General features: G+C 40.1%; 1 protein-coding gene across 1 annotated transcript; it reads left to right on the forward strand.

The window, feature by feature from the left end:
* Nucleotides 1–30900: 30900 nt before the first annotated feature.
* On the forward strand, nt 30901–55177 carry slc6a15 (solute carrier family 6 member 15). The gene is made up of 11 exons (XM_007903779.2): nt 30901–31367; nt 32431–32588; nt 33589–33715; nt 33809–33990; nt 45655–45765; nt 47001–47242; nt 47368–47560; nt 48831–49023; nt 50040–50199; nt 52841–53003; nt 53437–55177. The coding sequence occupies exons 1-11, from the start codon at nt 31076–31078 to the stop codon at nt 53803–53805; spliced, it is 2190 nt and encodes a 729-aa protein (XP_007901970.1). The 5' UTR covers nt 30901–31075; the 3' UTR covers nt 53806–55177.
* Nucleotides 55178–72089: the final 16912 nt, after the last annotated feature.

Consider the following 72089-nt stretch of genomic DNA (forward strand, 5'->3'; position numbering starts at 1 on the left):
CAAAGGACTGAAAGTCCTTACGGTAATCCACTGCTTTACAGCTTCAAAGAAAACTGTTCACTTTCTCCTAAACTTCTTTCGTATTTCTATCTTTAAAATATAGCAGTCTCTCTCTCTCTCTTTTCCTGTCTGTCATTTAGTTTAGAAAATACATAATCACCACTATGAACCCCCCAAATTGAAGGCAATAAATGTATACACCTACGGATCAAATGGCTTCTATGCAGTGGTCATATGGCTTCTATTTCAGCGCCTTGGGACGTCCTCCTGACGTGAAAGGCGCTTTATAAATGGAATCTTGTTGTTGTTGTTGTTGGTCGGGGAAGAAACTACATTAGCTTTCAAGAAAGAATTAGATAAATCTCCAAAGAGGAATAGTCTGGTATGGGGAAAAGGCAGGTAAATGTGCTTGAACAGGTTGGTCTATCAAATATAAGATAGCTAGTAATAGATCTACTAAGTTGTTTAATTCACTTACACGTATTTAAAAATTAAGTAGATCATTTATTACTGTAATCTACTTTGAAACGAAACACACTCAACAACAATTTGTGTGGAGTAGCTCTCTTGTTCTTTTAATCGAGGGGATACGTTCAGCCACCTCAGCCCCGTCCACAGACACCCCCACATCTCCTCTCCTCATGACCCACCCATTCCCCTCTATTCTCCTTTGACCCTATCTCACCCTCTTCCCTCACCACGACTGTCCGCAAACTCAAACCCACCACCTGCTCCCTCGGTCCCATCCCCACCTCTCTCCTCGTCTACCAGCTCCACATTCTGACCCCTCTTTTGTCCAATGTCATCAACCTCTCCTTGTCCACCGGTTCAGTTCCCACCCCCCCTAAAAACAGGCATCATCACCCCATCTTGAAAAAACCTTCTCTGGGTCCATCCCTCCTCTCCAGCTACCGCCCCATCTCTAATCTCCCATTCCTTTCCAAGGTCCTGGAACTTGTCGTCGCATCCCAGCTCTGCTCCTTTCTTTCTCGCCATTCCCGCTTTGAACCCCTCCAATCCAGCTTCTGCGCTGCCCACAGCAAGGAAAGAGTCCTGGTCAAAGTCACAAATGATATTCTGAACATCTGTGATCAGGGATCCCTCTGCCTCCTTGTCCTCCTCAACCTCTCTGCTGCCTTCGACACTGTCGACCACTCCATCCTCCTGCATCGCCTCTCTTTATTTATTCTTCACTGACCTGCCCTTGCCTGGTTCGATTCCTATCTCTCTCACCATCTCCACTTCGTTGTCTCCAATGGTTTCTCCTCCAGCCCCCACACTGTCACATTTGTGGAGTCCTGTAGCTCAGTGGTTAGAGCACTCGCTTTGCAATAATACCAATAATAAATTGATCATTTTCAATCTATGACTGTTTGTGGGACATTGCTGTGCGCAATTGGCTGCCGCGTTCGCCCACAAATATACAGTCAATTCACTTTACAGTGTGTTCTGTGAAGCGCTTTGGGACGTCCTCCCGACCTGAAAAGCGCTATATCAAATGCAAGGATTATTATTATTATTATTATTATTATTATTATTATTATTATTATTATCTGGCGTCCTTGGCCCTCTCCTCTTTAATATCTACATGCTTCCTCTTGGTGACATCATCCACAGACATGGGGTTAACTTCCACATGTATGCGGATGGCACCCAGCTTTATCTTTCTGCCTCCACCTTCAACTCCAGGACCACTGCTGTGCTGACAGACTGCCTGTCGGACATCAAATCCTGGATGAGGGCAAATTTCCTACAGTTGAATGTGAACAAAACTGAGGCCCTTCTGTTTGGCTCGCGCCAGCGCCTCAGCACCACAGGCTCTGGCAGCATCAACCTCCATAGTTGCACACTACAACTCACCAAGCCAGTCAGGAACCTAGGTTTCTTGTTCGACCCTCAACTGTCTTTTCTCCCCCACATTCACTCACTCTGCCTTCCCTCACCTCCGTAACATCGTCCGACTCCGCCACTACTTCACCCCTCAGGCCGCTGAAACTCTTGTTCATACCTTCATCACCTCCAGGCTCGACTGTGCAAATGCCCTGCTTGTCAGCCTTCCCAACTTCTCCCTCCACAGGCTGCAGATTAATCCAGTCCTCTTCCGCACCAAACTCCATGACCCCAGCTCCCCCACTCTCGCCCGACTCCAATGGCTGCCTATCCTTCAGAGGATCCAGTTCAAGATCCTGGTCCTCACGTACAAAGCCCTCCATGACCTCGCCCCACTCTACCTCTGTGACCTCCTAACCCCTACCAACCCGCCTGTTCCCTCCACTCAGCTGTCTTTGGCCTTCTCCACGTCCCCTGCCCCACCCGTCCCACCATTGGCAGGAGAGCCTTCAGCCACTCTGCCCCCAACCTCTGGAATTGCATCCCACAGTCACTCCGCCTACCTCTTCTTAGCCTCCTTCAAATGCCGCCTCAAGACCCTCCTCTTTGACCATGACATCAGCCAAACCCCCTTCCCCTCCCTTCCCCCCCTGACCCCAGCGCTCGGGTCTGAAATGCTGTGCTCTGTCCAGCACCTTGGGACGTCCTCCCGACGTGAAAGGCGTGGTACAAATGTAATCTTGTCGTTGTTGTTTAATATCCTTAAAAAAGCTTTTCCTTCCCTATCTACCTCAATACTCAGGATGCTACTCCAAGTGCAGGGCACTATATAAGTTTTTGTTGTTGTTTATTTTACTTTCAAGAACTCATTGGTTTCGAGTCCAGACAGCTTGTGATGAATATTGTTCTAAAGTTGCCTTATTTCATCTGTTCAATGTCAAAGACAAACACAGGCCGAAGATCCACAGCCTTTATTGATTTGCTTTTAGAAATTGCTCCCAAAAAATCAATCTCGCTGCGTACTCTTAAAACAGTAACGCTGACTGATGTAGCAAAATCTGTAAATGCATAAGCCTCCTGGATATTGCTGAGCTGGGATTTTGTGGCAAGCTTGCTCACAGCTCACTTGCCTCAAAGTAACGTGCACTTGGTGTATTAAGGAGAAGCATTATGATATCTGCATGAATGCTAAATATTCCTCCATTGGAACTCCTATAGTCTACGCTGACACTTTGATGCACTGCTGGTGGTGTTCTTCCTTGTTGGAGGTGCCATCCTTTGGATGAGATGTTAAACGAAGGTTCCATCATCCTGCTCAATTGGATGTTAAAGATTCTATGGCACTCTGAAAAGAGAAGGGAATTTCTCCCGGAGCCCTTGCCAACATCCCCCAAATAAAATAACATTCACTTCATGGCTGTTTATGGGATATTGCACAGAATACATAATCACTTCACTTTACAGTACATCCTGTGAAGTGTTTTGAGACACCAGTTGACATGAAAGGCATAACATCAAATGAAAGAATTATTATTACTGGATCAGTAGACAGGTTGAGGAATTAAAACCACAACCTACTCATAGGTACAATACAATATGGTCCATTTCGTCCTCTCCACCCCTTGCCCTCCACCTCTCTTGATTCCAACTGCCATCTTGGATGCAAACCCTTTATTGGTCAGCACCTTGGGATGTCCTCCCGACATGAAAGGCGTTATATAAATCCAAAGTTACAAATGGATGTCTCATATAGTATTTTACCACTGCACAACACTGCTACCGCCTTTCAGTTAGGCTTTGACACTTGCAAATCTTTCTCAGTTGGTCAAACCTCCCTGCACAATTCTGTAAAAGTCTCAAAAATAACATGAACAAATACATTGACAAGTGAGGAAGCAACAGGATACAGGAAAGACATGTGATTATTCCCATTTCCTTGCCACTGCAATATGTGATCATTTTAATTTTCTTAAAAAAAAATGTGTAGAAAATGCTAAAATATATTTTGATTTGATATCAGAAAAAAATACAGCAGGAAAGTAATGGAGTACAGTAGATGAGCAGAAATATAACTGGGTTTTAGCAAATGTTAAAAACTCATTTAGAACCACAGTGCTATAATATTTCAATTCAGTGTTCAAGGCCTGCTGGATAAAAAAGTGTCTTATACATATAGACTAAGAGGATCAAATGAATGGTGCCAATTATATCACATGAAGGCTACAGAGAACAGCTTCTATATGGCATGTGATTTATCTTTGTCGTTGCTTGCAGTCATAATACTCAGCTAACTTGAAAACTCTTGCAGCTGATGCTTCATTTACTTGGACATTAATTTTAATTTTGTGGTTTAGGGAATTAGATGGTTCATTGGATGCGTATAAATAGGAGTGCGATAGTGATTGCTAACTTGCAGCACAGGAATAGGGTGAAGCATTTGTGCAGTTTGCATAAAGTGAGATGCTTTCCAGCATATAAAATATTCATGTGAAAGTAGGTGGCTGGTAGAAACAAGCCACGCAAAGCTGTCTATTAAATCCACTCTCGTTCAGCCGCTGGAGAAATAGGAGCTGGATGTGGAGCCTGATTAATCCAGAAACACAGAGAATCAAATTTCGATTAGAGACTTTGTGTGTATGTGTGTGCACATGTATACATATACACATCTATACACATATACACCCATACATGCATAGCCAAAAATGCATAGACATTCACAACCAACAACAACATCAACAACTTGCATTTACATAGATCCTTTCACGCGGGATAGTGTCCTATAGTGCTTAACAGTGGCGGAGCTTGATACCGAGTCGGGGAGAGGGTAGGGGCAGGGTGACTGAAGGCACGGTCGAAGAGGAAGGTTTTCAGGGGTGATCTGACGTGCATGAGGCATGTGAAGGAAGCAGGTGCAAGTTGAGCAAAGGGAGCATGGACTGGAGTGATGAGTAAGCAGGTTGGAGAAGTAAGAAGTTGCCAGGGCATTAAGTAATTTGTACACGAGTGTGAGGATCTTGAAATCAATCTGTTCTGTGATAGGGAGCCAGTGAAGCCTGGAAGGAGCTTGGGGTGATTGGGGTTATGGAGTTTTTTGTGGTGGCGGAGTTTCAAATTAATTGGATTTTATGAATGATGGAGCTGGGGTGGGGAGGGTGGGATGGGGGGGGAACCAGCGAGGAGAGCATCGGAATAATCAAGGCAGGAGGTGATGAATATGTTGATAAGAGTCTCAGCTGCATTGGGCGTGAGGTACAATTGGAGCCAAGCAATGTGTCGGAGGTGGAGGAAAGTGGTCCTGGTCAGGGACCAGATGTGGGGTAGGAAGGACAGCTTTGAATCAAATCTGACGCCTAGGGTTATGCACAGGTTGCACTAACCATACAAACACACATGCGGAACCATGCCCACATACAATCAAAAAATACACAAATGTATATAACAGAACAATCACACATACACACACAAACATACACAATGCATACACACACACACACACACATGCATAACCATACACGCCACACATACACAGAACAAATACTGGCACTATAGCTTCTGAAGAACTGGAATGATTAATTTGGGACCACTAAATAAGATAAATTCTATAATAAATGATAATATTTTGGCTTCAACCAACAGTTTCAATCATTGCTCATTTATTCTGAACCCATCCAAAGGTAAACAAATCATCGACAAATAAAAGACACTAAATTCAATAGAATAATACAAGCTACTCCGAGCTTTTGCGGTGGTGAGACTTGATCTGAGGTCAGCATTAATTTGACAGTTGCATTAATGCAACTGGACATGCTACTTCAGTGACAGAATCAATATTCCTGGCTACCTTTCTGATTGCTCTGTTGTTATGGGAGAGGGCTAAAGGCTACGCAGGCTGTAATAACAGTCATGTGCCTTTGTTGTCATGGAGAACGATGCAGGTGGCTTAAACTGGGAGCCCTTGGCACGTGACAATTTGTATAATGGCTTGAGATGATTTGCCCTTGAATGTTTCAAGCTGGAGAAGTGATCATATGACTGAATAAGCACTGTGCTTCCAGGAAAGAGAGGGGGAGGGGAACAGAAGGGAGGTTGGGGAGAAAAATCATACCAGGCTGATCCTGGTGGCATATTTTTATTTGTAAGATCAAATGGATTCTGATCGCCGTTAGTACATTGTCACCTTTAAAGTAATGCATACGTTCTGCTGTTTATATCTGCAAAATATTCAGTGTTTGAATAATTTAAATGTGGTAAAACCGTCCTGAGAAATTTGAATATGCAGCAATGAGAATATAGCAATCTGCAATTCACTTGATGCATCAGAGCCAAAATAAAACAGAATTCATTGTACAAGTACACCTTTAAGGATGATGCAATTGGAAGCAATTCTTCCATTCTCTGTCACTTGGTGCACATTTAAAACAAAAACAACATGGTTAGTCTTAATAATAATAATAATAGTTCTTTTCTCCTAAAGTCCTTTTGTCCAGGGTGGGATTGGTGAGAAATGGGCATTGAAAAGCCACAATACAGCAAGTGCTGGTGCATTTACAATTTATTCCATTTACTTCCATTAGCCTGTTGTAGACAATGAACGTCAGCGCACTACTCTGACAGCCTCGGCAGACATTGAGGACAAACAAACGACCTCAGTCTGAATTACTGGCAATTTGTCTGCTTCGAGTTAAGTACAGACCAGACCCTGTACCAATACGGTTTTATTTTACCGTTCTTCACTGGAGTGTGGAGTACGGGCACACAAAAAATATATATAATAATAATAATCCCTCCAAAACCAAAAACAATAATAAATTGGTCATTTTCCATCTACGACTGTTTGTGGGACATTGCTGTGCGCAATTGGCTGCCGCGTTCGCCCACAAATATACAGTCAATTCACTTTACAGTGTGTTCTGTGAAGCGCTTTGGGACGTCCTCCCGACGTGAAAAGCGCTATATCAAATGCAAGGATTATTATTATTATTATTCAGCCAAATTTAACAAAACTAGGAGCCAGATTTTATACAAAATGATGCCATGAGATTCTAGACAGCCGGGAAATGTAAATTATCAAGACAACTCAAACAAATTTGATAGATTAAATAACCAAGAGAACCGACAGATAAAGGTCATGCTGCGGCTGTGTTATGTGTGGATTTTTAGAAGGCTTTTGATAAGGTGCTGCAGAAGAGATTTGTTGAAAAAATGATTACTTGGATGATACTGGGGATGACCTTTAAGCAGAGACGAGAGGAACTGGGTCTATTTTCTTGAAAACAGAGAAGGTTTGAGGGGAGATGATGAAGGTCTTTGAAGTTATGAGGGTTTTTTGTTAGAGTCAATAGGGAGAAATTATTTCCGCTGATGGGTGAGTCATTGATTAGAGGTAATCAATTCGTGGAGTCCTGTTGCTCAGTGTTTAGAGCACTCGCCTCGCAAGCGAGAGGCCTGGGTTTGATTCCTGGCAGGGTGAAACCTTGAGCAAGTTTCCTTACTCCACACACCTGATAATAATCCCTCAAGAAAAAAAAACAATAATAAATTGGTCACTTCAATCCACCACTGTTTGTGAGACACTGCCGTGGCAATTGGCTGCCGTGATTCATCCACTAAATATACAGTCAATTCATTTTCCAGTATATTCTGTGAAGCGCTTTGAGACGTTTAGAAGACGTGAAAAGTGCTATATCAAAGTGCAAGGATTATTATTTATTTATTATAGTTACAAAGTGAACAAAGGGAGAGAATAGGAGAACTGTATTCACACATAGAGTTGTTAGCATGTTGAATACCATGCTGGGAGCGATTTGAAACAGGATCCATGTGGGAACTCGGTAGATATCTGAAAAGGAATAATTTGCAGGGCTATTGGGAAAAGGAAAGTGAATGTGATGGAATATTCTAGCCAGCACAGATTGGAGTCCTGTAGCTCAGTAGTTAGAGCACTTGCCTCTCAAGCGAGAGACCTGGGTTCGATTCCCGGCCGGTCGACACCTTGGGCAAATTTCCTAACTCCACATGCCTAATAATAATCCCTCAAGAAAAAAAAAGCAATAATAAATTGGTCACTTCAATCCACGACTGTTTGTGGGACACTGCTGTATGCAATTTGGCTGCCGCATTTCGCCCACAAATATACAGTCAATTCACTTTACAGTATATTCTGTGAAGCGCTTTGAGACATCTAGAAGACGTGAAAAGCGTTATATCAAATGCAAGGATTTTTATATTATATATTATCATATGATGTGGCAAATCATCTCCCTTGTGCTGTATGATTCTGTGATGTGAATTAGGATCAGTTATATACTAACAATAATGCAATATTATGTCAGTCTAGCTCAGTTGATAACACTCTTGACTCTGATCAGAAGGTTGTGGATTTAAGCTCCATGTTGGGACTTTGAAATTATACAGGTTATGACGGCTGACAATCCAATAAGGTGCTGAGTGTCCTTCGGATGAGACATTAAACCAAAGTCCTATCTGCTTGTTCAGTGGGATGCCCCATTGCACTAATCGAAAAGTGTTTTTCCCGGTGTCCTGGCCAACAATCCTTCAGATAAAATTGGTCATTCAATTCATGGCTGTTTGTGGGACATTGCTGTGGGCAAATTGGCTGCCACATTTGCCTACAAAATACACAGCTAAAAGACTTTGAGACATCCTCCCAACATGAAGGGCATTAAATCAAATGTAGTTTTTTTATTATAATAATATTGTGGCTTTTTCTCCTATTGTTTTTAAGAGCTACAGATATTGTTAGACTATAGAGCTACTTGATGGAAATGTTTATAAATGGAAACACAACCCTTTTTCTGTCTACTAAGATGTGACTGGGAAATGCACATCTTGGTATTTGTTACCATTGCTCTATGATAATATTGCATGAATAACATAGGTTGGATACATTGTCACAATGGCATTGCTAAGTAACCAGAGGAAAGCTTGTTACAGAAGATGAGACATTTCTTTTGTGTTGGTTCAAACAGAGTTAGTTGTTTCAAACTGGTCCATCATTATGCCATTTTACAAATAAATTGTTTAAATACAAAATCGAGTTAGTAAATGATCAGTGCACAACGAAAACATTCACTATAATGAATAATACATAATATCCCACATGTTACTCATCAAACCTCTAAGTAGGCCAGCTCTTTGGTCCGATTTATTCGTTACAATTATCGGTATATTTTCTCTAATACATGACATTATTGCAATGCAATAATGGGGTTTTCTGTATTATAATATGACTTGAAATTACCCACAATGAATTACTTCATTCAATTACACCTACCAGATACAATCAATAAATTGTTCAATTTATGAACAATTGCGTGCCTTAAATTATCACTTTGTAATAACATTTGAAAGAATGAATTTGCAGTTCTCTCTTGTTGACAAAGAGTGAATGCACTATTTGAAATGCGCTGCACCTACTTGAGGTGCTGGATATTACAATGGAAGTGACAGTACAGAACTTAGATGGATATCTGTTCTGGTCTGCCAATGGCATTTTATTTAAGCTACATCACTCTTTGTTTGCAAGCAATATAAAAGCCAAAGGAATGTAAAGGAAAGCCTGCTTGCAGTGTATTCCCTTTCCTATCAGTGTGAGTGACATGTGCAAATACATCACTTAATTGTCATTATTAGCACCTAAAAGGACTAAACAATTAGTTCATTTCAGTGAAAAAATTGTAAATTCATGGGAAAACACGAGCACGATCAGTCGCTTGCTATCCCACAGACTAAAGTCTGGGTTAAAACAACACACTTTCCGTCTGAATTTACCACTGCAAGAATGCATTAGTGATGAGAATCGAAGAGACCAATTTTATTTTTTGTTGAAAACCCTCAAATGGAAAGTATGGCTTTAGGATAAAATTCAATGTGTGCTTTTGTTTGAATGCCTTTTCATAATCAGTTTCCCCCTTCCTAAAACAAAAATAACGTCTTAATACTGATATACAGAACTAGAAGAATAATGCAGTGTCTAGGTTTTATTTCAGACCAGTTTCTCACATAACTTGTGTTATTTCTATTTAATTCACTATATCTGAGGGCTGTAGTACTCAACATCACATGATCATGGGCACAGGAAAGTCATGCACATGAATATGTAATCAACCAACACACTGTAATAAAAATGGGTACAGAGTAATGTGACTAACGTGTATATCCACAGCCATGCCCCATTTAATATGCAATTCGGATATTTTTCTGTTTCTATCTTAACCCACTGGAGAGAAAGATAAAAGTAACAACTCCAGTAATTCCAAGAAGCTTTTAAACAAGCACAGAGCATGTTTTGCTACTTGATATTCCAGATACTGTAATCTTATATGTGCAAACAAACTGGTAGCATGGAAAGAAGGACAGAGCAGAGCAAATGAATTAAACATTGAAATGACAGATTATAGCTGCTGTTTACTAATTTTACATGATACCCTTTGCCTTAGGGATTTCTTTCCAGTCTTTTGGTTCCTGCTAATCTCTCTGTTGTTGTTTTATTTGAAAGGTGCTAAAATCCCTAGTATGTCCAAAGTGATACTTCAAAAAGTCTCCTGTCTTATTACAATTGTACCACTAAGTAATCCCCTTACACTCCAGGTAGAATTTTCCTCTATTTATACACAATGAGAAAACTGTCACCTTGCACACTTCTAGAGCTAATTAATGTACTCGCATTGCAGGATATTTATACATTTATGCTGAATTCTTTAATTTGATTAAATCAGCCTTTATTCAATCTCTTTCCTTGACACAAGTATTAATGCTAAGGCAAAATAAGTGCTAATTCATGTCATCATGTTATGGAAAAGAGAGGCTTGGAAGTAATTTATTTCCAAAATTCTTGCCTCTTTCCCAAAATCTGAAGGGGGATATGAGGAACAGTCCTTCAACTAGACCGTTATCTTTGTATAATTGTGTTGGATTGGTTGATCCTACTTAATTTCCTAAAATTAATGTTCTGATGAGTTGCATTCAGATTTCTGAAATTGTGAACGTAGAATCATAAAATTATACAGCACAGAAGGAGGCCATTCGACCCATCGTGCCTATGCCAGCACGTTGAAAAGAGCTATCCAAATCAATCCCACTCCCCCACTCTCTCCCCATAGCCCTGCAAACTGGTCCTCCTCAAATAATTATCTACTTCTTTCTTAAAAGTTGTCATTGAATCCGTTCCCCTGTTTCTTTTAACAACTATTTTAAATCAGTGTCCCCGGGTTACCGACCCACCTGCCAGTGGAAATAGTTTCTCCTTGTTTACCCTTTCGAATCCCCTCATAATTTTGAAAGCTTCTATTAAGTCTCCTCTTAACCTTCTCTGCTCCAAAGTTTGCAAAACATCTGACAACTTGCAAAATTAAGTGTTATTCCAAGCTTGTTTTAACCCTGTGTTAGACTTTACTCAGAGTAGCTGCAGGACTCATTCAGTCCTCATTCAGGATTTGTAACATCGGGCAGGGATATGGTGGGATGGACTCACCACACCTTCAACTCCAGTTGAAATGCCATCTCAGATGCAAACCACATGATTTCCTAATTCTTTTTAAGCTCTTGATGTAATTTGCCAACCCCTGCCTCAGGACATTCAGATAACTACAGAAAAGGAAGGATGATTATCTCAGGAGGAGGCTTTCTGCAGCTGCCTGCTATGGATCGCTTCCAGACAGAGAGGAGTGTCTTAAAACTGAGTACCAGGCTGAAGGAGGATGCCAAGTCAAAAACTTTTTTAAAAAAGCCCCTGTAACCAAATACTGGTCATTCTCGCAAAATATTAAAGCATGAAGATAGAGCAGTCTTATCTTCTGTGAGAATCAATTCATATCTTGCAAAAGAAAGGCTAACCATTCTGATTGAAATGAAGAAGCCACTCACGCAGGATACTCACATTATTCACAAAACCAAGCTGTGTAAAAAGTTTGGTTAAGTTAAACTTGCAAAAAGACTTGTATTCTGTCTGAAACAATAGTTGATTCATGCCCAGACCCTAAGGCAGCCTCCACAAATCTTGACTTGTTTTTTGTCTGACTATGTAGTCTGGCTTAATTGCATATGGGAAAATATTTTTTATATACAATATAAAAATATTATTTGAATCATGTGTAATCGTGTTCTCAGGCTTGAAATTAAACATATGTTTTTTCACACAGAAGCCACTTCCAGCACTTTCAGCACATTGCAGTTATTCCAACTAGTCTCTATCATTGGCATTTGTAGTAGCTAACTGTCCTCGACCCTTTAACTCTTTAATTGATAAGAATCTGAGATGTGAATGAAGCACACAGTACTAGGTAAATGTATTGAGACTGTAGCCTTGATTACAGTGACGGAATGAATAGCCAGACATTATTGGGATCAGATTTTATTGTGAAAAATATGATAATTTACATAGATTTATTTTACAGAAACTCTTTTCTACTATGACTCACTCTCTGATGTCTTGATATCCACCTCAATATCTTGATATCCAAATTCTTGATATCCACCTCAAATTCTGATTGATTTTACTTTACACAAAAGAGATGGCACAGTTACACAATAAAAAATTAGCTGGGACAGACAAATGCCATTTTCTAAGTCTTGGGCACTCTGAATTGCAAAATTAAACCCAGTCTTAGCTTGTAACACTATTTGGTCTTAAAGTTTAACATTGCCCAAGATTGTGGTAAATTCTTAAATTTAGTCCTAATTTGGTAATTCAGTCTTTTTAAGCCTGCAGAAAACTTGTTTCAAAATCAAGCCTGAATTTAAGAATTTTCCACAGTTCTTACATTTTAAGATAAAATGATCTCACAAGCTAAAACTAGGTGGAATTCTGAACCCCGAGTGTCTCCTGCTTGAGGCCATCATTTTACCAAGTTACAAGTTTGAGCAAGAGTTCTAGGTCAGCTTTTTGCTCTGAAGCCTCTGCCAATGTCATTCTATAAGTAATCATTGGGGAGGTGTGCAACACTGACAACTCACCCATCTAATTTCTCTTCTTTCCTGCGGGAAAACACCCAAACTACACTGTAACGTGACCCAGTACCAACAAAAGCACATCCTACAACAGTTTGATAGCAGAGAAACATTTTGTGCTGTTGTGTTGCCAAATTTTCTAATCACTATCCTTATGGGATCCAGTCATGTCCATGGAAATAAATGTTATTTTCCTTGTTGATAGCACATACCCAATGAATTTGAATGTCACCCTCTCAACACATGGGACCTAAACATTGATAAAGGCCGCCAACAAAGAAACAATTGTAAGAAATGTACAAGCTGAAAAGGTACTTGTGAAACAAGCCAAGGTCATAGGAAAAAAGTTATGAACCGTCTTTAACCTCTAACATTCTGTAGAAGTGTGTAATTCTATTTCACTGGATTTTTTTATAAGTTTATTCAAAGATAATTTAAAACACAATTGATTTCTGTACTTCTACAGTTTCGCAAAATATTGATAAACATCTGGAACTTCACCAATCCTGCAGAAATCAAGCACAGCACTTATAAAGAGGTGAAATCATACAGCACCTAGATGATGAGTGGACTTGATCAAATAATATATTAGTAACAAGGTTGTAAGTAAGTTTTAATGTCAGGTCAGCCGATTGGATAAATATACCTGTGCTGTAAGCTGTTTCCTGCTTACAAACAGAAACAGTAGTCTCGTAGTGTTACCGAAACCTAATGGGAATTAATGAATTTCAGGCGTATTCCCCACAGATGAAGATCATGTGTGACATTAAAATACTTTGACTCACCCCAATACAAGGTTGTTTCCTAGAGCTTAAGAGAAGAGTCATTTGGGCAATGACTGTTTCTGTACTCATGTTGTGGTGCTTTTCTGTGTGAGGGTCTTGCAGCTCATTGCTTCCAATCTCAAGTTGTCAGCTGGGCACACAGAATTGGAAAGGATTAGTTGGGCTGAATGTTCTGCTTCCATGTGGTATCACTCTTTGAACCACCCTGTGCAATGTACATAAAGCTTGTTCACACTCATGTATGCTGAACCTTTAAACAAGTTATTCAAAAGCATCAAAGCAGCTACGTGTATTTTGACTATTTATTCTGTGACTCAAAATTCAATGTAAAAGTTCCATTAGTATGTTCAACTGAATGAGAGAAAGTATCTCTCTCTATACAAACTCTTTTATCTCAATTGCTGTCGTTACTTCTACTCGAAAATTTATGATGGTGTTTCACCAGGAATATTTTATTATTTTTTTTTGGTCAGGCAGGTTTTTTTTGGTCTGACACATATGGAAATTTATGACCGTGCTTAAGCATGTCCAAATCAAACTGAGAATTTCATGCACCCCACCTACACATGGAAATTCAAGAGAGTAATTGTGTTTTATAGCATGTTCCTTATGATAAAGAAAGTGTTATGAAAAGCCGCAAAACTCACCCCAACATCTCTCATAATATTAACCGATGTTTCAGAACTTTCTTGCAATTTTGTCAATTCAAATCGCATTTATATTTTCTTCACAATTGTGACTTTCAGCGCTGTAACACTTTTATTAAGACAGAATTGTCGTTATATATTTTTTCATGTTTTACCTACTCTAAGTGGGAATCTTTCAGACTTTTCAGGCTGTAGATATCTATCATCGTCTTCTATCTATCGTCTATCTTTGATATATTAATAAAACGACAATGTCTGTCTGCGGTTCTAGAAGGATCTAAATAACCAATTGACGTAGAAGCATGATTTATACCTCACCGGAAAGGACTTGCATCTGGGAGTGACATGGGCATATTTGTTTTCGGGTATCTCCTAGCATTTATAAATTATTTTCAGTCTTGTGTTTTTCACAGCAGTTACACCTAGTGGCCGCCAAGTCAAAGTGGTGCTGTGTCGTTATGCATCACAGAGCACCACAATTACACTTGGTGGCCGCGCTGGCTGTCTGTGGCACAGTGGCATCCTGTGTCACAGAACGCGCACATAGCCAAGCAGCGGGAACAAAATAATAATAATAATAATAATCCTTGCATTTGATATAGCGCTTTTCATGTCTTCTAGATGTCCCAAAGTGCTTCACGGAATATACTGTAAAGTGAATTGACTGTATATTTGTGGGCGAACGCGGCAGCCAATCGCACACAGCAATGTCCCACAAACAGTCATGGATTGAAAAATGACCAATTTATTATTGTTTTGTTTTTGGAGGGATTATTATTAGGCGTGTGGAGTAAGGAAACTTGCCCAAGTTTCGCCCTGCCTGGAATTGAACTCAGGTCTCTCACATACGCAGCTAAGCCGCAGCAACAACAACAAAATTACATTTTTAATACTTTGAGTCCTCCCACTAAGTCCTCCCACAGTAGTTCTCCCAGTTGAGTATAGATAAAGATGAAATGTTTATCTATGTATCTGTCTGTTTGTCAATCTACATTCCATATTGGATCCTTTGGTTGCAAGCGTAGCTGCAACGGGTACAACTAGTATATTATATATGTATATATACCTTTCATGGAACTGATACTTTCAATCATTGGGCTTGGTTTTCATTTCTGGAACAAAGCATTTGCCTTCTGCCCTATCTTAACCTACCAAAATGTCAAGCAAGTGGTCGGTTACAGCCTTTGTTAGGTCATCACAAACCTTCTGAGCGTTAGTCACTTCCTCCTTCCACATCAGTCAATATTGAATGTAATGTGATAATTATATTTCAGTCTTTAAAGCTTGCCTTTAAACGTCTGCCTCCCTGTAACATGGTGCGGACTGCCATTTGCCTTACTGTAGTACCAGCAGTAGAGAGGCAGTAGACTGGTTGACTATAGTCGAATAAGTCAAAGCTGTTTGTTGATCTGATTCATGCTGCATGTATGATTTCAATGAGATGATATAACTTTTAGCTCATCATATTACCGCAGTGGAAATAGATCGCCTTTGGGTGCCAATGGCGGTGTAGTAAACGGGCCATTCAATTTATTGCTTACATATCCTTAACATCCTCCCACAGCAAAATCCAGCCTGTAGTAGTTATTACCAAAGTAATGTGGCTTGACAGGGTAAAATGTAGTGTAATGTGCTGGAAATGTACCCTGACAGCAGCAGCTTAGCGTTTTTTTTGCGCTCGGATTTAATTTTGTTTGAATCTGCAGTTTAAAATCTCCATCTTGGCATTACTCCCCAACTTGTTCAAGGCAGAACACTACACATTAAATATATTATATTGAAATATGGAAACAAAGAAGTATAAACAAGTTCTCACTGTTAACATTTCAAATAGTAATATTATCTATGTTAAGTAACTGTTCTGCTAGAGTTTCTTGAACAAAAATGCATCACAAACAGATAAAATGGAATGTTTTAGAATTTATATCCTTCGAAAGAGAAGGAAGTTTCTCCCAGGTCCTGGGCAATAATCCCCCAAATAAAATAGATCATTTAACTTCATGGCTATCTGTTGGACATTGCTGTGTACAAATTGGCTGCCACATTTGCTTACAAATGCACAGCTCCTACACTTCACACAGTAAAATCCTATGAAGTGCTTAAAGACATCTTGATGAAATGATAAGGCACTACAGCAAATCCAAAGATTATTATTTCAATTTGGTACAGAAATTAAATTGATATGATCTTACTCTTCAGCAGTGGAAGCCTTGGGTAAACACATAGTATTTCCTATTGTAAGAGTCTGACTGCACATTGCTTTATCATTGAGACAATTCAAGCACGGTTGCCACTAGTATGCTCAGCATTTATCTTCTCCTAATGGTCAAGTTAGAGACACAGAGTCATCCCCACCTAGGGACTTTAAAGCTCAAACCTTCAATCCTTTATTTTTTTCTTCTCATTCTATAATCAAGTCAGATTAAAAGTTATTTTAAAAATCCCCACATGCTACATTGTAAAGTTTGTGCAACTGACTGGACATCAAGTTAAAACCATAGGAATGGACAAGGCTGGGAACCACCACTGGTTGCTGCAAACCAAAAAGTATTACATGCTGTAGAATCATACATTACTAATCACTTCAAACCCTTCAATTGAAATACTCACCAAACCAGCGATTAGATTCCTGTTTGACTTTACTGATACAATCCACCTTTAAGGCTAGTCAATTTTTCAAATTCACCAATCTCTATAATTAAATAGAAACTGTCTACATTTAAAAATGAAAATCTGCAAAGTTTGCACAACCTTCTGCCACAATGGTAATTGAAATGCACCCAAAGATATTATTTGAAACCAGTTAATTACACTAAAGAGACACTCATTTTCCTCACTGATATGCACTGAATATACCACTCTGTACCACTTGTAATTCAGAGATCATGTCAATTTCTGCAATACACCAGCATAGTTCCTATAATCATCAGTGCAACTGGGACTGTTGATAAGATTGTTCAGAAATGACTTAACAAAATACCCGGTGAACAAAATATGAACCTCCTGTAAAAAGTAACTATTTTAGGAAGCTCAAACATACACATCCATTCATATTTAACGTGGCAGTGTTATTGATTTGTCTGACATCACTAAAAAATGCTTAGAAATGACCTCTACAGATTGATTTAAACTGTAATAACATAAAAATGATAATAATAATAATAATAATAATAATGGAGTATGTCTCAAAGTGCTTACAGGATATATTGTAAAGTGGAGTGGTTGTATATTTTGTGGACAAATGCATAAGTGTAAGTGTTCACTGCTCTACTACACTTAAGTTGGAGAGGAATGCAGAAGGATTGAAAGGGATTGGGCTGTACTACTCCAGGCTGTTGTCATGCAGGACTCTACAGCAGACGTTATGACATAGTGCCTATCATAAAACTGAGATATTAAAAATTGGCTACTTCGGAAAGTACTCGAACTTTGTTTACACATACACTGAGCCTTCCTGATAACATTCTGAATAACATTCTCAGGCCGTCACCTTTTGCAATGATTTCACAGTACTGCTAAATATCAGTCTTCAGTTGAAATTGTAAGCTTTATCAAGCCACAGAGATATAGTTAAATATATCAAATAATAGCATAATTTATAGTAGATTATGGATCAACAGCCTCAAAATAAATCTGATTAGTGATGGAGCATAGGTGAAAATTGAATAACATTTGCAAGTACGATTCTGGCTGTTGCAGACTTGCTTTGGGTTGTGCATCTTGCAGATTTGTGCAAAGAATATGCGGAGTAACTTTAATGAACAATAGAGCTAATCACAAACACTAATCAAACCAGTATGTATCTCAAGACCATTTTGTCTCAAATAGGATGCAGGATTATGGAATTTTTTAAAATTAAATCTTAATAATAATAATCCTTGCATTTCATATAGCCCATTATCATATCTTTGAGAAATCTCAAAGTGATTTACAGAATTTACTGTAGAGTGGAGTGACTGTATTTTTGAAGCAAAGATGTTTTTCTGCAGTTTTTAAACTTACAAAGTAAAACTGAATTGAAGCATTTTTCATTGTGAATTCTAATTTAAAATTAGGAAACAAATTGGCCCTCATGAAATTATGGACCTTTGGTTTCTCATACTGATTTTACTGTGTCATCTCCAATTGTATATTCAAAAAGAATTTCTCACTCATGCAATTTTGTCATTAGTTCCTTCCCAGTACCTGTTTCTCCGTACCTGATCTGCTCCGACATTATGATTTATTCCAGATAACATTGGTCATTTGCTTTGTGGTTGTTTGAGGGACACCACTGTACCAAAATTGGCTGTTGCATATGCCCACAAAAAAAATACAGCCACTATACTTTATGGTAAATCCTGTAAAGTGTTTTATGATGTCTTGACAATGTGATAAGGCATGATATCAAATACAAGAATTATCATTATTACTTGCTTTTTTTTTGCACTGATTGTTCTTATCTCAAAAGTACTTACTGAAATGACTGATCAGTAAACCACTGTTAATCAGAAATTACTGGCTATGCGGTAATGTTGACAGCAATTGGCTCATTACCATGAGTGAGAAACCATGGAGCATGTATGACAAACAACACAGGATGAGATTGATGTGCGAATCACTGTTTACAGAAAAATAACTCAATAAGCTTGATCAGCCTGACATCAGTAGAAACAGTGATCAGCAGAACAGGTTGTAAACCTCTATTGGAATATACATGGGGTGGTTTCTATAGTTTCTCAATGAGAAAATGCTTCCCAAAATTATAAAATAATGATAATACTTGCATTTTATATAATGCCTTTCACGTTGGGAGGACGTTACAAAGTGCTTCACTAGATACAATGTAAATTTTAGTGATTGTGTATTTAGTAGGTGTAGTTTAAGTTGCCTGATATGAATGTGACGAGTCTTTCCAGTTGCCAATGTCAATTTTAGTTTCAAAGCAACTGAACGTTTATCAAACACTTATATTTGGACTGAAGAAGAATAGTTTTTCTTTTTTTTTCATCTTTCAAAGGATTTGCTTTCAGATCCTGGTGTTCAAACTCTGGCAAAGGTATACTAATTCTATTTTATGGTACATGTGGAGTCCTGTAGCTCAGTGGTTAGAGCACTCGCCTTGCAGATGAGAGACATGGGTTCGATTCCCGGTAGGGCGAAACCTTGGGGAAGTTTCCTTACTCTACATGCCTGATAATAATCCCTCAACAACAAAAAAAGTCACTTCAATCCATGACTGTTTGTGGGACACTGCTGTGTAATTGGCTGCCGAGTTTCGCCCACAAAATATAGTCAATTCACTTTACAGTATATTCTGTGAAGCATTTTGAGACATCAGAAGACGTGAAAAGTGCAATATCAAATACAAGAATTATTATTATTATGATTATTACATGTATTGAAAACAACAACTTGCATTTATATAGTACCCTCCATGTAGAATAACATATTGGAGCGCAGGATATGGTTGGATGCTGAGTGAGGGAGGAGGGGAAGGGGGAGGTGACCATAAGCTCAGTCGAAAAGGTAGATTTTTAGATGAAAAAATGTTTTTATATTTTTACTGTCTTCATATTATTTGGATAACAACTTCCCATGTGTTAGCATTCCCGGATTTGAAGATTATAAATCACTTGTGCTCTTGTCCTTCTGAAATCATTAGGATTCTGATAGCTTCATAATCTATATGGACTTGCTCATTTCCCAAACGGTGCAGTTTAGATCACATGATGTGTAAGTGCTGCAGTCTGAATCATATGATTCAATGAAAAGAGTCTGCTATTTGTTTCAAGTGGATTCATAGCCATTAACTTACAATAGCAAAGAGTTGTTAAGTGGAAATAAATAACTGAGGGTTACCTGCAAAATACACAGTCACTATAGTTAACAGTAAAATCGTACAATGGTTTATGTCAAATGCAAAGATTACTATTATTTTTATTATTTTATTATTAATAGTTACACTTATATAGCGCCTTTCATGTCGGGAGGACGTCCTAAGGCGCTGGAACAGAAACCCAAAATACTTGTCAGGATGTATTTAAGAAAAGCTAAAGTAAAATGAATATCCACAAGGATTCCCACATTGATTAAAATGTGAAATGGGAGTAACATATAGACACAGATAGGAAAATCCAATAAGAAATGAAATTGTGCACTTCCTAGGATTTTCCAGCCTAATTCAATGATCATTATTATTATAATTATTATTATTATTCACTTCACGTGGCTCTTCATGGACACTGACCTGGGTCTCATGTTGCGAATATAGGAACATAAGAACATAAGAATTTATTAGGCGAAAGAAGACCAACATCCATCTAATTCAGCTTCCACCATCCTGGCTTGACAAGTTGCATCCCAAACTATATGCTGTAACCTGATATATTGTTTTCTATCAGAAATCTATCTAATTTGTTCTTGAAACAAATTACATTTTCTGCTTCCACCATCTCTCTAGGGAGCTTGTTCCATAAGTTTACTGCTCGCTCACTGAAATAGTGTTTCCACAGATTTGTTCTGAATTTACCCTCCTTCCCCCCATCCTTCAATTGCAGGCCTTGTCCTCTGGTTCTACTGTTCAGTATAAGAATAACATTTAAATAACATTTAAATAACGTTTAAATGCTCCAAAACATTATCCTACATAAATGTGAGCTGTTGTTGTACAGAAGAAAGGTATATGAGAGAGAGAAAGGGATATTAACGAGAAAGGAAAATAGATGTGAATAAAACAGAATAGACAGTCTGGGAAACAGGGTCACCAAGTTTGAAAATCAGACAAGAAAAAGCAAAAGAAGGTGTTACACTTAAGCTCTTCTTTCCTGCACACCAGGAAATGTGACCCTCTGTGCATACACCCAGGATCAAAATACTTTAAGGTTATTGTATGCCTTTATTTGTTACATTCGTGCCTTTGTATATAGGAAGATCACAGTGGAAATACAGGAAAGGTAGTGCAGAACCTCGCAGTGCACTTAATGATGGTGGGAATACTGGACACCCCAATGCTAGTATTTCAGTCAATTAGTGAACAAAGTGACTGAAGCCCAACCTTAGCCTTACTCCAGACTTGGTTTCACGTGTTGGGAGCTAAACTCATTTACGTGTCCTTGGAGAGATTTCAGCAATTAGCAAGGAAACTGGAAATTGGATTGTGTGTGTATGTAGTGTGCGTGTGTGTACAGTGGTTAACGATTGAAACTGCTGCTATTAGTATCACCAGGCTGGGATTGTACATACATGTGCTGGACTGTACATGTTCAAATCACTTACAGATTTATAAAAGAATCAGTGTAAACCCGTGAGATGTTAGCATGTCAGGAACCCGGCCCCTAGCGCTCTTTAATGTGAATCCTTCCTAACAATTAACCCCAAAACCAGATGGTATCAGAGGGGGGCGGGGGGAGGGTGGGGTGGTGGGGGGGAGAGAAAGAGTGACATCTAATACAGCAAATCAACCTCAATTGTAAAACGTCAAGTCAAAACCCTGGAGAGGTGCGGAAGTCGCTGCAACTGCAATTTACCGAAATAAACTGTGAAGCGTTTCGAGGCGTGATAAGGCGCTATAATAATAATAATAATAATAATAATAATCCTTGCATTTGATATAGCGCTTTTCACGTCGGGAGGACGTCCCAAAGCGCTTCACAGAACACACTGTAAAATGAATTGACTGTATATTTGTGGGCGAACGCGGCAGCCAATTGCACACAGCAATGTCCCACAAACATTCGTGGATTGAAAATGACCAATTTATTATTGTTTTGTTTTTGGAGGGATTATTATTAGGCGTGTGGAGTAAGGAAACTTGCCCAAGGTTTCGCCCTGCCTGGAATTGAACTCAGGTCTCTCGCTTGCAAAGCGAGTGTTCTAACCACTGCGCTACAGGACTCCATCAGGACTATATCAAATGCAAGGAAAATTACTATAATTATTATTATTATTATCATCATCATCATAAAACGACAAGAAAATCACATTCTGTCTTAGCGCCTGGTCAGGTCGGGAAGGGACGTCCCGAGGGGCTCGGACGGTCACACGGTGCGGTGCGTTGATACGTTTCACGCAGAAGATCAGTCGAGTGGATGGGCGACACCTCTCGTTTGAAAACGGTCCCCACAGTAGGTGAGGTCCGTGCGGTTGGTGAGGCAGTGACCGGCGCCGGGGTTTGTCGCTGTGCCTTTCTTGGCCGAGCCTTGCGGGGGTGGGTGGGGGTGTGTGTGGGGGTGGTGTGTGTGTGTGTGTGGGTGGTGGTGTGTGTGTGGGTGTGTATGTGTGTGGGTGGTGGTGTGTGTGTGTGTGGGGGGGGGGGGGGGGGGTGGTGTGGTGTGGTGTGTGTGTGTGGGGGTGTGTGGGGTGGGTGTGTGTGTGGTGGTGTGTGGGTGTGGGGTGTAGGTGTGTGTGTGGGGGTGTAGGTGTGTGTGTGGGGTGTGTGTGGGTGGTGGTGTGTGTGTGTGTGTGGTGGTGTAGGTGTGTGTGTGTGGGGTCGTAGGTGTGTGTGTGTGGGTGTAGTGTGTGTGTGAGGGGGTGTAGGTGTGTGTGAGGGTGGTGGTGTGTGTGTGTGGGGTGTAGGTGTGTGTGTGGTGGGGGGGGGGGTGTAGGTGTGTGTGTGTGGTGTAGGTGTGTGTGGGGTGTAGGTGGTGGTGTAGGTGTGTGTGTGGGGTGTAGGTGTGTGTGTGGGGTGTAGGTGTGTGTGTGTGGGGTGTAGGTGGTGGTGTAGGTGTGTGTGTGGGGCGTAGGTGTGTGTGTGGGGGGTGTAGGTGTGTGTGAGGGTGGGGTGTAGGTGGTGGTGTAGGTGTGTGTGGGGGGATGTAGGTGTGTGTGTGTGGCGGGTGTAGGTGTGTGTGGGCTGTAGGTAGTCGTGTAGGTGTGTGTGGGGTGTAGGTGTGTGTGTGTGTGGGGCGTAGGTGTGTGTGTGTGGGGGGGGTGTAGGTGTGTGTGAGGGTGGTGGTGTGTGTGTGTGTGTGGGTGCAGGTGTGTGTGTGTGTGTGGGGTGTAGGTGTGTGTGTGGGGGGGATGTAGGTGTGTGTGGTGCAGGTGTGTGTGTGTGTGTGGTGCAGGTGTGTGTGTGGGGGGGATGTAGGTGTGTGTGTGGGGGGGGGTGTAGGTGTGTGTGTGTGTGTGGTGCAGGTGTGTGTGTGGTGTAGGTGTGTGTGTGTGTGTGGGGATGTAGGTGTGTGTGTGTAGGTGTGTGTGTGTGGGGGGTGTAGGTGTGTGTGTGGGGATGTAGGTGTGTGTGTGTGGGGGGGGTGTAGGTGTGTGTGTGTGTGGGGATGTAGGTGTGTGTGTGTGGGGGGGGTGTAGGTGTGTGTGTGGGGGGGGGGGGGTGGTGTGTGTGTGTGGGGGGGTGTAGGTGTGTGTGTGTGTGTGTGTGTGGGGGTGTAGGTGTGTGTGTGGGTGGTGTGTGTGTGTGTGGGTGGTGTGTGTGTGTGTGGTGGTGGTGCTGTTTGTTGGCTGTCGTCACGGAGGGTTGGTGCTCGGTGAAAGGTGTGGTTCTGCTACAGCCACTCCGAAGGCTCTCCCTCACTCCTCATCCTCCCCACAACACGCAGAGCCGCGTATCAACCCACAACCCCCCCCTCCCCCCACACACACACACACCCCTCCCCACACACACACACACACCCCTCCACCACCACACACACACCCCACACACACACACACACCCCTCCACCACCACACACCCTCTCCCCTTTTTCTTCCTCCATTCACCCCTCTGTCTTCCACCCTATCGCTACCCCCACACACACACACCCACCACACAAAGACCCCCCCACCCACTCACCCACAGGTAAGATTATGCGCCCAGTTCGCAAACGCCATCCGCAACGAGAAGTCTTTGACGCTTAATTCTGAAGGTTTTTTTTTAAAAAAAAATAGAAAATAAATAAAGGCGCAGCTGTAATTTTTGCGCGTCGGTCGGTCGGTCGGTGGGTCGGTGGGTGCGACGGAGGTGGCGGTGGCGGTGTTTTGTTTTCATTTGCAAATAACAAAGCCAACGCAGAGCGTATCCGCTTCACGTGTGTGTTTGGAAAATTAGGGTTGGAAAAAAATAGTGATCATCTTCTCTCTGTCTCTGTCTGTCTATCTGTCCGTCTCTCCCTCTCTGTCTGTGTCTCTCTGTGTCTCTCCCTCTCTGTCTGTGTGTCTCCCTCTCTGTCTGTGTCTCTCCCTCTCTGTCTGTGTCTTTCTGTGACTCCCTCTCTGTCTGTGTCTTTCTGTGTCTCTCCCTCTCTGTCTGTGTCTCTCCCTCTCTGTCTGTGTCTCTCCCTCTCTGTCTGTGTCTTTCTGTGTCTCCCTCTCTGTCTGTGTCTTTCTGTGTCTCTCCCTCTCTGTCTGTGTCTCTCCCTCTCTCTGTGTCTTTCTGTGTCTCTCCCTCTCTGTCTGTGTCTCTCCCTCTCTCTCTGTGTCTCTCTGTCTCCGTCTCTGTCTCTCTCTCTGTCTGTGTGTCTCTCTCTCTCTCTCTCTGTCTGTGTCTCTCTGTCTCCGTCTCTGTCTCTCTCTCTCTCTGTGTCTCTGTCTCGTCTCTGGTCCGAGGCGATGCGTCTTTATGGTCATTCATTCATTGCGCCGCAGGATGTGCGAGTTGTTGTTAGATGGAGACGCAGAGATGGCAGGTTGGCTGGAGAGGAGAGGAGAGGAGAGGAGAGGGTAAAGATGGCCAGGCGTCTGTCTCTCTCTCTCTCAGTGACATTCGTTCCACTCTAGCGGATGGTTTAAGCTGTGGATGGACACGAGATGGCCCTGTCCTGGCTTGGGTTTAGCAGCCAGACAGACAGACAGACAGACAGCCTGAGATGTGCGCGTATTGTTTTGGTGTGTATGCAAATTACAAAGCGATCTGTCTGTGCAGCCCACTGCGTCGTCTCCTCTCCTTTACCCCCCCCCCCCTCCCCAACCCCCCCCCCCCCCCCCACACACACACACACACACATTGACAAAACACCCACAAGGACCGCGTAGGACCGTATTTTTTTTCCACGTCTTCCCATCTTGATCGTCTCCGCAGTAGAACTTTTAAGCGTAAAATAAGGTCTGCCCCGGATTCTCTCCGCCCGCCTCATCGAATGGCAGTGTGCAAGGTCGTTAGGTTTCAGCTGGTTGAGAGCTTTGTTGCAGTTTGTCTGATGGGCACCTGTCATGGTTGAACGTCTCCCTGTTGTATATACGATAGTGTCTCCCCCCACCCCACACGCCTGCTATTGACCCTTATCTCTGGGACGGTACTGTTGACCATGCCTACTCCTTTATAGAAGCGATTACCTCTTTGCGGTAGACGCGGGGGTTTACAGGATTGACAAGCCCACTGCAAGGACATAGATCCCAGACAGATTTGAGAGTGTATATAAATAGAAGTGGAGTGTAAAATGTCTAGCTGTGCAGATCCACTGCGTCGCCTGTGTCGTAATCAATGCGGCTCAGTAAGACTCAACGCCAACCCTGTCGTGCCTTTTTCTTTTGACTAGGTTTCATTCCAGCTCAGCGAGGAGAATTAAATCCCACATCCAACAAGCAGATTAAATAAATGATTAATTCCTGGATGTGTCAAGAGCAGTACAATGAAAATCTCAAAGAAATCTCCTTTGACATGTGTTTTACCGGTTGATTTATCTACGGTTTGAGTGCCTTAGTTGTTACGCTTTTTCCCTTCCCAGAGATTTTACTATCTTTCAGAAAAAGCCGATTAAGGCTCATGTGCAGTATAAACACAGGCTCGAACTGGTTGGGCAGAGTGGCCTGTTTCTATGCATGTTGTACATTCTTTGTAAATCTTATAATTCCATGCATGTACCCAGCACTATGCCCGGGTCACACTCCCTCTCTGTAAAATAAACTCAATCTCGATTAAATATTTTTTTGAGCAAGTCCTTTACAATGCTAACTATTGCATTTAACGGTATTGCACAATCAAGTGTATTGATTTCCGAGAGACAATTTGACAGTCACTGAATGGGGGGTTGTGGGGAGGTATGATGTGCTTGATAATTTCTTGAGATGCAATGAAGGGGGGAAATGTGCTTGGTGTGAAATAATGACTTTACGATTTGATTTTTAGATTTGATTCCTAATAAATAAAAGAAAAAACAAAACCATTAAACTGATTTGGTGGCAAGATCTCAGCAGGGAAGTGGCATTAAACAGCTGTAGACTCTTTTCCCCACATGGTCATTCCTGGTTTTGGATTTCCTCAGTTCAGTTCAGTCTTAGAATATTAATGTCGAAAGTGGTAGTGTCCCATTGGGGTGCCTTGCTGTGTCGGTCATAAAAGGACAGACAAGCGGTGAAATCCTAACATGATCCCAGGCAAGTTGGGAGTGTTTAAATATGCTGTCACATAATAGAAAAAGATCACCATCACTAAAATGAATGATTATTCAAATCACTTTCAGAATTGCAGGCAAGAAAGAAAACCCTCCCAGTGTATTTTAAAGAAAATTGCTGTTTATGTTTTAAAGACCAAACAAATTCATCAAACTAACTTTCTTGGACCATGTTTTGAATAGTTACGAACATCAATTCTTCCCAAAATAGCATTGAATTGTTCACATTGGAGCCCTTTACCTTATTTTAAACTGAGATTTCTGAATACAATAGTCCTTAAGTGGATTTGGGGAATTTGTAACCACAAATAAACGCTATTAGGAACTATGGTTAACCCTCCCGTTGTGTACATGCTGATATCAACAAGACAGTATTCAAAGAATCTTTACATAACTTTAGAAATAAATTCCGGCTAAAAATAGGGCCAGTGATATATGCCTCAATGTTAATTGACATCGTGGGAGTTAAGATGAGAAGTAGACCAGAACTATCAATAATTATGCTGTTCTGTGTTGGTCACTTGGGTTGTAAGTTACCTTTGACCTGATATAATTCCAAGTTCAAGATCTTGAAAGACGATTCTATTCGATTTCAAATAGTAGTTCAGTGAACGCTCACTTAACTATGTTTTATTTGGTCCTCAACCCAACTGAAGAAATCTGATGCTGTTACCAATTGCATGCAGGTTTAGAAGCAGTAACTCCAGGCCTAGAGAACTGGACACCTGTCTTGGGGATCCGAGTATTGAAACTCGTATATCCCCAGTGAAAGAGATGCACTGCTTCTTGGCAAGAGCACAAATGGAAGCTCAGTGAAGCTATGTTAACTATGCCTGGCTGTCGGTTGATATAAAGCAAGTGGGGTACAGACTATGGGGCTACAGTATCGAGCAAACTGCACAAAAGCATATTTTTAAAGCAAAAATAGGCACGCAACGTGTCATTTTATAGTTAAACTTGAGAAGTTGCTTTACCTAATCTCTGTGATAGACAAAACGTTCTGTTAACTGTAGTATCCATTTTTGCAACTGTAATTGATGAATCAGTACATAGAGAAAAGTAACATGTTGAAAAAAATCTTAGAAAATCTACAGTAATTGTCGATTTCTGTGGAAAAATCGATGGGGAGATACTATCTGGGCTGCTCTACTATCAATAATTGTGAAGAAGAAATTCAAATGGTTGCAACTTAGACAGAAAAAGGATCTGTGTTCAATTTCCCCGATAATGAGCAGCTCACTTTGCAAGATGCCTGGAGCATTATATAATAATAAATAGTCCTTGCATTCGATACAGTGGCTTTCACGTCAGGAGGATGTCTCAAAGCACTTCACAAGATTTACTGTAAAATGAAGTGACTGGGTATTTTGTAAGTGAAGGTCTGCAGTGGATTAGTTCTACATTGTCCATCAAAGTATCCATAAGAATGCATGTATGAAGACGGCTTGGACCTTCATTTTGATGATGGCCGTAGGAAACATAGGTCTCAGTTCGGCTCATTGGTAGATTGTGGTGCTAAAGACCACACCATGGCTTGAGCTCCTAATCTGTTTTGACACTCCAGTACTGAGGACTCAACGAATATACTGTCCTTCAGAAATGTCACCAAACTGATGTTCGTCTGCATGTTCTAGTCGATCAAGAGAATGTTAGAGATGCTAGGGCGCTATTTCAAAGAGGTGCAGGGACTTTTTCCGGCGTCCTGGCACATATTTTAACCGCAGTAAATTTACTAATATACTGCAAATCAAATTGGGTATTCATCTCATTGCAGATTTTGGGGTATTGTTGTGTAGCTCAGCTGCAATGTTTGTCTACACAAGGCACTCACTGCATTTCAATTCAACTCATTGCGTGAAGTGCTTTGAGACATTTTGACATGATAAAATGCTATACAGTATTAAGTATGGAAAGTTCTCATGTGGAGGGCACACTTCCTGATCTAGAGACTAAATGGCAATTAAGTAAAAATGCCATTTAAGTATCAATATTGTGTGGAAAATGGAGAAAATGTATTTGATCTATGAATATTTAACCTCTGCATATTTAATCTCTGCATAACAGATGTCTCCCTCCCCACACACACACACGTCTTAATTTTCTTTTGGTTAAACTGGATCTGACACATGCAGAAATCCATCACCATGCTTAAAAGTATCCAAACCAAACTGAGATTTCTATGTATCCCACCTACACGTGGAAATCCCAGAGACAGATTGTTGGTTTGATTCCAACCACCCCCATAACCATCTCCTCCAGCAGCTTTATGATGACTTTCCAACAAAAAAGTTAAGGACCCAGACCGTGAAATCGATTTAAAAACTAAGCCCTGAAATAGTTTTTTTAGAATTCTCATTTCTAACTTTGTGACAATCTCTACAATAGTCATATTTTCATCAGTTATTTATAAGGACATTTTCCTTGATAGACTCCATTGTATCTGTCATTCTGGTTTTACAGACTTGAGAGGGGTACTAGTGCAATAGCTTCCTTTTCCCTGCATTTTTGACCAATCTGGTGGTGATTTCTGTAGGGCTCCTGAAAATGATATTTTATAGTACTGCATCTTTGGCAAACACCCAAATCGAAAATCTATCACTTGGAAAATACTGGCTAGATGCAACTCAGAAGAAAAATTGTGCCATCGTTTTTGTCAAATATATCAAGACAAACAACATTACCTAATGTGTCAGAAAAAGTAAATTTTTACATCAGTACATTAGCTGATTTTTGACAGTAAACCTTTCTGGTTTGCAGGAATGTTTTAATTTCCTTTCTAAGTCATTTTTGTATATTATGATCGCTGAAACTCTTGTTTATACCTTCATCACCTCCAGGCTCGACTATGCAAATACCCTGCTTGTGGGCCTTCCCAACTCCTCCCTCCACAGACTGCAGATAATTCAGAATTCTGCAGCCCATGCCCTCTCCCGCACTAAACTCCGTGACCCCTTCTCCCCCATTCTCGCCCGACTCCAGGGGCTCCCTATCTTTCAGAGGATCCAATTCAAGATCCTGGTCCTCACATACAAAGCCCTCCATGGCCTTGCCCCACCCTACCTCTGCGATCTCCGAACCCCCTACCTCAGCTGGCTCTGGCCTGCTCCACGTCTCCCGACTCATCCACCCCACCATTGGTGGGAGAGCCTTCAGCCACTCTGCCCCCAACCTCTGGAATTCCATCCCCCAATCACTCCGCCTCGCCGCCTCCTTAGCCTCCTTCAAGTCCCACCTCAAGACCGTCCTCTTGGACCATGCCATCAGCCACCCCCCTTCCCCTCCCCTCTCTCCCCCACCCCCCGCCCCCGACCCCAGCTCGGGTCTGAAATGCTGTATGCTGTCCAGCGCCTTGGGACGTCCTCCCAACGTGAAAGGCACTATACAAATGTAATCTTGTTGTTGTATTATGAGGTGGATACAGTTTTGCAAACCGTAGAGGTGTGTGTGGGGGGGGGAGAGTGTGGGGGGGGGGGGGGTTGCGGAGAGAAATGAGGGGTTCAGTCCATACACAGTTAATCTTGACAATGAAGAATTGTAGAATTTTTATTTACACTTCTAACATTCATCAGTGTTTTTGGCAGTCGACACCTTCATTGCATTAGCCCTTGAAAGTTTCTTCTGACTTAAGATAGTTTCAAAGTATTAATCTCGTTCTTCAAATACCTTGTGTTCCGTATTTGTACTGTATTATGCATTCCTCACACAGAACTCAATGCTTGAAGTTCCCTCTGGTGAACTGTTCTAATAAGGTAGTTTACTTGCGCTGCAGGACATTTTATGTGTTGAACCTTGGGTCCAATTGGCCTAGAAATGTGCTACTCCTGCAGTTTGGGATAATAGTTAGCTTGTATTTTACACTCAAATGACTGTTCACTTTTGTAATAGAAAGAATAATGTGTAGTTGTAAAGAGGAAATGAGAAATCGTGATTTGTCCTAGAGTTTGTCTCAATATTGTATTTACAGTCACATAGATCTTAATGTGAAGAGACTTGGTTCCATTGTTAAGATCTATGAGGTTATGCAATCTCTGACCATACAGTTGTGCTACGATTTTCACAGATGAAGCGGCAGGTGTAAATTTCCATCTTTGAGAACAGTTCCAATCTCTCTATTTTAGTCTGATTAACAGAGACCAGCTGTCTTACCTAAAATGTGTGTGTTTTCACTGAATATGCCCAGAACTGTATACGCTTTAAATAAGTGATTTATATTTGTGTTGTGAGAGCAAATCATCAGAAACAATTTGAAGAACACCAATTATAGTCGATAGCAAAGCATCTTTTAGCATTCATTTACATGTTTTAAGATTTCTTGTTCTGCTGACTAAAATGTGACCTTTTTTTTCCTTCCCCCCCACTCCCACCAGCAGCTGTTGATGTACAGAATGCGCCTGTTGACTCAGAATTAAGAGTTCACCTCCGTTTTTCAGTGACTTTGCACGGATTGCCTGCTTTCATAGGGTTTGGTTGGAACCAAACAGTAAACCTCTCCCACCAGACTTTTGAAAAGTTTTTCAGGATCCGTGATTCAGTGTTTCCGATGCCTAAAAATAGCAAAGTTGTGAAGAGAGAACTGGATGAGGATGTCACAGAATCTGTCAAGGACCTGCTCTCCAATGAGGATCCAAACGACGATCAATTTAAGAAAAGTGATTTGTATGTAGATGATTCGCCGATTGATAAGGATGTGGACATTGAAGATGGTTCTGATGCTGAGGAAGAAAGGCCTGCCTGGAATAGCAAACTGCAGTACATCCTGGCCCAGGTTGGCTTTTCTGTTGGTTTAGGCAACGTGTGGCGATTCCCCTACTTGTGTCAGAAAAATGGTGGAGGTAAGTAAGTATGTGGTTGTATTAGGGATTGGGTCTATTTTGCAGATATAAAGATAATGGGTCGTAAATGCAATATTCACAAATAGCAACAACTGTTGGTAAGTGGAAGTTTGTCAGGCCGATCCATGAGAATACCCCAATCAAGTTCTGGGAACATTGGAGCGGAATGTCTGGGGATTGACATCATGTACTTCTGTTGACATCAGCAGGGGCCTATTTGCCAATCTTTGGCATTGCATTACTGAGAGCCATGGATACCACAGTATAAATTCAGAAAGCTTGTTGTGCCATTCTACAATTAAATACAATTAGGCACCTTATGACTCAGGATTATAATTCCATTCGGAAGGTGTTATGCAGCAATACCACTGATTCAATTCAACCAGGAATATCCTTCCCAGTACTTCCTTACCTCCTGCTATTCCCAAACCCTCAGCCCAGGCTCCCAGTCAGCTCTGTGAAGTGCTTTGAGATGTCCTTCTAAGGTGAAAGGTACTGTGTAAAATTGTTATTGTCCTTATAACTAGTTTATGAACTTTTCTTATGTTGAGTCAATCTTTCATAATATGTCCTCCATCTACATCTAGCTACAAGGCTTAATAATGTGAAATATCCACACTTGATTTCCACACACAATGTATTTCAAATATCAGGGATTGGGTTCATGCATGTATTAATCATTGTGACTTTCCTTAGTATGGCCCAAGTGTAAGTGTTTTTATTAGGCAAACAAAATATTTATGGGATGCAAAATAATCAGGGAAATCAAATCTAAACCGAGGGAGGTCTAGCAGTCAGAACAATATGTTGGAAAATATTAAATTGCAGTGGAATCATTTCATCATATGATGTCCAATTTCTTGAGCGCTCATTGCTAGAGTGTCTTCCAGCAGTAAGTTACAGGGGCTAATGGTGAAAGAAGTGGATAAGGTATAAAGCGAGAGTGTTAGATGCTAGTTTTCAAATGTTGGGACTCATCACATGTGATCTCTTCCGATTCTATACATTCCTACATATTAGGAAATGGTGGTGACAAGTTAAAACCACGTTGTTTCTTTTTCAGGTGCCTATCTTGTGCCGTATTTGATTTTGCTGATTATCATTGGGATACCACTGTTTTTCCTGGAGCTTGCAGTGGGGCAAAGAATCCGCCGTGGCAGCATTGGTGTTTGGAATTATGTCAGCCCACGTCTGGGAGGAATAGGATTTTCCAGCTGTGTTGTACGTTGGTACTTTTGAAAATACTATGTTATGACTTATTTTCTCCCAGTTTTGTTTTGCAAAGCAAGTGGAGTACACTTTTTTGATTTCACATTTCCTTTGTAGAAAGATTGGGCAACCATGTTCATTCACCCTTAAGATTGAAGGTGTGTAACATTCTTTCACAAGCGTGGGAGATAGTTCGTAGTATGTTTTGTGCTTCGAGCTATTGTGCACAGGATTCTCCGCAATCCTTTTGCCTTGAGTAAGAGTGAACACAATGTTAAATATTCTTTATAAAAATCCCATATAACGTTAGAAGTCTGTTGCAGCTGCATTTTAGACTGACCAAGTGCAAAGTCGTATTTGTTAGGAAAGCCCAATGATTATTTCAAGTTCTCTCACACCTATTCTCTCAGATGCTCCCCTTTTCAAAGAGTAGGAAATGAGGATGGAACCCTGATATAATCCAGAGTAAAGGAGTTCTAAAGTTGTTTTTTTTAACACAGTTGAAGTAATTATCTAACGGAATATTTAAAGTACCACAAAGCAATGTGAACCCATTGTTTCCCATTGATTTTTTGCCTTTCATGCATTACCTGACAACAGTTAGTATTATTTGCTTCTGCTTTCCAGAACCATGAGAGCTATTACTGTAGTTTGTTATGTACATTGCTGAAATATTGTAAGGTGATGTTGTATTGGGAATTGCAACAAGCGAGTATGAGGCCGGAAGACATAGTTTGATGGCACCAAAGCTTTTTTGTTTTGTTCTGTTTTGCTGAAACAACCCTGGAAAGAAAAGGATATGATTCTGTGCTGAATTAGCTGGAATGCGACAAGAGATTCTCATTGTTTATTAATCCAAATTAGATTCATAACGTTTATAATGGGATTGTATTTCACTGCTTTACTATAGATTTGTACAGTGCTTCCTTGATGTACAAAAGCAAATCAGTCCGTGATTCTCATAATTTATACAGTGAAAGGATTGTAAATGGTTTCTTGATGTTTTGCCCAGGTCTGCTTCTTTGTTGCTCTTTACTACAATGTCATTATCAGTTGGAGTCTTTTCTACTTCTCCAAGTCCTTCCAGCATCCACTGCCTTGGGATCAGTGTCCTTTGGAGAAGAATGGCACCAGAACCTGTGAGTATGAAATATCCTTGTCCTTTTTACTCAAACATTTCATTTCCTTGTTAAGTGATGGTGGCAAGGTGACATCTTTCTGTCTTGTTTCAGTTGTTGTGCCTGAATGCGAAAAAAGCTCTGCCACTACCTATTTCTGGTACAGAGAAGCATTGGACATATCTGACTCAATCTCAGAGAGTGGAGGTCTTAACTGGAAGATGACTATTTGTCTGCTCATAGCCTGGACTATGGTGTGTCTTGCCATGATCAAAGGCATTCAGTCTTCAGGAAAGGTTAGTGCTGTTATTTCTGTTTGCAGTATTTAGTCATTGTGTTTTCAGTAATGTTTAGGAATTCTATCATAACTTTAATTATAAGGTAACTGGATACCTGCTGAGACACATACTCCCTTTTCATCCTATAGCATTTGTCATTATGAATATTTTATATTTTATACTCAAACACACAGTATGCCGTCCAATCCGCACCACCCCATTCAACACTCAATTTGATCGCTCAATCCATGACTCATTGTGGGGCACTGCCTTGCACAATATACACAGTCACTCCACTTTACAGTATATTCTGTGAAGCGCTTTGAGACATCTCAATGACATGATAAGGCGCTATATCGATTGCAAGGATTATTATCATTATTAACTGTTATTCGTATCATGCTGAATATTTTCGAATGGAAATTAACAGAATGGAAAAAAAATGTCTTTGTTCACCTTTCTCTCTCTCAAACTGAAAAATTTGCAAGGCTGGTGTTTTGAACTTTAGGACAGGAATGCTTCGATAATTCTTGAGCATTAAATCAATTATGTCAAAATAACTTTCCAGGATTAGGACCTTCATGTTGAGCTGATGTGTTTATTAAATCTCGACAAGCTATTAGAGAATCTAGCAGGTTGCCTTGACATTGAGAAACCGCTTGCCAAGAACAAACCACAGCTCCATCTAGGGCCCGGGAGAGAGAGATAGTCATTCAATCAATCTCAGCAGGAACATTGTGCCCGTCAATTACTTCAAGTCGTTAGCTGGTCCTTGTACGCAATCAGAAGAAATGAAAAGTGTTGCCAACAGCTTATCGATGTTCAGATGACCGTTAAAGAAATCCTCCCCTATTGTACTCCTTGATTGCTGGCTTGTCCTCACCCCCCACCCCCCCATGTGTTTTTTTTGTCTTCCTAAATTGAGATTTGTACATTTTTTTAAAAAAGACCTGAGTGCTGCTTTGTTCTTACTTCTCACTGATATGCTTCTTCATGCCGCTCCTCCGATCCCCTCTAGGCTGAGGCTGGCTTTGATATTATTGTAAATGACCTTCAGATTTGTGCCACATTCCTGGGTTTGTTTTGAGATGAATCTTGAAGCCTCACTTGATCATCATGATACCTCAGCTGATTCAACAAGCTCAAACACCTCAAGTGCAGTTTAAAGAAAAGTTGCCTTTTATTTAATTTAATTGCAGTTTGCCTCCCTTCCGTGTTACACTCCTTTTGTGTCTCTCTTATCTCCACTTGGTAATTGCTCACCGGTCCAGTCCAATGAGTGCAAAATTGAATATTGCGTGCAGGTTTTCTCACAGATGTGAACAGCTAAGGTGTGCTGTGTACTCTGAATTATGTGAATTTAAGCCACCATAATATCAGGGGAGAATGTCGTCTTTTGGATAGAATGCCCTAACGAGTTCTTTTCTTCCTGTTCAGGGGGACACTGTTTGGAAAAAAATGAGAGATTTTCCTAGGACCATTGCCAACAGGTCCCCCAGATTAATTGGTCAGTCACCTTCCTAGCTATTTGTAGGGCCTTGCTGTGCACAAAATGACTGCCACGTTTGCCAGTAAATCAACAGGCAGTACACTTAACAGTAATTGCTGTAAAGTGCTTTGAGACATTTTAAGTGGTGAACTGCAATAGAAATGGTGTTTTTTTTTCCTTTAATTTAGATTTTTTGGTTTGGCTCTTTGAGCCAAGGTAGCTCACTGGATTCAGTTCACGTCTGACCTGCCTAGTTGTGTTCTGTAGTGTCAGAATCATTTGAAAGAATGGTAAATCTCTCATTGGCTCAGTGGAAAGATGTGGAGGTGGACAATTCAGCAGATGAGTCACCGCACACACCTTGTTGTAACCATTCAATCAAAGCATTGCCAGAGGGAGGGATCGAGAGCTTTAACATGAGCAAAAATCTCAGACAAAACCATTCTCAATACAAATTCACAAGATCATTAGATCAACTTGTTACCAAACCGCAAAGTGAGTCTGAAATGCACAAGTTCAAAATAGTTAAATGCAGAGTAATGCATACTTGAGAGTGAACAATAATCCTAAAATTCATCGGTGGAATTGATGCATGTCACAGTAATATCCTGTGAAGCTGGTTGAGAATCCTGGTGGGCTTGTATTCTATCAGTCAGTGTCGTTAACGTATTCCATTTGTCATATTGATAGTACTGTGTATAATAAGGTCTATTTTCTTTGGACAGCCTTGACATGTGCAGAAACCCATCACCATGCTAAAGAATATCTGAACCAAACAGAGGGTTCCATGCATACCATCTGTACATGGAAATTCCTGAGATAATTGTTGGAATCGAATGCCCACAGGATGCATCCTGCTTCCCTAATTCTAGAAAGTATTTGGCAAAGGTTGGCAAGATTCCATGTTTTGGGGACCCCAGAGTGTGTGTTGGGGTACTGTTGAAGCCTAACCAGCTAAAAGCTCATAGTGTTTAATTGAAATCATTGCCTGGCAAGCTTTCCCATTGCTTGTCCAGTTATGACTTCCCTAACCATTAGGGCTTTCGCTTGCTGGGTTAACAGGAGCTGAGTGGGAAAATTCACTGCTTCCAGTGACTGGGTTGCCCTTGCAAATCCTGACGATGAGATAGGCTCTGTGGGCTATTATCAGCTGTGCCCTGGAGTACCTCAGAGCAGTCTGGTTCAGTAACTGACTCTCAAAACATAGAAAGTTGGCTCGATTCTGACATTACATGCCAAACATATCACCTTGGAGTCAGTTTAGCTCTGAGGAGACCCTGCTTACATCTTCTCCCCTGCCCCTCTTCCCAGAGGATAGTCACTGGTTGGTCATTGACATCTGACAAGCATAGGTTTGAGTTAGTGGATTGCAGCTACCAGGAATTCCCTGCAAGCTTCATGGTGGGCAACACAGATCACAGATCAAATGAATGATAACCCTGCCACCATCTTGTGCCGATAGCTGTCCACCAGATAGATGATGAGAAAATTCTGAGGCTTGGGGCGACAGCTGCTGGAAAACATTACTTGGAGTCTGAGTTTGTGAACACGCTTTCATACATCCAGGCCTTAGAATCCACCTTGATTGGTTTGCAGAACTGTAAGCAGTTGCTGCTCACACTCTGGTCCTCCAATTGGTGGAGTTCTCGCTCAGTGGGAAAGAATGTGTATAGTCGTGTCTAGTTTATGATATTTACATAAGATGTAGGAAGTGCTAATTGTGACTTCCATTTTGCAGTCTAATTTGGGATGTTCACAAGATGGTTAATAGAAAAAGTCCAGAGAAAATTACTGATCTGTTTACTCTTGGCCTTTCTTTCATACTTTGGAGGTGGGGGTTGAAATCTAAACTTAACTCTTTTATGAATGCCTTATAATGTTACTGTTTAGGGTGTACTTAGTCTTCCTTGATCAGTGGGGAAGAATTATGGTGTTACAAGCGAGTGTGATACTATTGTAACACCATAACGTTTTTATCGTGGCTACATCAAAACATCATTAATAGCAGATCACAGGGAACTAACTGCCCATGAATAGCAGAAATCCCAATATCTGCAGTGATATAAAATCATTGTGGATATCAGGTTTCTGTGTCATTGTTTATCCGTGTCTCTCTTTTCCTTTGACTCACACACACTCGCTCTCTCTCTCTCTCTGCCACTCACCCTTTATGTGTGTTCCCGTGTACACATTTCTCTACGCCCCTGTAACTGGTAGTGTGCGTGTGTGTGTGTATTTATGTCTTTCTTTGGTACTTTCTTTTTTTTCTCTCTCTGCCTCTGCCTCTCTAACCAGGTTTGTACATATCATTCCTTCCTTCTTTTTCATCTGTGAGGAATCTGAATAACGCAGCGTTTTGAGCAAATGCTGCCCGAACATCTGTTTACACATCAAAATGTCAGATTCCAATGTTTGTCCTGTGTTGCTAAGCTCTAATTTTCCCAGTGTTCTTTCGCCGCAGGCACAGGTTCTCACAGTATCCATTTGTTGCCATTAAAAGGCCGGAAGTTTCTTCGCCGTCTGTCTGTGAATCCATCAGCACTTAAGCAGGCTGGATTTAAATGAGCTTGTCTGATAATTAAGACCATGAACTGCTTCCTCTTCGACTGTTTGGGAATCTGCATGATGCCTCTGCCTAGTGTGTGGGACTAGGGCAGTCAGAAAACTAACTAGGAACACTACTGGAATCTGACAGCAATACAAACAGGCAGAATAATTAAAAGAACACACTTTTTAAACTAGCTGTCTGCAGTAGGCCCCCCGTTTCCTTTGCCTACAGTCAAAAGACTGTCACTCAAGGCAAACCCTACGTTCCATGGTGTTTAGCAGGGCAGCAATTGCTGGTACTTCTGTAGAGCGGCAGACTGCTCTGGTCAGATTATTAAGATTTTAGAGCTGCAGTAATACAAACCAAGGCTCCGTAGTCTAATTTCACTTGTAAAATTGACAAACACTTCAATGAACAAGAGAACCCAGTTCTGAAATGTTCCAGGCTTACATTGAAACCATATAGTTACGGACAGAAACATTAGAATCCTGGACAACCAAGACACAGGTTTTATAAAGTATTTTTGAATGAAGAGGATTGTAAAAATCAAATGAATGGTTCAATGTGTGTGTGATTATATATTATATATATATATAATATAGCACTTGATAGAAAATGGCCGTTTTTGGAGAAAAGCAATAACATGTCCCAGCATTGACTGATGGCAAATCATTACCGTCTCCTGGGCTTCTGATTCTATTCCCTACTCTATTGTGACAAAGATCAGTTCATTGTCAGTCCAAAGTGAGTTGGGAAAAATAATCCTACTATGTCTTCACAGGCGTCTCTTTCCAAAGCCACGTCTGCTGAACCAGCCAGCCAGTCTGTCTGTCATTGCAGAACGATGACACATACTGGAGTCCTCAGTATAAAACGTTGTGGATTCATTTGCAAAAATTCAGAGCAGGAGTTATTAATATCGACTCTGAGTCGTAGAGAGAGAATCCTGACGTTGATAGGAAATGTGTCTTGATGACCTGTGGGAAATTTGCTCTGACACACCCGGCAAACAGATTCCTTCCAGATACTGTCAAGATTCCCTATTAAGGACTCTAATAGAAAGATCCTAACACCACTGTTTGATGGGAGGTGAGAATCAAAAGGTGCGGTATTAAGTGGAACACAGCACAGCCTCAAGAAGAGATGAATTCAGTGTTTGTTTTAGCTCTGTGCAGCTGAGCCAGCTCTGGATTTCCCACCTATGGTGAAATCATCCACATGGTCAGCTCTGGAACTCAGCGCACACGTTGAAGTGTGTAGTAAAAGGAAAGGTTGAGAAAATCAACTACATAGACAGATGATATTAATTCCTTGACACACAGAGAAGGAAGTCATTGGGCGGTTTGTAAGGTCATTGCAAATAAGACTGCGGAGTCTTGTCTCAACCAGTGCACAGGGATGTGATAGAATACAACTCAGCTGGGGGATGTTGGTAAAACAGATCGACTTCATAGTTTATCAGCTCATTACAGTGGTTAGTAGTGAGCAGATACGCTCCCTCTCACAGGTCACCACAGTGGACAGAGAGCAGTAACTCTCTCTCTCACAAAGCAACTCTGTAGTTTTACATGTAGTCGCCGGATTAATAACGGCATTATTTCATATAATTTAAAGAAATGGAATTGGTGCTGATACCGTAAGTCAAATTAACATGTATTCAGAGAAACAAACTGCCTTTATTTTAAACAATGTGAAATCTATGAATGATTCATTTATCCTTGAAGTTTGATATGTTTGAGTAAATGGTGGCCTTTTTCCACCACTTAGATCATGACCTTTCCCTCTGTCACCTGTGTTTAGCCACTTTAAATGTACATTGAAGAAAAACAACCTGAACACATAGTACTTTTTCTCTATCCTATTTGTAGCAATTTTCTATTGCATGAGTAGTGCTTTTTATCTAGGTATTGTTTTCATTAACCTTTTCGTTGCTGAAGTTCCATTTAAATATACAGGCTAAGGTAGGGGGTGGGTGTTCATATAAAATGCGAAAGGAACCTTTGATCGCACGTTTTCCTTGTGTGTACATTCAGAATAATGCAGTTATGATGACATTAACAACAGGTTTGTTGCGTTGTAGAAAATATAATTGGCTCATTTCATCACGAATCTCAATGTGCCAGTGGAATTGTTAAAGGTTAATCCTTTGACATCTGGAGTGTCATCTCTGCAATCAAATCAGTACATTTCCAGCTCACATACTGAAAAAAATAATATTGCAGTAACCAAGATACTCAAACATCGGAATAACTTTATTACTGTAGTGTTAACGCTAAGTGCTAAAATGCATGCAGAATAAAAAATATCTTGAACACTTTACCTATCCATTCCTGGTGTCGCTTTTTGTCCCTAATAATAATAATAATCCTTGTAATTTTCATGTTTGGAGAATGTTTCAAAGCACTTCACAAGATTTACTGTAAAGTGTATTGACTTCATTTTGTAGGAGAATACAGTAGTACCATAAACAAGCATGAAGTGAATGTACACTTTTATTTAGGGGATTGTTGATCAGGACACCGAGGGAAATTCCCTTCTCTTTTTGAACAGTGGCATGGGATCTTTCATGTCCGCCTGAACAGGCAGATGGGATTTTGGTTTAACGTCTCATCGAAGGGATGGTACCTGCAGCAATGCAGCACTCGCTCCTCTTAGATTTTGAGTTCAAAGTCCTGATTGTAGGGCTTGAACACACAGCCTTCTGACTCAGAGATGAGAGTGCTGCCATTCCTTCCATTTTCTCTTCAGTATTAGGAACACGAAAAGGACATTTGATCTATTGAGTCTGTTCCATCATTTTATTAGATTCAGGCAGATAACAAGATTAGTTTGGATGAAGAAGGGCTTTCCAGCCATCTGATTTCAACCTTCCAGAGAGCCCACCTTGTCAGCCTCCCCTCATAGCATCAATCTGTATATTTTAAAATAATCCAGTGTCCTGGCCTCAGCCACATTTCCTGACAACATTGTCTAGTCCTTAATTAACCTCAGGGTAAAGAAAAACTGTCTCGTGCCTCCTGAAACAGCCCTTTGCAACTTCAAAACTGGCATTTTATTAATTCCATTTCCCTGCTTTCTTGCCTTAATCCTGGCCAACAATTCTCCAAATAAAATTAGTCATTCATGGTTGTTTGTGGGATTCTCTTCATTATTTTAAATGCTTTAAATCAGGTCATCCCTTTATTCATTATTTTTAAACTTTATTTTTTACTAGATCAGTTTTGGCACAAATGCTAACCTAAAAAAATTAATGGCTGATGGATTGTGAATCCCTGACTTGTTTCATACCTAACATGGGTAGTGGAACAAGTTTCGCAATTATGGAAAGTGTTCAGTAACTCATTAAGTTCAGCCCATTTCAACCCACTTTCCCACCCCACCCTATCTCACCCCATCCTGTCACGCTCTCCTTACTTGCTAGAATCTGCAAGCAAACCTGTGTGGCTCAAGAGCTTAGTCTCAATTCATATGAAACAATTTCTATTAAATTGAAAGAAAAGTTGGGGCAATCAAAGCTGATTGTCAAATAACATTTGACAGTGTTTAACAGTGGCAACCAGTTAGCGTTGCATTTAATATTTGACGCTGGTGGTTTGTTTAGTTTAAAGTATCGATAAATACCAGTTATTCAAATTAATGGGATCCTCCCCATAGTGATGGCTGGTTTCTGTGTTTTATTCCACTCTTACTTCACGTGTGCTGTCCTGTTGTGTTAAAACTCACAGCGGTAGGGTTTGGCTATTGGCCTAAGAACTAAAGTACTCTGAACCCATCAAAGTGCCATGGTCAATGCGCTGGATATAGAGCCCAGTGTTTTTCCTCCCTAATCCTGCCCTAATCTGTGGTCTGGAGATTTCTTCGGAAATGTGATTTCACTTTACAAGTGATGCAGATTGTTCTCCCATCCAGTTGTCAACACTTGCTCATTACCCTGAGGGAGGCTGTTCCATCTGTCAGGATGCCTCACCTCGTATTCGCCTCAACTGAAACGTCTTGACATTCCTCCTGTAATAATCTCCCAAATACAGTTCTGCTGCTCTGTGTGGAGCACATAAAAAGTATCAAAAGCAGATTAATTGGATTCTAAAATAGATGATGTTTTACACCAGAATTATTAGGAGAAGAAAATTCTTGTTCAGAAAAGTAATGCTTTATGTTCTTTGAGTTGAGTGTGAAAGATGCAGCCTGATTCTCTCCAGGGGCTGTTCTCAGTACAAGACGTAAAGAAACGCAGTGTGCTCGGCAGATTTCTGTTCTGTTGGCTCTAACGAGTGACATACATACACTGTATGCCACACAGTAATAGGGCTAAGGTTGCCCCAGAGAATTCCACAGCATGGTTTAAGATTTCAGCCGTGCTTATCAAGGGGATTCATATAGCTGCCATACCACAGCAGGGAAAGAAAATTAAAGAGATAGGCAGCCCAGGCCACTAAATACTGTCCAAACTTCACTGACCAAGGATAGTTTCATGACATGTTCTAAGAAAGAGGAGAATGTGTTATTAAAATTTTGAAAGAAATATAAAATGTACAGTCCCTAAAATCCATTGACAGTCAATCCTGGAGAGACAGACAGCAGTGCACTTTCATTAATCAGCTTCCACAATCAAATTGTTTTCTTGTACGGTGCTGCCCTCTCCAAACAAATATTTAGTTACTTCAAAGCAAACCAATGGCTGGTTATGTTTGTGTATGCCTGTAGATTATTTTTGATTCTGACATTTGCAATTCTAGTTGCTGTTCACACTGGGGTGTTCCTGGAACTAATATTTCAAGTAATTCTAGTATTCCAACCCTTGCTATATTTTATTCAGTAATTTCTAGCAAAGGCTTTGCAGGGGTTAAATTATGCAAATACTTCCTGTGGGAGACATCGCAGCTGAGCAAATCATTCTCAAGTGCCTTAGGACATCCTGCCCACATGGAAAATGCTATAGAAATATAAATTTGTATTACTGTATATTGTATTGCATTCCATTAACCAGCCACATGTGCAGATCATCCAGGAGGAAACAACTGGAAATAGGGCTCTGGATAATGTTCAGGACTAGGAACCAAGGCTGATATCCTCTCCCTTTTTCATGGGCTCTGAGGCCAATTATAGCTCCCCAGCTGCTAGCCCAGCTGAGATAAACTTACTAACCCTAAGAGCTTTCAGTCTGTATGACCTTGCTATATATTGAACAGTGCCTTTTACTCAGTTATGGGGAAACTGCCTAGTCTCAGCAGATGAAACATACAGGGTAAAGTCTGTGATAAAGGGCATCATATATGGTTTGTAGAAGAAATAGTAATAATAATTCTTGCATTTGATATAGCGCTTTTCACGTCTTCTAGATGTCTCAAAGTGCTTCACAGAATATACTGTTAAGTGAATTGACTGTATATTTGTGGGCGAAACGCGGCAGCCAGTTGCGCACAGCAGTGTCCCACAAACAGTCTGTTTGTGGTTTGGAGGGATTATTATTAGATGTGTGGAGTAAGGAAACTTGCCCAAGGTTTCGCCCTGCCTGGAATTGAACCCAGGTGTCCCCATCTTTTGTTTTGCTTATCAATATCACTGCTTAACAAGGTTGAATGTAACTAATGTTTCCTTACATATCATACATCAGTGCTGAAAAACAAACTGTCTTTGTTTGGTTTTCCTGAAGTAGCATAACTTGCCCGTTGCTGACAATTTCCTAAAGATAATTTTCTCTTTCAAAAACCCTTGTCCACATTAATATTATTTAACCAAATGCACAATATGAAGGTTTGTTCAAACTGTTTCTGATTGTAACACAAGGATTAAATTCTTTGAGAAATACAGTAGACAAAATGTAAGAGTTCCACTTATACACGTAGACTTTATGAAGTGGTTTAGCTTGAGTTTGCAATTTTTTTTGTTTGTAGTTTTTTTTAAATAGGAGCTTCATACAATAATATGCTCAGAAGTTTTACTATCTTCTCTCTGTTATCAATATAAAACCCACATTTAGCTTCGATACAAGAGCATCCGCTCTGCACATGTCCGTCTGAACAGATTTTCATATTGTCCTACGACTACCTCATCGTTGCCTCTCTTCTGTTTCCTCCGATATTTACTATAAGGCATTACTGTACTCTTGTACAGAACCAACACACTGCTCAGGTCATCCAGGTGCTTCTGGTACTTTTTATAGAGCAGGTAAGACTCCTGAAAATGATCTGGATGAGTCAAATGTTTTCCGTGCCTTCCTGCAATCTTACAGGAAGGCCTTATTGACAGATCATTTCCCCGCTCATGAGCTGTTACTCTTACTCACCAAATCTTCCCATTCAGCAGTAATTGTAAAATGAGCCACTTGAACAGTCATCAAATTGATTCCAACGCCCTGAGATTGAGTCTATGTTTAGTGGATATTACCAATGTCCTCGAAATTTATCAGAAAAGTTCAAAAGCGAATTCTGTGCTGTTAGTCATTAAAAACAGGGGAAGCTTTGTCAGCTGTATGGGGTAGCCTGTAAGAGCATGATATTTCCTTATATTAAAAAAGGCTAAGTATATGATTGTTGTGATATCCTTTGTCTTCGCCAATGTTTCTCACAGGAAGACTTGTTAAAAGTGATTGCTTTAAAAACCAGCTTGCTTTTAACTCTGTGGTGCTTTACTGAAGGGCATTGTGCTTAAAAAGATATGTAAGGTGTACATTTTTATAGCAAATGGGGAAATAATTTAAGATAAACAGCACAAATTAAAAAAGTCATTGCAAAATAAGGGTTGACAGATTTATTCTTTCCATAGATAGTAACCAACACCAACATTCATGATGTAAATTGTTCCTCGGTGTTACTGTTGCTCTCATCCCCTAACCTTAGAACCATGTCTGGCTGAGTTGGTAAAACTCTCGCCTCTGAGTCAGAACATTGTGGGTTCAAACACCATTTCGGGGACTTTGAACTTATAACTGACCTGGAGGGAGTTTGAAGTAGGCTAACACTCCAGTGTCGTGCTGAGGGCGTGTTGCATTGTTAGAAGTGCTGTACTCCTGATGAGACATTAAACCGAGGCCTCGTCTGCCAGTTGAATGGATGTTAAAGATGGTATGATACTATTTGAAAAGAACAGGGAGTTTCTACCAGTGTCCTGACCAACAATATCCCAAATAAGATTGGTCATTCACCTCATGGTTATTTGTGGGACATTGCTGTGAGCAAATTGGCTGCTGTAGTTTGCCTACAAAATAGATTGACTCCACATCACAGTATATTGTTTGAAGCGCTTTGAAGACATGCGCTTAAGCACTTTGACCATGAAAGGTGCTGTACCAAATGTAGGCATTTTATGTCTGATTACTCTGCTGAGCCACCTATTTTGTCCTTCAAATGAGACATTCTATCTCTCTGTTCAGGTGGATGCTAAAGAACCCACATACTATTCAAAAAAAGAAAGGAGTGTCAATAATCCTCCAGATATAATTGATCATTCACTTAATTGCTATGAAACATTTAGAGTAAATCTAGATCTGGGTGAAATTTCTCACCACTGGTGAATAACTCAAAATGTAATTATCAAATTATTAGGATTTGTGTGTTATTATTTAAAACGCTTATCTAGTCAGAAAGAATTGATATGTTGCTTTGGTAAAAGAAATAATTCTTCTGTTGTTGCGATTGTTTTTCAGGTGATGTATTTCAGTTCTCTCTTCCCCTACGTTGTACTTATTTGCTTTCTGGTTCGAAGCCTTCTTCTCAAAGGTTCTATAGATGGCATCCGTCACATGTTTACCCCTAAGGTGTGTTGAAGAATGAAAAGGGCATTCTGGCTCCATCTCGCTGCTTGATTGCGATTGTGTTTTAGTGTTGTTGTGCTCCTGTTTAGATTTACGGTTCTTAACATATGAATACATCAACTAGAATGAGAGCAGTTTAGAAATGGAAGGCAATTCTGCACCAGAATTTTACTTTTCGACTGCCTTTCAGTCATCTTTGCCCTCCTCACTGTCCAGTGGCAGGATTCGAGAAAAAGCAGCCCTTCAATATAATTTCTAATGCCACCCAGTGGCAATCGCAAGGATTGCATTGGAATTGATATCTTCAGAAAGATACTCACAAACCAGGAAAATCCTGCTGTTTGATCAAATCAAATCACACTGTGCACTCAGCTTCATAAAAGTAGTAAATCAAATTTGTAATCTTGGCTAAATGTATCTTCCTAGTATTTATCCTTTTAAATACCAGGAAAGGATAAATAAGAAATCGACTAACCACATGTTTATCTAATCTGTTAACTCCACAGCATTATGCTTGGCTGAACACAGTGCAGAACGACACATGCAGTGTGGTTTTCGGAGAATGCATTGTGTAAATGTATGACGGTTGGCATGTTTCTTAGCATTGAGAATGGATATGGAGAAGGCAACTCATCACCATTGAGTGCACAGCAAGCAAATTAGTTAGCCCAAATTTGCATTGATTGTGAAAAGAAAACCCTAAAAAAATTCTGTGGTTGGGATTGCTGTGTAGATTAAGTGGATTGAAGAGGTGGGTAAATGAACAATCGAAAGTCAGTTGGCGACTGCACTGATATTTTTATTGATTCTCTGTGAAATTGGTGGGGAAGGGATCTTTCAGTCCCACATTCCTGCAGCAAATATCAAAATAACTTTAACACATCTTTAAAACATAGATTGCTCTAGTTTTGACAATATTACTGTATTTCTATCCTGATTAATTTCTTCTCTCAGGTTTGTTACTTTGCCTATTTGGTGATTGTCTAGATATGAAGGGGTACTCATTCCGCTTGTGTCTAGATTTACTCTTATTTTCTCAGCATTTCAGAGAGTCCAAATACAGCCTTAAATTTGAAGCTAGTTTTCTGTATGTTCTCTCAAGAACTATGGAAAAACTGATTTTTCAGTTAAGACTGAAATCAACAATTTGTCAAAGAAAAATACAGTAAATCTAGATCCAGTGGGGATTTTTTTCCACAGCCGTGCGCTATAACCCTGTCTCTTTTCAAACCCAACAGTTGGAGATTATGTTAGACCCTCAGGTCTGGAGAGAGGCCGCAACCCAAGTGTTCTTCGCCCTGGGTCTGGGATTTGGTGGCGTGATAGCTTTTTCCAGCTACAACAAGCGTGACAACAACTGCCACTTTGATGCTGTCCTTGTGTCTTTGATCAATTTCTTCACCTCTGTCCTGGCCACCCTGGTGGTATTTGGCATCTTGGGTTTTAAAGCAAATATTATAAATGAAAAATGTATTGTTAAGTAAGTACTGCTTCCCCCACCCTCCATCCCCATCTTATTCATTCATCTGACTGTGTGGCAGGAACCCGGTTGCATGTGGTGTTGCTCACAGTGACAACCTCCCCTCCTGTTTTGTTGAATTCCAGAAATGCAGACAAGATCCTGGAAATGTTATCAGCGGGAGTGGTTAGCCATGACCTGATCCCTCACCATGTCAACTTCTCTGAGGTCTCAGCGGAAGATTACTATCAGATGTATGATATTATAAAGGGAGTGAAGGAAGAAGAGTTTCCAAAGCTGGGCCTTGAGTCCTGCCAACTGGAGGATGAACTGAACCAGGTCAGTCAACCGTCATCTAGTCAGTAAAGAAATAGATCTCATCACTCAGAAATTGTTCAGAAACAGATTTGCAGGGACCAGATTTGCTGTCGTTTTTACAGAATTGTAGCTCATGCAAACCATCCAGGAGTGCACCATTGCATCTCTTTTATGAGTGTGTGTAAAAAAATACTCTATGCTGTTCCACACGGCCAAGTTTTATTGCATTTTTTCCCTGGAGGAGAAGCAAAAGGGAGATTAGAGAGGCTGAAAAAGAGAATGAACAAAAAAGACTGGCAGTCAATGGAAAGAGCAATAGCAAAGACTTTTATGTGCCTTTTATAACAAAGATAGTATTTAAAGACAAGGTGGGACCATTTAGAGCTTTGGGGATGGCAATCTTGCAGTTCAGAAGGAATGACGAAGATGCTTAATAAATACTTTACTTTGATTTTTACAAGTGTAAGTGGGGGTGTGGAAGTACTAGAGGAGGATTTGAAACTCCTGGAAATAAAGATTTCAAGAGAATCTGCACTTAAGAAGTTAATAGCACATAAAAGCAGAAATGTCACAAGCAGGATATTGGGATTAGAGTAGTCAGCTCCAGTGGATGAACCATTTGAGGTTGGATTGGCTGACTGGTCTCCTTCTATATTTTCTTTCTATAATTCTATGCATTTTCACCTACAGTAAAACGCTGCTAACCAGACTAATGGGGGTACAGAATTCTGATCTAGTGAGCTAGAATATCTGGCTAAGTGTAATTACTACCGATAATGGATTTACGAACATTTTTTGGCACTGCTGTTTTATGCACGAATGTACTGAATGTTAAACTTAGCTATTTTCTGCTCACATGATTCTAGCTTTACTAAACAATCTCAATCAAATTCGATATCCCACCAATGGAAATTTTTAAAAACGTTTGAACCCTGGTCCGAATTTTGGATACCTAAAGTCCAGTAAACTGGAGGGTTACTATACTTATAACATGTAAGAGATCATGAGGTCCTCCCCACACAAAGAATTTCCTGACCAAATAATTCCCCCAGCTAAAATTGGTCAATCACTGCATGGCTGTTTGTAAAATATTGCTTTGCACAAACAACTTCTGCCATCTCCTGCAATCCTGCTCCATTTCCCACTCCCTGTGCTCCACAAAACTGGGTCTGTTTCATGTTCCCAGACCCATCTGTTGATGCAGCCTCAGATACTTTTGCTTTACAGTCTGATCCACGTAACTGCTGTGAAAAAAACTATGACTGAGCTCCTTACTTTCTATGCTTTGCAGGCTGTCCAAGGAACTGGTTTAGCCTTTATTGCATTCACCGAGGCTATGACTCACTTCCCAGCTTCTCCCTTCTGGTCAGTGTTGTTCTTCCTGATGTTGGTAAATCTTGGCTTGGGCAGCATGTTTGGAACCATTGAAGGAATAATTACTCCTCTCGTCGATACGTTCAAGGTCCGCAAAGAAATTCTCACACGTAAGTGGTTTGATACTTACACGCTGTAAGACCTAAAGAGGCACATAAAATCAACTAAGACAGTCGTCACCTAATGTTGGTTCCAAAAGATAACCCCATCAACTTTTACAGATAGAGAAGAAATTAAGTCCGCGGGCCGTAGTTTGGCCGGCACTGTTCTAGAGCTTATTTGGTGCCTGATGGATGCTAAATTCAGTAATGCTGTATGTGCTGCTTCCTCCGGCCGTTATCGTTCTTTTGATACACGTGATGCAAAGCAGATGCCATCAACAGCTCTGAAGAATGCACTGAATCATGACAGATTTGCACTGTTGCTACAGAAAAATAGCACAAACTCAAAACTCTGCCAAGTAAGGTGTTAGTGGCAGAATCCATTGTGGGTGTCAAGAGGGAAGTAGTCAGATATATGAAGGATAGAGGCGTGAAGGGTTCTGGGGATAATGCAGAGCGGTGGGATTGAATGAACACCTTGCTCTGGGAGTTGATGCAGACTCTATGGGCTGAATGGCTCTTCCTCTGAGCTGTAAATCTCTATGACTCTTTGGTTCTAAAAGTGAGTGAGCTTTCAGTCTCTGGTTCTTCCTGAGGAAAACTCCAGGTTTGCCTTTAAAATAATTTCCACTTCAATTCCAGGCTAATTCTTTGGAGTCAAAATTGAACAACAAGTTGTCTCTCAGTTTGAAAGGTGGACGGGCCACTATAATTAGTTAACAAGAAAAGTGCTTGCAGACAAAATAAATGTGGGAGAAGTGGAGCACTGGCAACAATGTATAGTGTTTATTTTCTGCGTAGGCATATAAAAGGCTTGACACAAGGAACACTGATGGCATTATTCATATGTCATGCTGAGTGCTGAAATGAAAATGTACCTCCTGATATCCCCATTCTCCCTTCTTGCCTTTTATGCTTACTGTACCAATAATTACAGAGGGATTACAGTAATCTTACTTGGAACTGTTTGAAGATATACTTTGGCCATCTATCAGGATTTTAATGTGTATTTCCCTTTGCTCCAGTTGGCTGTTGCCTCGTGGCCTTCTGTGTTGGCCTCCTCTTTGTGCAGCGCTCCGGAAACTACTTTGTAACCATGTTTGATGATTATTCAGCCACGCTGCCCCTGCTGATTGTAGTTATCCTGGAGAACTGCAGCATTGCTTGGGTTTATGGCACAGATAAGTAAGTACTTACTTAACAACGGTATTTCAGCAACTCAAAAGTGGAAAAACTCCATTCATTGTTATCAGAAATTGTTAAGTGTTGTGGATATGGCTTTAAGAAGTTAACATTGTGGTGGGAAGTGAGTGGGAAGTTAGGTGACTAATCCTGTGGTGAGGCTTGTTCAGTGATACATTGTATACACCTGTGGTTGCTAGTTATATAAACAACTATTTCAGTCAGTATAAAATAACAGCCACGTTTCAAACAAGTTAAAGTGCTTGTACTCATGAAGTGTGTTTACATGTGCAGTTCAGTTCAACACAGTATATTTGCTTCCTCTTTCTGCTTCACTGTAAGAACACATCCATTTACCACGTTTGTGAACCAGTGACACTCACCATTAAGAGAAACTTGAGTTTAAGCTGCGCGGGGGGGTGCTTCACCAGTGGAACCAAAAACTGCTTGCACATCTATTCGTATTGTTATACGACTTAGTCTCTTTTACCTCTCCCTTATTTCATTTAGCCCAGCCTGCATACAAGCAATAATAATAAGTCGCTAGAAACACTCAGCAGGTCGAGGAACAACAACTCATCCACTTCCTAGGCTCCTTATAGTGCACTGGCCTCAACATGGATTATAACCATTTCAGACCTTAAACACAGCTCCCATCTTCTCTCAGTCTTGCCTCCCCCCTTCCATTCATCTATAACCATTCACACTTCCTGTGGGTCTCAGACATCTTTTTTTTCTATAATCTCCCACTATTGCCTTTGTCTTGCACCTTCACACCCCTGATATCATATCTCCGGTCCTCCAGATAAGAATTTCCTTTGCCTTTCTTTCCCCGCCTCCTTCTCTACTTGTCCTTATAAACTGCTCCCTTCCAACATACGCCAGTTCTGACGAAAGATTATCAACCTGAAGTATTAACTCGCTTTCCTCTCTCCATAGATGCTGCTTGATCTGTTGAGTGTTTTCAGCGACTTCTATTTTTATTTCAGATTTCAGCATCTGCAGTATCTTGCCTTAAAATAACAAGCCAATTGGCTCTGAACCTAACGCAGTAGCGAGCAAGGACATTGATTCCCAATGTTTGAAAGACGTGCTATGAGAAAAAGCCAGATAAGCTAGAGCTCTTCAGTCTTGAAAAGGGACATCTCAGAAGAGAGTATCTTGAAAATATTAAATTGGACAAAGAATGTAAACCTGGAATAATACTTTCAAATTTGTCAAAACACGAGAAGGATTCATAATTTCAGATAAGGATCATTGATTTGAAAGAAGAACAAGGTGAAATTAGTACAATTCTATAATGTTCCCCATGAGATAATTATCACAGGGAACATGTTTTGAAGTACTGAACATAGCCCAATACCATAGGTTGCTGGAAATTGGCAGTTGTGTAAAGGTTGGCTATGAATTGAACAGGTTCCTGTGCTTTCTGTCCTCTGAGCATTGCTCAGGGCAACATAGGCAAGAGCAGGATCTTAGTGTAGAGAGAAGCGTGGGATCAAAGCCAAGGAGTACACAAGGGTGCAGCAAATTGACTATCTCTGAGTCATTTGTTTATTGAGCATTTACCATTGAATGCAGGAGAACCCAGTTGTAGTCTCTTTTGATATAGGGTGGATCGATTATAATTTGAGCTCATCAAAAGTGTGATGTTCAGGCACCATATAGCCAGCTTATCATGCTTAGAAAAAGGTCTGGGTTGTCAAGTCACAGAGAATAATAATAATCCTTAATAATAATCCTTGCATTTGATATAGCGCTTTTCACGTCGGGAGGACGTCCCAAAGCGCTTCACAGAACATACTGCAAAGTGAATTGACTGTATATTTGTGGGCGAACGCGGCAGCCAATTGCGCACAGCAATGTCCCACAAACAGTCGTAGATTGAAAATGACCAATTAATTATTGTTTTTTTTTTTGGTTTTGGAGGGATTATTATTAGGCGTGTGGAGTAAGGAAACTTGCCCAAGGTTTCGCCCTGCCTGGAATTGAACCCAGGTCTCTCACTTGCAAAGCGAGTGCTCTAACCACTGAGCTACAGGACTCCAGAATGTCACTTCCTGCGCACTGCGTATGCGCACTAAGTAGGAGGACGGAAGCGATGTCAGTGATACTTCCTGCGTATACCACATTTGCTCTTAATACAACACAATACAAAATTACATTTGTATAGCTCTTTTTCACGTTGGGAGGACATCCCAAGGTGCTGGTCAATTGGGGATTTGGACCTGAGTGGGTAGGGAGGGTTAGTATCAGGGAGGGTGGAGGGTAGGAGGGTGGCCAAAGGCACGATCGAAGAGGAGGGTCTTGAGACGCGACTTGAAGGAGTCAAGGGAGGGAGAGAGGTGAAGGGAATGTGGAATGGAATTCCAAAGTGTGGGGGCCGAAAGGCTGAAGGCCCGACCACTGATGGTGAAGCGGGCTGGGTGGGGGTCGTGGAGCAGGCCGGCTGTAGGAAGGGGCAAGACTGTGGAGGACTATGCTTTGTGCAGGAAGGGACGTAAGCGAGAAACTGATGCCTTGGATTTGTGCAATCTTCTGTGTTTTGCTAACAATCCAGCCACTGTGACGTTAGATCCACCCAACAATACTGTAGAAAAGTTTCCACGTATAACAAATATAATACCTTCAACTTGTTTTGCAGGTTCATGGAGGATCTGAAGGACATGCTCGGATTCACTCCATTCAAGTATTACTATTATATGTGGAAATACGTGTCCCCAATTATTCTGATTGCTCTGCTCGTGGCAAGCATTGTACAGATGTGCTTGAGTCCGCCAGGCTACCACGCATGGATTAGTGATCTGGTGAGCCCTGGTCAAAGCTGTGTGCCACCTTTTTATCGTATTGTGTACTGTGTTTCTTTCTTCTGAGCTGTATAAGGTGACATTGTCACCTTTCTGGAATCGAGCCTTTATAGTTTAAAAAGAGCTTGCGCACTCTGCGTTGGATAGGGAAACCTCTGTCACCAGGCCTTAATGAGATTGTGAAGATGAGATAAGTTTAGCAAGACAGCTCCCAAACGGAAGCATGTTGGGACCCAGTAGTGTTTTTTAACTGGGAAGCTCTGAGCTTTTTTTAATTATAAGTTGATACAAAATGGATGATTCACGTATTGATTTTACCTCACAATCTGAAGCAATAAATTCAGAAATAATAGTATGCCCAAGAGCCACAAAATGTAAAATAGACTTTGTTCGAATGAGTCAAATATTAAACGTACTCCGTTTATCTTCCTAGGCAAGTGAAAAGTTCCTGAGTTACCCACCGTGGGGTTTGGCTATCTGCATCTCTCTCATGCTATTGGCACTGCTTCCTGTGCCGATAGTGTTCATCGTCCGTCACTTTAACCTGATTGACGACGGCTCCAACTCCCTGGCTTCTGTCTCATACAAAAAAGGCCGGATTCTTAAGGAGAATTCCAATCTGGAGGAAGACGATGCCAGTCTGCTGCAGAGCAAGGCCCCAAGCGAAATGCCCTCCCCAGTACCTGGTAAAAGCATCTACAGAAAGCAAAGCGGATCACCCACTGCAGAACTAGACACAGCTCCAAACGGCCGCTATGGCATTGGCTACTTAATGGCTGACATGCCTGAATCAGACTTGTAGCTGCAGAGCAAGCTTTTCCGGTCTATGTGTATGTTGTTGCGTTGATCAGAATTGCCACTCCACGTAAAGTACTAACGTGGCTCAATATATCCTGTATATCCTGTAGATAGACTATATTTTTCCATATCAATGATAATGATGATATTGTCTGAAATACTGCTGCCTGTAAGTAGCTATGAACAAAAAAGAAGGAACATACTCTAATGCAGCTGAAAGTTTTTCTTCAATGATTCCTCCAAGGAAAGAATTCCTGTGTTTATTTTCCAAACAAGAAAGTTTCTCCTGTCAAAATGGGGACTTTCAGAGTGCCCTTCGGATCGGTAAATATGAGAGGCCCAATAAAGCACCTAATTTTAGCCCTGAAACCATTTTATCTTAAAATTTTAAATTGTGCGGAATTGTGGAAAATTCTTCAATTCAGTCATAATCTGGAAGCAGATTTGCTCTTAATAACAAATCTTCCAAATTAAAATGAAAATAAAACAAATTTCACATAACACCATGTTAGGACTGAATTGAATGAATTTTCCACAATCTACATTATCTTAAATGTAAGCCAAAATGGTCTGACAGGCTAAGACTAGGTGAAATTGTGTGACTTTTAATTTCTTACCCTTTGTGTAATATATGGAAGGACTTATAGCACCGGCATGAATTCGAGCAGAAATTATACAAGTTAACATTTGTAACCTTGCATTATTTGATTTCTCAAACCAAGGAGCATTTTTCTGCCTTTACTTTAATCTCTGACAGGTATCTGTCGTAGGAAACACTTGAGATATACAATGATCACAACATTCATCTGCTAACAGTTGTTAACTGGATGTACATTATGCCTATCTCCACAATGTGAACAGGATCAATGAAGTGTGGGCCGTGCGAGCTACAGAAACCAAGTGGGAATTGTTATTTTAAAACAGGCTGTATATCTTATGTAAAGTGGTTGCTATTATTTGAAGAGGTAAGGTTGCCCCATTATCCTAAGTCAAAGCTGTCTCTTGTTTTATTGTCATCAAACTGAACAATCTTATCAGTTGATTTGGTGCCTAACTATTTCCGATATTTATTGTGGTTTAGAACTATTCAGTGAGCGAGCAGTATATTTATATTGTATATTGCAAAATGTACATATGTATATTTGTCTTGGGTTTGTTTGAACATTTTGATGCAAAGTAGCTTTTTTCAGCTTTGATAAGCTCCTTTGGTGAAATTCTTTGCTTATTTTGTTACTATTAGCACAATTGTTTCCTTACAACAAGGCTATTCTATATCTTTGCTTTCCCTCAGGAGGAGGGTTGAGACCAGTGGGCTGCACAGGAGTCCTGCATACCTTTACTATATTTCATGTGAAAATAAACGCACAATGACTTGATTTGAGACTTTCTTTCAGTGTTTATTTTTAATTTTTCTGGTGTCCATTTTTACGAGAAGAAGATTTGGAGGTGAAAGTGCAGTCTCTATCCCTTCATTCTCCTTTTCAACCATGCGCCCTGCCACCCACATCCCCCACCCCACTCCTCAAAATACACCTCAAATAAAAATGTTTGAAAACACATCATGTTTTAATCAACTTTGGTCTTAAAATTCCATCGAGTCTTAACCTGTAGAACCATTTTGCTTTTAAACTTAACCTCGGTCAGAAATTTGATAAATTCTTAAATTCAACCTTAATTTGGAACCCTTTTTTTTAAGAACTGCAGGAAAATGATTTTCAAATCAAGATTGCATTGAAGAATTTTCCACAATTCTGCAGAATCTTCAATTTTAAGACAAATTGGTCTTATGAGGTTTGAGTATCTTTACAATGGTTAAAACCAGGTGAGATGTTGAGTCTTTTATCTCTACTTTTCTTACCTTTCCCATTCCCAATCACTTTTATCTGCCTCTCCTCCAAGTTTATTTCTTGGTTATCTACCCATCTTTCTTTTTAAGTTTTTCAGTAGTCTCAACACAAAAAGGACAATATTAGCACAAAGGGGAGGAGAGTTTTTTTTAAAAAAATGCTTTATTTAAAACTTTGCATTTGTTTTAAAGTGTGAGGGACAATATATATGTAATAAACATATTTTGATGTTTGAGTAGCTTTGTTTCTGCAAGGTTAATATTTTGTCCAGCTTCATAGTACAAGAGCATAACATGGGCAATAGTGTAAAAAGTAGTCCTGCTTGCAATATGAGGGTTAAATGGGGTAGATCGATAGCTCAGCACAGATAGTACTTCCAACAGTCTTCAAGAGAATTATTGGGTTCTTTGGAAACTGCAAATGACTGATGCTATCTGGCATCAGTAAATCTGCAGCAGAAAAAATATTACCCATCTGTTCCTTTTGTATAATATCTTCCAATTATTCTGAATGGCAACCTTTATGAATGAGGAAAAATGATATTTGTAGGCTGATTTCTTGTAACTAAAGACTTGTATATAAAATCAAGCAAAACTAAATGGAATTGTATTTGAACTGTAAATTTATGAATAAGAGAATGGGGGAGGTCTGTTTAATCAAGAGCAAAGAATAGAAAACCACTTATGAAATATTGCCAATACCATCAAAATCAATCAATCTTGGTTGTGCCATTAATCTTAGGAACCTATGGGTAGAAATTCCAGATATACTGTTTTAACATAACATTTCAGAGGGTCTAGAATTCGGCAGATACGTAAAATATAGTCTTCAATTTTGAAGCCAGTGTTCTGTAAGTTTCTTTACAAATTACAGAAAACTGGCTACAAAGTCAAAACTGAATTCAACAATTTGCCAAATTCTGAGGATTCTAAAATGCTATGTTAATTAAATAAATCTAGACACAGGTGGAATTTTATACCACAAAGGGTCACTTTTTGGGAGGGTATTTGCATCAGAATCAAATTTTTGAAAACATAGTCCTATGTCTGTTGTAAAAGTACAGAACAATCAAATGAAGTCCTCCAGCAGTTTCAGCCTGAACCATTTCTCATTTCTTAAAGAGAATCATTTCTTAAAGAATCATCACAACAGCACAGCAACGTGCACTGTTATGCATTGCAATCTCCTGCAAACAGTGAATATGATTTGTGGAGTCCTGTAGCTCAGTGGTTAGAGCACTCGCTTTGCAAGCGAGAGACCTGAGTTCAATTCCAGGCAGGGCGAAACCTTGGACAAGTTTCCTTACTCCACACGCCTAATAATAATCCCTCCAAAAAACAAAAACAATAATTAAATTGGTCATTTTCAATCTATGACTGTTTGTGGGACATTGCTGTGCGCAATTGGCTGCCGCGTTCGCCCACAAATATACAGTCAACTCACTTTACAGTATATTCTGTGAAGCGCTTTGGGACGTCCTCCCGACGTGAAAAGCGCTATATCAAATGCAAGGACTATCAAATGCAAGGACTATGATGCACATTGCTCTACATAGCTGGAGACTGCAATGCAAAACAATGCAGAAACCACACAAAAATAAAACACTCCGCATTGTGTCTAGGAGAAAGAACAGACAGCAGAAGATTTGATCCTATGTTTTGTAATTTTACACGCAAAGAACATTTTAGAAATAAAGTTATACATTTTGATATGAATTGCTTTGGTGTCTATCAGATACTTTTCAATAAAGGAGGTGCCCATTTCAAACTAAATATAGTGAATATTTGTTTATAATATATATTTATGTGAGAATATTCATGGTCTACATATCAATCAATTGATCCCTAAAGTATTTCCAGTAGCAGGCTGTTATTTTCATTTACTATTTTGGCCACTAGGTGGAACAATGTCTCATAATTGAAATATAAAATCAAGAACTATATATTTTTATATTTTATGTTTTCTTTCTCTCTGCGTGCTTAATTTGGTGAAGGCTAACTGCTCTGGGGAATTGAATATCTTTCATTTTTAAACCTAGTGATAGCACCAAGTGCTCTCATAAATGAGTGAGAAGCAATGGTTTTAAATACAACAACAACAAGATTACATTTGTATGGCGACTTTCACGTCGGGAGGACGTCCCAAGACGCTGGACAGAGTACAGCATTTCAGACCCGAGCTGGGGTTGAGGGGGGAAGGGAGGGGAGGGGAAGGGAGGGTGGCTGATGGCATGGTCGAAGAGGGTCTTGAGGGGGGACTTGAAGGAGGCTAAGGAGGGGGCGAGGCGGAGTGGCTGGGGAATGGAATTCCAGAGGTTGGGTTAGAGTGGCTGAAAGCTCTCCCGCCAATGGTGGGTCGGGTGGGTCGGGGGACGTGGAGCAGGCCGGAGTCAGCTGAGTGGAGGGAGTGGGCAGGTTGGTAGGGGTTAGGAGGTCACAGAGGTAGGGTTTGGCAAGGCCATGAAGGGCTTTGTATGTGAGGACCAGGATCTTGAATTGGATCCTCTGAAGGATAGGGAGCAGTGGAGTCGAGCGAGAGTGGGGGAGATGGGGTCACAGAGTTTGGCGCGGGAGAGGACACGGGCTGCAGAGTTCTGGATTATCTGCAGCCTGTGGAGGGAGGAGCTGGGAAGACCGACAAGCAGGGCATTTGCATAGTCGAGCCTGGAGGTGATGAAGGCATGAACAAGAGATCCAATAAATAGCGATAATAAAAGATTCCACTCAGTTATAATAATAATCCTGACATTTCATTTTGTGCCCTTCAGGTCAGGAGAATGTCTCAAAGCACCAGGAGTGTGCCTCACAGGATATATTGTAAAATATAATGACTGTGTATTTTGTAGGTAAGCAAGACAGCCAATTTGCGCACAGCAATGTGCCACAAGCAGCCATAAAGTAAATAACCAATTTTATTTGGTGGTTGTTGGCCAGGACATTGGGAATAACTGCCTTCTCTTTTCAAATAGTACCATTGGATCTTTAACTTTCACCTGAAAATGCAGACATTATCTTAATGTCCCATATGAAGGATGGCATTGGAGTGTCAGTCTGTGAGCTCAAGGTCCCAATGTGGAATTTGAACCCATAAGCCAGGCAGGCAGACAGGCTGGACATAGGACATGACTCATTGTTCACTACAGTGGCAGATTAGTGCTATTTATGGACTGTTTAGTCCTCTGAATCGTTTAACTGGATTACAACTGTCTGAATACACGTTGAGCCTTTAAAGTGCTCGAGAGATGGATTTAGGCTGGATTTGAACCCTTGACATAGCAAATTAACTAGTGTTGGCTGAATACTTGGACAAAACTGAAATCCAGGATCCGATTTATCCATCCATTACCTAAAATGCCTCTTAAAGCTAAATGTATTTTCCTAGATAGCTTCATAGCTAGATTCAATAGCTTGTCATTCACTCTAGCTACTCAGTCTGTGAGAGCGGATAGAAGGAACAAGATGGACAGAAGTCTTTTCAGCCTACAATTTTTCAGACTCCTCACATTTCACATTTGTCCAAGGGCCAAAGAATATAACAAATTATTCCACTGCACACATTCACCACAATTATTTCAAACAGATAATAAATAATGGCTTAATCCAAAGGCCAAATTGAATCAAAATTTGATGAAATAAGATAAATTTCGTAAATACTTCAGAGCTCATCTCCAATTCTAAAGCACACAATCTGCTGATTTTAGTTAAAAAGGTTGCTCACAAACTCACTTTTGGGACAAAAAACTTCCAGTCCAATCATATGACTGATGGGAAGAGGTAGGTTATGTATTATTTCAATGACTTAACCTGATGAAATCATTGATATTTTGCACACTTTGTTTTCATTCAAAATACAGTATGACTGCACTTGAGTCATTATAAGCAAGTCAGGTTAGATGCATTGTTTTGTCTCTTATTTTACAATATAACCCAATCAACCATTAAGTACAAGTACAGCAGAAAATTCAATATTATTTTGCAAAACAATTGTGTTACTGCATCCTTTTGTAAAATTCAATTCGATATACGGATTATATTCCTTGTTTTGGTATTGGAGGATGCTAATTCTAAACATGGTTAATTCTGAGTCGAGCATTAGCATTGTCAGCTATATGCATGTAGTATTTAATCAGCACAGCCTGTTACAAATGTGTACAGAAAGTATCTCACTTTACAGTACTTCCTATGACCAACAATAATTATTTCAGGTGATGTACTCTGTTCTATTAATTCGCTGTTTGGGGATAAATGTCTTAAAAGAGATATTCCCCTACATTTACACATTTCTATCATTTTTGATAATTTTGGTCCTCTGGTTTGGATTTTGGAACCTGAATAAATGTAGCCAATGCTGGTTACATGGTGCTAACTGTTCAAGATTCCTGTATTTTAACCTTCTAAAAACAACAACAACAACTTTTATATAGCGCCCTTCAAGCAGGATAGCATCCCAGAGCGCTTGACAGTGGTGGAGCACGACACCGAGCCGTAGGGAGGTGACTGTAGGCACGATCGAAAAGGAAGGTCTCCAGGAGCGACCTAAAGATGGGAAAGGAGGGGACAAGGATTTAGGGAGAATGTTCAGGGCATAGTGGCTGAAAGTGGAGTTACCGATGGTGAAACAGAAGGAACGAGAAACATCTTTATACACAAAATCTCAAAACAGGTCATATCCAACAGCATCAACTGTAGCTCCTGTCATTTCAGTGTTACTGTAAAAGATAGTCTAGGTCGATGCAATTGCCAACATTCCTCCACATATAATAGCCCTGTGGCTGTCTCAGATCTCCCTCAATGCCCCCCAGATGCACATATCAAAGCAAGTAACTCATCATTTTGCAATCTATGTGACAGCGGACAAACAAAAATCAGCCATCTGATTTGTTTTGTGCATCTTTGAAAGAATAAAGTTTTATTGTGCTATTTATTATTTTTAAATAACACTCTTTTGGCAACTATATTTTTTGTAACTTGTACATTTTAAGGTGCAAATGTTAACAAACACTTAGTGTTTTTTACTTTACAATTTTACCTTGTTCAATTTCTTTTCAAGGTTTCCAGTTTGTAATTATCCAGTTGGTAATGTTACCTAACACTTAGATAGCTATTTTCAATGTGGTTCAACTATTGGCTGGATTACTTGTTATCTATATTTTCCTGCACTGAACTAAATCCAGGTTCGCCCACAATGAGTAAAATGCAATTTAAACCACAATTTAAGGGTTACATCAGACTGAAATAAGATAAATTGGCATTTCCTGTATTATGTGCATTAAAGAAGGGCACCTTGAGGTATATGTGTATTAGGGATTCATCTGATGTCTTATCTTGCTTTGCTACTAATGATTTGTCAGATCTTTGCCATGTATTTTTTGCTGGACATGAATCTGCCAAGATGACTACAAACAAAAGGATTCACAAACATCATGCTAGAGTTGGATGGATTTGGATTTTAAAAGCCGTGTTTGGGTTTTTCCAATTTCCCTATTTTGATAAAATATTATATCATTGATTCTTAAAGCAACAGTACAACATATGACTTAAAAAGGAATTGCACTCCATTTCATTGTTTTTATAAGGCACCGAGCACAAGACAAGGCGTCTACAAACACTAAGGTGAAATTTGTGACATTTCATAATTCATTCCTTGAGATGATGAATACAGCAAAATGTCATCCCTGTTAGATTAAAGGCGCAGAAATGCATTGGTTCAATGTGGATTGGCATAGGCAGAAACAATCCAAAATGTGTCACTGCACGGATCCACTGGACATTTGGCACATGAAGCCCATCACACATAAAAATAGTCTCGGAACACATTGCTTCCAGTGAGAAAGCGATTCTTCTTTATTTCCACTAGATGGTGGTGATGTCTAAACTGAACTCCTTGTAACCTATTCGGAATTGAAACGCTGCCAAGGCTCGGAAGACAATGACACAACATCAGCATGGCTAAACAACAGTCTTCTGAACAGATAGCAGATTTTATCTGATCTGCATTCAATCAGCAGAGACAAAGGCAGCATGCTTAAAAGAAAGCTGCACTTCTCTATTCATCCATGGGGGTTAGTTGAAGTGTGTTGTTACAGGGAACAAGGGTGGGGAATGAAAGCAGGTCATCATTGAAACTCAAATGAGCTGCTCTAATCCTATTTCAGGATATTGAGCTTCATGCTGGGGAACAAATGAGAAATAATATTGGGGTTTTTAATATGCAGCTATTTTTATTTCTAACAGGAAATAGAATTAATAAGAAATCTGAGTGGGTACTCCTCCCTGTAGCTGAAGGTACCTTCTCCCTACATCACCAACACCCTCCCCATCTGCCATCCATCCAGTTCAGGCTCCCCCTCAAATCAAATGTTGCTCATGAAAGGTGCTATATAATTGTAATTTTGCACTACAATAATCCCAGCATTTACAGTAAAGCATAGTGACTATGTATTTGTAGGTGAATATGGCAGCCAAATTTGCACACAACAATGTCTCATAAATAACCGCGAAATAAATGACCAGTTTTATATGTAGGATTGTTGTCCAGCACACTGGGAGAAACTCCCTTTTTTTTCAAATAGCGTCACAGGATCTTTAGCTCCCACCTGAACAGGTAGATGGGACCTTGGTTGAACACCTCATCTGAATAACAGCACCTCTGACAATGCAGCACACCACTAGCACTGGATTAGGGTGTCGGTCTAGACAAGGAGTTCAAAATTCCAACGTGGAGTTCGATTGTTGTTCTAACGCTCTGTTCCAAAAGTAGATCGAATTGGAGCAGAGTTTCTGCTATTCAACTTGATATGTTTCTGGTTTCCTTCTTAATTAATTCCATTTGAAATCGATATCCACTGGTCCCCGATGGCAGAATAAGTAATAGCATTGACATTAAAGGTGTCATCAAGTCACTACATATAACATCCAAGCAGTCCCCTGATCCTCACCAAACTGAGTGGCGTCAAGCTGTGTGAGGTCTGAGGGTCAGATATACAGAGCTGAAACTCTTCACTTTTACAGCTATCCCAGTAAAAAGCAGTAAGTCACCACACTCTGCTGCAAATCTCTGTTTGTGCTTCCAGCAGCCACTCTGGACTGACACAAAGCAAATGTTTGCAGTTATCATTTGGCCGTGTATTAAAATAAATCAATAAAACAGTAAGATGCCCGGCCTTTAGCATGCCGCAGTGGGTTTATGTATGATTTCTAGAATGGCTCTTCTGGAGAATGTTTGTTCTCTCCAACAGCGCTTGCGGAGGAGCTGGGCAATAATGAGGTGCAGACTGACCACATACCTGCTGATGTCTTGGTAGAAAATTCCATTTGCAACATGCTGTGCAGATAGTTAGTGATCAGTACAGTCAGACTGTACCGTCTAATGTCCTGTAGACCTTAGAGGAAAGCTTCCTAAATACTAAAATAACAGTGTATCACAGAAGTGAAATGGAGAAGATCGTTTCCCCATCGGCTCATACAGAAGGCATAAGAATTTGATTTATTCTTTTGGTTTCAGCATCAGAGAGCATTAAAGATTAGGTGTTGACAAAACTGAAACCTGATTCCCATTGATGAAGTATCCCCAGAATCCAAAAGAATAGAACTAAGAATGGAATGGGAAGGGCCTTTTGTCCTGTCTAGCCAATTCCCTACACAAACTATGTGCAATGTACCTAGTCACTCTACCCTACTGGTCCGTTTTCCTAAAGTAGCATTCTGCCCAAATAATCCTTGATTTCTCCCGAAAACTCATCCATCTTCACATTTCCAATACTCAACTGGTCTACTTCACAACAAAATGCCATTGTATTTATACATGAACAGTTCAGTCTATGGCAAATTCTAAATATTTATCCAGCTCCTTTTTGAAGCACTTAATGAACTTCAATTGAATTTGACAATAATTTCTCCCAAATATCTTCTAGTCTTTTCTCATTTTTCATTCCATGTAATGTGCATTCTTGAATTATAAGATCAAAGTTCAAGTTAAGCAGTGCGATAACAGATCCTTTGGTCCAAAATCTTAATTTCTCAGCATTTAAACACCTGCATTACTTTATTCCCTAATTTTTTTTTCTTTTCTGAATTTTTTTCACAATTTCTTAAGAAGCAAAACCTTTCAATTCTTCAAAACTATTTTTTTACAATTAAGACTTCAAACTCCTGCACTATAAGCAAACAATGTTTTTCTAGAAGTCACATGATTGGAAGCAGTCAGGCCACAAGAGTCTTTTATTATCAGTAGGGGGAGAGCAACTTGCCTTGTGTGGCCCATTAAAAAGTTCTGTATTGTTTTCTCATCTTGTTCTTTCCAAAGAATATCTCAAATCACTTGTGCAAAATGAATAAGTTGGTAATTCAAGCGAATAGTCTGTATTTGGCCATAGGAACTTCTTAATCGTTGTTATTTTTCCAAACCCTTGTATGGTTTTTTCATTTCCCCTATGCTATCCATGGAGAATAAAATATGCGCTTCTGTTTTTCTATTTGCAACTCCTGCTTAAGTTTGCTGCTTGTGCACTATATGCTCAGCTTTAATAGCTTGCCTTTATTTAAGTCTCTCTCCCACTTTGGTGTTCTCACTTTTCAATGCATGGGGTCTAAGTGGTATGACTTCTTCACAGGATTGCTTAATAAAAATTCTGTTAGAATTTCTGCAACAGTTCTACACTGGAGGTAGATTGCATCATAGCAAAGTTACTGTGGGCTGGGAGAGGTACTATTGCTTATCAGAGGGAGCCTCCATATAGGATTCCCGTTAAGAAAACCACAAATTAGACCCCATGCTTGCTTTATTTTTCTTTCTACGTGTTTTTCAGATAAATAACTAGTTTTAAGAAATCTCTACTCCTGCAGAATTAGATAACACTTCATACAGTTCAAACATACTTTGAAGGAATTGTGCTCCCCACAAATATGCATCTATATCTTTGATAATCTTAAAAGTGAACCTCAAAATATTTACTGTTCATAGAAAAATGCTTTATCCGTAGCAGACACATGTGCCCTGGGAGGGTGATTGGCGTTTAAATTGAGGAGTTTCATTTGAAAGTAGTTCAAGCTGACAATATAAATGTAAAGCAAGTCTACATTAAATACAATAGTGAAGCTGATAAAATGTAGCTGTTCAGCTTACAGTGATATTGCTACCGACATGGCTGAATGCAGTGTTGTGTGGTAGAGGAGGCAGCATAATAATAATAATCCTTGCATTTGATAAAGTGCCATATCACGTCTTCGAGACATCGCAAAGTGCTTCACAGAATATACTGTAAAGTGAATTGTCTATGTTTTGTAGGCAAAACACGGCAGCCAATTGCGCACAGCCGGCCCCACAAACAGTCGTTGATTAAGTAACCAAATTTTTTTAAAAGGAATTATTACCCCGAGATAAGTGATTCACCAATCGACTAACAACCGGGCTCCTACTTACTGCTAGGTAAACAGAGACATGTGGGGTAAGGAAACCTGCCCAATGTTTCGCCCTGCTGGAAATTGAACCGAGGTCCTCTCGCTTGTGCAGCGAGTACTCTAACCACTAAGCTGCAATAACAGAGCATCATAGCATCAATGTCTCTGGATGCTTAGAAATCCACCTGGAAAAGTAATATTCTCAGTGGAGGTGCTGCCGCTGGAGGCCTACAAGCTACTTTTATGCTGTTCATGAGGGGGCTGAACATTTTGCATTGTGGTCCACGCCAGTCATGCTGGGTTTTTCTCGGCTGGGTGATAGGAACTACGAGGAAGTTCCAGCAGCCAGAACTGACAGTTTCTCCTGAGGGTTTACTGATACATAACTGTATGTGTGTAAGACAGATAGGTTGCATTTTGTAGCATCTCATCATGTTGAAACACCTCAATGCACTTCACAGTAATTACTGTCAACAACAACAATTTTAAATTAATATAGCGCCTTTCATGTTAAGAGGATGTCTCAAAGCACTTCACAGAGCCAATAGAACCAAAATGTCGGGTCTAATGGAGTGACTGTTTTGGCAGGCAAACATGGAAGCCTTGTGTACCAGCAAGGTCCCAAAAACAGGTGAATGACTGAATAATGTGAGGGTTTGCTGACCAGGACACTAGGAGAAATTCCCTTCTTTTTTCAAGAAGCGCCACTGGATCTTTAAGAATCCCCTGAAACAGGCAGACATCAGGGGACCTTGGTTTAACTTCTCATCTCATCTCAAAGGCAGCAACTCCAACACATGCATGTTCATCCAGAGTGTCAGCCTAGAATATGAGCTTCAACTCCCAATGTGATGCTTGAATCTACAACATTCTGACCTCAAGGCATGAGGACTATCAGTTAAGCCAAACTAAAATACTGACCAGATAGTCCCACTGTTGCAAAAGCAGCCCAGGATGTTTCAGTACTGCTTAACCGGTTCTGTAGAACAAACACAGCATTACATAAGCCTGACTGTTATTCATTCATACTGTGCATGACAGAAGCTTGCTGTAGTGGATGCAGAATATTTCACATTAAACAGATGGCATTTGCTTTTTATTCTAAGTTGTGAAAAAGTCGGAACAAGAAGCAGATCTCTTTGAAACTAATTTTAAAAGTCATCTCAGTGCCCAAGCTAATAAGAAATGCAGAATTCTAAAAAATGCCCAAATCTTACTCTTTAAGAAATTCATATGGCTACACCATGAGGCCAAAACAGTTGCCGAAACCAGCATTGTGAAGCATTCCTTCCCATTCCATCCTCAGTTCCCCCAGCTCGGGCTCCCAGTCAACTATGTGAAGTGCTTTGAAACATCCTCCCAACATGAAAGGCTAGATATAAATATCAATCCTGCAATTGGAAATTCATGCCTCAAGTCTCCTAAAGACCCTTAAAGGGTTCTTGTGTTTGACAAATTCCTGTTATTTGAAACATAGAAATATAGGAATTTATTGGGATGAAAGAGACCATTCAGGCCTTCAAGTTCACCCTGGCTCACAGAGCAAGGCAATCAATTGATCCCACCATCCTGCTTTATTCCCCATGCTCCTTCAAGCTCCTCTTCTTATAAAGGAAGAGACAAGCCCTGAGAGTTATATCTTATAATAATAATAATCCTTGCATTTGATATAGCGCTTTTCACGTCTTCTGGATGTCTCAAAGCGCTTCACAGAATATACTGTAAAATGAATTGACTGTATATTTTGTGAGCAAAACCCGGCAGCCAATTGCGCACAGCAGCTTTCCACAAACAGAAGTGGATTGAAGTGACCAATTTATTATCGTTTTTTTTTCCTGAGGGATTATTATCGGGTGTGTGGAGTAACTTGCCCAAGATTTCGCCCTGCTGGGAATTGAACCCAGGTGTTTCGCTTGCCAGACGAGTGCTCTAGCCATTGAGCTACAGGACATAGATTATGTGCACTTTATCATGCAACAATGCCTTTTGACATGGAAGCAATGTGCACCAGCAAGGTCAGTCCCGCAAACAGGTGAATAACTGATAATCTGAAGGTTTGCTGTCCAGGACACAAGGGGAAACTCCGTTTTCTTTTCGAGAAGCACCACTGGATCTTTAAGGCTTCCTGAAACAGGGGCCTTTGACACAGTTTCTCACACCTCTGGGCTGGAATTCCAGTTGGTGGCACATGTAGGGTATTTATGATGCGTGTTTACAATGAGGAAATCCTATTCACGGGCAACATCACTAGACACCACGGGTGTGCAACTCTGACTGGAATTTTAGTCACAGGTTGCGTTTTTAAATACAAAAAAAATGAATTTAAATAAACATATGCTACCAGTTCAGCGATGGCACATGCCTTTTGACAGCAAATCATTGACACTGCATTTATCTTTGGCGTTTTCCATGGTCCTCTGTTAAATGGACAAATAAATAATCCTTACATTTGATATAGTGTCTTATCACGTTGTTCAGACTTTTAAAAGTGCTTCCCAGGATATTCTATAAAGTGTAGTATTTTGCAGGCAAAAATGGGCCTCAAGAAATGAAAAAAAAGCCACAACTTAATAATAATAATCCTTGTGCATGATATAGCACCTTATCAGGTCGCTCAGCCATCTCAGAGCGCTTTACAGATTCTATTGTAAAGTGGATTGACAGTGTATTTTGGTTATAATGCCTTTCGTGTTGGGAGGATGTCTCGAAACGCTTTCACAGGATATATTGTAGTGGAATAATTGTGCTTTGTTGGCAAATTAGGCAAATTTACATATATCATTGTCTCACAAACAGTCATATTTAGCCTCTCATGATTTTTAAAACTGGCTGAATTGCACAACATAGTTTTGTATCAAAGACATATAGCATGAGTGCACACTCAATCACATTGCCCAGATTTGGGAGGTTCTGACTTACGGCTGAACCACCAGGGGAAGATGCCATGTAGAGATCAGGCCTCTGTCCTCATAGGGAGGGAGGGGCAATAACTAGGCAACCCACGATTCTCTATATTTACTTCATCAGTCAGCTGAAGAGCAGTACCAGACAGGCCCTGGGGCTAGGATTCTTGGCTATCTTACAGTCAATGAACTGTGCATTGTTTATTGAGATATAAGGGAAGAGGATAAGAGGAAAATATAATACAGAGAGTAAGTAATTCTATATGTTTAAAGAATCCTTTCTGAAATAGTGCACTGCAAGACAAATAGTTTCCAAGGTATGGTGATGTAGCAATCTGATAACTTTTTGGAACTCAAAATGCAATCCAATCCAATTTACATTTATATGGTGCCTTTCACGTTGGGAGGACGTCTCAAAGCTACTGGATGGGCACCCGAGCAGGGGGGATGGGGAGGGGAAAAGAAGGAGAGGGGAAACTGAAGACAAAGCAGCTCAGAGTCTATCTGAGAAAATGGAAACAAATCGACAAAGAAAACTGGCTGTGAGAAATAGAACAGGAATGTAACAATCCTCTGCCTGAAAGTTGTGTGCAATTATTTTGTTTTTTTTATCAGATTTGCGGCTGCCAAAATAAATCCAGCAAGTTCATATTTTGCAAAAATGTTCTACCAAATAAGGGCTGAAAACATGTCTCCAATTTAGTATGTTTTAAACTGGGCAACATTAAGGCAAAAACAATAAGACCAAGAACACAAGATCATAGAGAAAAGGGCAAAAAGACTCCTTCATCTTGTAAAACATAATCTGCTAAACATGAACATTTTTAGTTGAAGACTTTCCAACTATGAAAAGTATGATATTAAAAATGTAAGTTTATTTCAATTAAGAGTGACCCGGGTTAAAATATAATTACCAATAGTATTACAAGTAATGAGAGATGGCCAATATTTATACAAATAAGTGGTTTTAAACAATGAGCAACGAGAGGTATGTTTTAAATGGCGCAATCTGTTTGAAGCTTGAATTAGGAACATTGTTGAATTTACAGTCAATGCAGTGATGCTGCAACAATGTAATGTATCATGAAGTAAGAGAGTGCAGTTTGTCCCCCACCTCAATCCCTACATTTAGATCGTTTGTTTAAAATTTAAGATTGTGTAGAATATCTAATTGTTTCCATTTCCTCTGGGCTTTAAAATTAAGGCTGAATGTCAAACGATCTGACTGGGCCATTGACCATCTCCAGCCTAGAGCCCTTATCTGCCACTCAACTTGTCTCCCACTCCATGTATGTAAATTACTTTGAGAAGTCCTCTTCAGTCAAAGTTGCTATAGAACTGTGAATCGTTGGTGATTTTGTTGTAAGAACTTTCTAAAATACTGCATTGCCTTAGATTTTAATCCAACGATCTTTCAGGTATGGCTGTGAGTAATAAAAAATAATCTTTGCATTTGAAATAGCGACTTTCACATGGGGAGGACAATTCAAAGAGCATCACATGATTTATTGTAAAGTGTAGTGACTGTGTTTTATGCAGATGAAATAAACTAATTGTCACTCTTTGCTGTCAAAGCCTTGTATGTCACCACCATGATTTTCATGCAGTCAAATATGAGAGGAACTAAAAGTATCATTGTGCATGGTTTAAACACAAAAGTGCACAGTACTTCCCCGGCTGCGACAAATAGCAATTTTACTGAGATATTACTGTCTGCTGATAATATGGAATTGCTGTTGCCACTTTTACTGAGCAGATTAAAATGTGCAGCATCAGGTTCCAGCCAGAAGCTATCATTCAATCTGCACCCACCCAGCCAGGCAGAATGAAAATGAACAGCTAAATTCCATTATTTTAGGAATGATATGCAACAGAAAATCTGAGAAACATTTCAATACCGATTTTTAAAGAGATATGAATAAATCATCTCACTTTCCACAAACAAGAGGATTGTCATCGGGACATGGCAAGATATTAAATTGAGGAGAGGAACCTTGTGGCTGAGCAATGAATTACTGAAAACATTGTGTGAACGTCAGAGACTCTAGATTATCAGACTCCATCAAAAGGAAAATATAACTCCTTGATAATTCAAAACTGTTCTTGGACTGAGGAAGGATTAGAATATGGAGAGCATTCATAGAGTCTGGTCTGCACTGAGTACACAATCTCTTTAATAAAAGTGACTTTGGAGTTCTTACAGCTGTTTATCCAAAGAGACTTTGTCTGGATTAAGTGGTTTAGTGACTTTAGTTTTAAGATTACTTGAAATCTTCACTAAGGTTTGAGGGACAGGAAATAAAAAGAGATCCAAAACAAAGAACATTTGGGAAGGTTTGACAATGTCGAACGCAGAGGAAAAATCAAGGGAAGGATTGTTCTGGAGCTAATAGCATGGATTAGAACGTGTTTTTGAGCATTTTTCACCTTAATAATTAATTTTAGTTCAGCATACGTTTAAACAAACTTTAAATATCTTTTAGCCAAACCCCTAATGGGTAGGGTAGTCCTGGCTGAACAAGCAGGGGGAAGCTTGCCAGCCTGTGCTTTCAATAGTAAGCTACGTGGTCTTAACTGGTTAAACTCCAGCAGTACCGAAACACACACATTCTGGGTCCCCAAGCCTTGACTCCTGTCAATCTGCGCCTTATATTCTCCAGGATTAGGTGATCCAGGGAGAGAATCGCATTCCATTACAGACATGGCAATTTTATGTGTAGGTGCCATACATGGAACTCTCAGTATGGTTACAAACCACAATTGGAATAAGGAGTGTGCAGATGAAATGGACCAAAGAACAGAAAAGCTACAAATTTGTTCAATACTTTGGAATACATTTGTTTTGTCTGAAAAGCTGAATTGAGCACATCATTTAATGGGCGTGGCAGATTAGGATCAAATCCAAAAGTCATGTGTTTGATGTAGAAATCTCTAGAGGTAGAATTGCCTGTGTGAATCGAACTCTTCTGAGAACTGATGTTGCAGATCATATGACAACGTTAGTCCATGGCATTACGTTATTGTCTGACCTAGTTATGCATTGGGATCAATAGTACAAGTCTGGTTTGGATCAAGCCTAAGCACAGAACCCAACTCGGATTGCCCTCACATTCCTATTTCAAGTACCATCAATAAAGGTATGACCAAAATGTACATTAAAATATACATTTTGCAGCAACATGTGTGAGAACTGGCTCAGAATAGAAACAATATATTTCTGTTAACAATTATCATTAGGAATGTTAATACGAAAATGGCAATGCTACACTGCTATTATGAGGTTTCATTATGTAGGCTACAGGTCAACTACTAAAATGTGTTAAGAAGTCCATTGCTTTGCTAAAAGAAACCCAGAATAAGGAACAAATGATTCACATCTAGTATAATAGCTCACATTGTTCATGTAATAGTAATGCTTCACTCTTTAGTTGATCATTGACCGACTGATTATAAATCAAACAAATCTATTCTTAACTTTGATCTGAATTTTAAAGTTTATGTTGGAGTCAAGTCAAACACTCTTGTTAAATACAAAGGTATGCACCTGTAAATTAAGCACTGAGTATTTTGAAATGTTGTGTTCCGTAATAAGATTAAAATGACACTTGTTTATTATAAAGGAGATCAGCTTTTCCTTCCTTTGCCAATTCCTACTCTAATTTACAATCATGTTCAAAGGCCTTTGTCACAAAAGGTTTAATGTTGAATCTCTCTACTGCTAAATTATAGTTATATAGTTACATAATAGAACATTTTAAATATTAAAGATACACTATCTGTTTGGAAGAGCTTACAATTTTGGATCTGTGAAAAAAATGGTTCACACAAATGAATTTAAAATGAAAGCAGCTGTAAAATCAAAACCATTTCTTTGCTTCCTAAATATTTTCTCGAAGCCTTTATCTCTGTTTTCCAGCTGTCTATCCATAATGTGTTTTGGGTGAAGAAGAAACACAAAGATAGAGGGTTAAAGATCATTACTGGGATCATTTAAAAATGATCCTGAAGGAATATTTAGTTATTTTTGACTTAACTAATGAATGGAAACTGAATTGCACAGTGTTACAAAACTGTGATCTTAATTAGAAACTGTAATGCGTCTTAAGCCTCTTAAACAAACCCTTCAAATGCTAATATTCT

This window comes from Callorhinchus milii, unplaced genomic scaffold (assembly GCF_018977255.1).
Source record: "Callorhinchus milii isolate IMCB2004 unplaced genomic scaffold, IMCB_Cmil_1.0 Scaffold5, whole genome shotgun sequence".
NCBI classification, from domain to species: Eukaryota; Metazoa; Chordata; class Chondrichthyes; order Chimaeriformes; family Callorhinchidae; genus Callorhinchus; species Callorhinchus milii.

Coding starts and splice junctions, on each gene's coding strand:
- slc6a15 (XM_007903779.2), top strand. CDS start 31,076: ATGCCTAAAAATAGCAAAGTTGTGAAGAGAGAACTGGATGAGGATGTC. Junction 32,589..33,588: donor TAGGATTTTCCAGCTGTGTT/GTACGTTGGTAC, acceptor TGTTTTGCCCAG/GTCTGCTTCTTTGTTGCTCT. Junction 47,243..47,367: donor AATGAAAAATGTATTGTTAA/GTAAGTACTGCT, acceptor GTTGAATTCCAG/AAATGCAGACAAGATCCTGG.